Source organism: Malus sylvestris, chromosome 7 (genome assembly GCF_916048215.2).
Source record: "Malus sylvestris chromosome 7, drMalSylv7.2, whole genome shotgun sequence".
Classification (NCBI taxonomy): Eukaryota; Viridiplantae; Streptophyta; class Magnoliopsida; order Rosales; family Rosaceae; genus Malus; species Malus sylvestris.
Genome location: NC_062266.1, coordinates 16,192,226 through 16,264,314, shown reverse-complemented (window position 1 = coordinate 16,264,314; position 72,089 = coordinate 16,192,226). Strand labels below are relative to the sequence as shown.

The following is a 72,089-nucleotide window of genomic DNA, read 5'->3' as shown; positions in this document are numbered from 1 at the left end:
GTTCTTGGAAGAGATCTTAACAAGCACAAGGAAGGTCTTGACAGGGGTAGTGTTTATGATAAAAGCTTCCTTGGTGGGCTTCTTCCCAGTCTTGTCTTGTCATATCCCGAACTCGCTTAACTTCGGAGTTCCGATGGAATCCAAAGCCAGTGAGCTCCTAAAAGGCTTCATGCTAGGTAGAGATGTGAATATACATATAAGGTATAGAGGATCCACTCCTCTGGGTGATGTGGGATGTTACGATCCACCCCCCTTAGGGCCCGACATCCTCGTCGGGACACATTTGGCCAGGGATTGGCTCGGATACCAAATTGTCACATCCCGTCCCAGGCCCCCCACCACATATCGGGCTTGACTCCACCGTAGCACGATATTATCTGCTTTAGGCCCTGACCACACCCTCACAGTTTTGTTTTTGGGAACTCACACGAGAACTTTCCAGTAGGTCACCCATCCTTGATGCGAGAATTACTTGACACACAAATTAAACCCTCTTTTTGACAATTGTAGTATAGATGTAAGTAGGGTATCGTTCTAGGCCGGGGATTAGGAGGGATTGCTAATCTATTCTAAATTAATTTAAAAATATTAAACAAGACTCAAGGACACAAAACTAGGCTAAAAACTCTAATAACTCGAAACACACTTAGAATGACTCAAAATAATGAAAACAATCAAATTAGACACTAGGAACTGAAATGGACGGAAATTGAATTAAAAGACTAACAACAATGAAAACTAACTAAATAATATAATTTAATAATGGGGGGGGTTTGGTTTTGACGAGAAGTAAATTAAACTTAAATAAATTACAGAATTGACAAAAGCATGAAATTAAGGTGAAAGGATAGGTGACAGACTAGCTAGAGGGTTCTTCTCCACACATGACACATATGCAACCTAAATTGATTTTCAGTTGTTCTTTCAATAAATTGTAAATCTCAACGCCCCAAATTAACCGTGAATTGCACTAATTAACCCTCAGTTTTTCCACAAGTTATTGGGTTGGATGATTGCATACGACAATCCAAAACATTCCCTACAAGTTCCCTACATGAATTGCATAATAGAGATACAAGCAAGAATCATTAAGTTTTATGAAAAACATAAGCATTGACGAGGCACTCGTTACTATGATTTGCATGAAACTTATGCCAAGAATTTACTTAACATGATTGTGACTAGCAACCTTCACTACTTGTGAATATAAGTTCATAACGATTAGGTGAAATTCACTTATATTCTAGCATCAAATTCATGCATGTAAATTAAGTATGCATCCTTAATCGACATACAAAAATTAGTTATCAATCAAGCAGTTAAGCAAATTAAATCACAACTCAGAAATCACAACTGAAGGTAATCAATTCATATTACAAATATATTCATGGCTTTGAATTAACCTCTAGCCAAAATAAATTAGTTACACATTATTAACAAATTAAACCAAACGTAAATCATGAGTTTGAGAAGATAACACCAATAAGAACGGAGTGAAGCCCTCTGCCTCTGTGCTCCTCTTCTTCCCTGGCTGTCGCACTCTGACCTCTTTTTCCCCGAGGCTCAAGCTGCGCAAGGCAGCTTGCTAATTCCCCCAAAATCACGTCCTCCCCCCTGCTCTCTGCCCTCTCTTCTATATATATTTTTTATGCGCCTTCTGCTTTCCAGTTCATTTATATTTCCCTTTTTTTTTATTCTTCTCCGCGCTGTCCGTCCACTTCTCTCTGCGCATACCACGTTACTCTTTTCCGCTCCTCTTTTCTGCTTGCTGTCAATCTCCCTTTTCGTCTCTGGTAGCCTTGCTGCCTTTCACGCTGCAAAACCGTCCCTGCTCCTCACGTCTGCTTTCTTTCTTTTCTTTGGATCCGTCTTTCCCATTTTTCCTTTTTAATTTTTTTATTCCTTCTTTCTGGCAGCCTTGCTGCCTTTCCTTTCTCTTACTGGAGCACCATTCATCAACTCAAACTTAGCAAGTGCCTCTGTCTTAACATGAGTATTGGGCCCCGACCCTGTTGACTCACGACGCCTGATCTCCAGTTCCATATTCTTTATTTTGATTCTTACAAGAAGGAAATATATCTTGCCGATAATAACATCTTCCAGATGGTACTTGCTCTTGTTGTACTCAAACTCAATGTGCAGACAATCCTCGATTCCCACTTCCATCTTGATGCTATTGTTAATAGATGGAGGTGGGGAAAAAATGCGAACCTGAAGCACAGAACGACATCAATATAAACTGTGAGAATGCTACATGACTAATGATTGTGAATGGTACTTATAATCACTTATATGTGAAATCCTGTGAGTAGTAAATTGTGAGCAGGTTTTGAAAGCATAGACAATAGAAGGTGAGGAGCACAATGAACAATATTGCTAAAACAATTCTGATTTCCAAGAAAACGAGAGAAGAGAGATTACCACAAAAGTTGATCTACACAGACAGTTTTGACGAATTTATTACATAAAATTTCACTTGTTCTATTTTTATTTTCTTTGCATAACAAATCCTATAAACACAAAAATACGTAAATAGCTCAAAAATATAAGGAACTAACTAAGAAAAGACAAGTGAATTCGAAGTAAAAATATATATAAATATGATCCGATCAAATACCCCTACACTTAACTTTTGCTAGTCCTCGAGCAAAACAAAGAAAAGTAGAACAAGAAGTAACAAGAAAAACATTAGCTTCCCCCTATGTGACCCTCATAGAATTTCATTTAAGAAAACAAATTATCAAGAACCATAGCTAGCATCAAACCAACTAATTCAAGTTCATCTTCCTTATTCAAATATTAGCAGTAATCCTTGAATCATCCTTGAAGTGTAGTGTGTGAGATAGCCATGCTAATGCAATTTCAAAATTTTTTTTTATTATTTTTAAAATCACCATATGCAAACTAGCAACATTCTCACAGGATATACACTCAATCACACATGTGTTTAGTTTTAATGTGTTTCGCTCAAAGAATCAAATGTGAAAGTTCTACCATAAGCTTGCATAAAGATCTCATCTCCACAATCATAATTGCACAACTTAAATCAAGAGGACTTTTATTGGATGTAATGAGGTTTAGGAAGAGGGTTATTGAAATGAAAGAATAGGTAAACACAAGTTCCAAGCTACATTGCAAGCAATTCTTTTGCTTAGATTTATAAGAACTCAATCTTTCAAGCGATTCTTCTAGCACTTCCAACCACACCCATAAACTGAAACTTGAACAACTTTTTATTTTCTTTGTATACAATCTTTTTTTTTTTTTTTTTCAACTAACATTAAATACCCCCACACTTATTCTTTTGCCAAACACCTTCAAATTACTTCACAAACATTTCTCATAAGACAATCTCACATTGCTCGCTTGGAAAGGGTAAGGAAAAAAAATGTTTTAGGTATAAGGGTAGACATATCTGGTGATAAGAAATAAAAGGCTCAACATACACGGCTCAAATTGGCAATCTAGTGATATCATTTTTATTTGGGAAACATGGTTATTTGGGCCATAGTGGTAAACCTAATGCCTCTATCATTTCCAAGTTTATGCAATCAATGACAAACATTTCGAAAGATCGTTACGCAAGTTCTAGAGATGTATCTCACATAAGTTCATCACACATGAAAGAATAGGAGTGTATGAAAAATGCACACACTTTCAATAGGTTCAAAAACTCACATAGGATATATATTGTCACTAAATTCACATATGAAGCTTTAATTCATACTTTAGTTTCACATTAACAAGGCTATGTGCATTTGGTTTTTCAAGGATGGTCAAACATGTACAAAACTAACAAGAGAATTAGGAATTTCACAAAACACATGTTAACTAAGTTCTTGATGATCATGGTTCAAATTTTATCCAATTATATCATTGGGTCGGGAAACTAACAAAAATCTAATTCAAAACAATAAGGGAAACAAGACAATATTTTTGGATTTTTAAATTTTCCGATTTTTTTTTTTTTTTTTTTTTTTAGAGAAAACAAAACTAATTAAGAAAACAAAAAACAACAACACAGAAACAAATGAAACCAGTTCGTAGTCGAAGGTACAAAAAAAATTTCAATTTGGTCATTTTTTATACTCTTTACCCCCAAACTTAAACTGGACATTGTCCCCGATGTCAGAAAACACTATAATGCAAATAAAAATAAAATAAATAAATAATAAGAAACAAAATAAAACAATGGGACTGAAAACTTCCCTAATTTGCAGTAAAATCAAGCGATGACCCCCAAGCTAAAATTCTGCAATCAACTTCAAGGGTGGAAATAACCAAAAGTTCCTGCAAAGAAAAGAAATAATTCAGTTAAGTAACACAAGAAAATATAAAAAAAAAATTGCAAACGAAAAATTGAAAATCACGATAAAAGACAATGAATAGAACTAATAAGTGATCATTGGTTGTGCTTGTTGACTTTCCACAGCTTTCCTCTTGAACGGGGTGACACTTAGCTTTTTACTTGCAAGTGATGATTTGATGATATTGTACGGCGGAGCTTTGCTCTTTGGCGATGTTGTTGAAGCTTCTTGAGTTCTTCAACTCAGATTCCTTCTGCTCTCGAGTTGATTGTGCAGGCTCAATTCCTTATTTGTTCTCCAAGCAGATGTGGCAGCTTCTCTAGTTCTTCATCTTAGACTCCTTCTGCTGGGATGATTGTGCAAGCTGCATTCTTCTCTGCTTGTTTCCTCTGCATGGCGGGCAGGCACGAGGTAGAGGTATTGGTCTGTTTCTTTCTTCAATCTTTCCAAGTGCCCACCTCTTGCTTTCTTTCTCCTTGTCCCTAGTTGAGGATGAATCAGCACGTTGTCTCCACATGCTTCGAGGTATCATCTTCACTTCCCTTATACGTAAGAGACGAAGAGGAAACACAAGATGATGAGTACTCAAGAGCAAGTGCTGGCTGGAGAAAGGACAGGGAGAAAGCATGATATGAGATACTCTTGCTTTCAACCTTTATGATATGAAATACTTTTGCTTTGAATGAGTTGTTCGCAGGAGTATCCCAAGGAATGAGGAACACAGAGTGACTCGAGAGGATTCTTTGGGAATGCATTCTCGGAGATGAAGAAGTGCTGAGAGGGTGTGCCTTTGCTGTGGAAGGCGAAGGTAGAGACTTATAGGACTTTTCTTCACAACCGGAACTATTCTCTCACTTATTGTCGGCAGCCGGTGGATGGATGAATAGTACAAATTACGCGTTTTTCTGACAAAGCTGCCCGTAATTTCCGCAAAGCTTATTCCTCATTGATATCTGGAATCGACGCTTCGAGCTCTGAGCATCGTCGATTGTAGAGGTAGCATGTGACACGTGCGGATAAATCTGGAAAAGAAGATTTGCCCGTGGGTTGAAGCCCAGCTTTTGAGAAAGCTAGCGTGTCTTTGACTGTTGAATTTCCCTCTTCGATTTCTGAATTGGTGCTTCGACAAACTGCCCGAGATTTTCGCAAAGCAATTTGCGTGTGACAAGTGACGACACGTCTGGACAAATTGATCTTTTGAAATCCGGGGTTCGGCTCGTGGTTTCTGAGCAAGCCCAGCCTTTAAGAAATGAAACGCCTCTTTTGAGAAAAGAATCCGGCTTTTGAGAAAGGAAACTCCTCTTTTGAGAAAAGAATCAGGCGTTTGAGAACGGAGCCCCGACTCTTCGATTTGCGAGAGGACGCCTCTCTGAGGAGCGCCTCTCCGATTTCTTCTTTTTATAGAGGCGCTAATTTTGTTCCACAACACACTTGAGCTTCCTCTTGTAAACACTCCCTTCTTGCACTTCCAAAATCTTAATCTGTCCGATCTCTTTTCTTTCTTCACCACCTCTGAAAAATGTCTGGCCCTTCCGACCGTCGTTTTGACTTGAACCTTGATGAAGGAGCAGCCCCTCCTTCTCCAGACAACATATGGCGTCCATCTTTCATATCCCCTACTGGTCCTCTTACCGTTGGGGATTCGGTGATGAAAAATGACATGACCGCTGCGGTGGTGGCCCGGAACCTTGTCACCCCCAGAGATAACAGACTGCTCGCTAGACGGTCTGATGAATTGGCGGTTAAGGAGTCTCTGGCTCTTAGCGTGCAGTGTGCGGGTTCTGTATCCAACATGGCCCAACGCCTATTTGCTCGAACCCGTCACGTTGAATCGTTGGTGGCTGAAATACAGAGTCTCAAAGAGGAGATTAGAGGACTCAAGCATGAAAATAAACAATTGCACAAGCTTGCACACAACTATGCCACAACCATGAAGAGGAAAATTGACCAGCTGCAAGACACTGATGGTCAAATTTTACTTGATCATCGGAGGTTTGTGGGTTTGTTCCAACCGCATCTGCCTTCGTCTTCTGGAGCGGCATCGCGTAGTGAAGCTCCAACTGATCAACCTCCGATACCTCCTCCTTCCGTGGCCCCGCCGACTGCTGAAGCACCGCCGACTACTGAAGCACCACCTGACCAATGAATGTTATTAGTTTACACATCATTGTAAAATATTTTTACTTTTATGTTTTTTTTTTTTTTTTTTTTTTTTTTTTTTTTAGGTGTGTTTTGTTTTGTTTTTTTTTTTAAATCAATGTAAAATATGTAAATCAATGTAAAAAGACTTTGTTTAACCTTCCCCCACACTTAAACTAAATAACACAAACTCACAGAAATCAACCAAATAACACAACTAACTAAACAAAACAAAATGAAAGCAGTAAAGATAAGGGTGTAAGAATTCAAATCTGATTTGGTTAGCGATTCCAAAGTCTCCCTTCGTTGAATGCTTGGGTTGCCTCCCAAGAAGCGCTTGATTTAACGTCTTTAGCCGGACGAATCTTTCCTTTAAACTCCCCTCGGCTCCAAAGCATGGAATTTATCTTTTAATGGGAGGTGATACTTGAAATGATTCGGCAATGGTTTAAATTCAAGAGTGGGTGCCTGAATCATCAAAATCAGAAAAATGTTAGTATAAATAAAAATTAAAATTGGAGAAGATGGCTTACTTTCTTTTTCCGACACAAATTCAATGACAAACACCACATCTTTGAACATTTCCGGGACTTTGAACTTGGCCAGGTTTACTATGATGGTTGTGGCTTGTCCCGTGTCATCAAACTCAACTGCTTTGGGCTTGATTGTCTCATGCACAGCCTCTTGGATGTATTCTTGATATGCTTCAACCACTTCATTCTCTTGAATCCCTTTTCTTGGTGTGCAAGGTTCTTTGAACATTTCAATAATATCGGGAACTTGTTTTGGTGCACCAAGAATTAGGATATCACTTTGCACCTTTGGAAGAGCTTCCACAATGTCTTTTTCACTCTCTTTGATATTTGGAATCAAAAACCTGCAAGGAAAAAGGACATTTGGTGGACTAATGTTAGAATGAAGTGAATTTAGAACTTCCTCACCTGAGTTGGATGACATAGGGATTTGAGGAGCTTGCAGCAAGAATTCTTCTAAACTGCCCAGGTCGTCCTCCTCCTCTTCTGCTTGCAGCAGCAATTCATCCATGTTCGGGCTGTGTTTGAATGGTTCTGGGACAGCTTCATCCTTCATGTCATCTTCCAAAGTGATGGCTTCATCGATTTCACTTTCTGCTTTTGAATTTGCAATGTTTGAGTTGGAAAGTTCACTTTGATCTCGAATCTGTGCCATGAATTCCACAATCTGCCCAACTTGCATCTCCAATTCGTCCACTCTTTTGACTCGGTCTTGCATCTCCTGGTTTTGATTTTCTACTCCCTGATTCAAAGAGGTGAGTAACTTATTAAGTGTATCATTATCCAAAGACGTACCTGAATTGAATTGGGTTGATGTTGATTGTTGTGGTGGCTGTGACGGTTCATATGGCCACTGATAGAACTCTTCCGATGGCGGCAATTGTTCTTCTTTTCGTAAACCCTGCGCCACAGAAATTAGTCCTTCAAGAATTTCATTATAATTCATGGGCATACTTTGATTTGATTGGAATTGTTGTGGGGGATGCTGTGGTGGCTGCATAGGTCTTGAATAGAACTTGTCTTGCTGCCAATATCCACCTTGTTGAAATTGTTGAGGTTCATCCCACATATAATCTAAATTACCTCTCCAATACGAATTGTAAGCGTTGGAAAACATGTTGCCCCTTGATTGGTTATAACCTTGATATCCCCAAACATCTTCATTGGCAGAAAATTGAGGACTTTGATATCCTTGCCCATAGGGCACATCAAATGTAGGGACACTTGGCATTGTGGTCCGTTCGGCATTATGAGTCAATTGAGCAGTGAGCTGTGCCAATTGAGCTTGAATGGTCGCAAGTGCCATGTCTCGCTCCATTTGTACCTAAAATCAAAGAAAGAAAAATAAATCAAATATCAAAAGTAAAATACACAAACACCAATATAAACATAAACAAAAACAAAAATAAAGGGATTAGCAAAGTTGCTAATCCCCGGCAACGGCGCCAAAATTTGATGCGAGAATTACTTGACACACAAATTAAACCCTCTTTTTGACAATTGTAGTATAGATGTAAGTAGGGTATCGTTCTAGGCCGGGGATTAGGAGGGATTGCTAATCTATTCTAAATTAATTTAAAAATATTAAACAAGACTCAAGGACACAAAACTAGGCTAAAAACTCTAATAACTCGAAACACACTTAGAATGACTCAAAATAATGAAAACAATCAAATTAGACACTAGGAACTGAAATGGACGGAAATTGAATTAAAAGACTAACAACAATGAAAACTAACTAAATAATATAATTTAATAATGGGGGGGGGTTTGGTTTTGACGAGAAGTAAATTAAACTTAAATAAATTACAGAATTGACAAAAGCATGAAATTAAGGTGAAAGGATAGGTGACAGACTAGCTAGAGGGTTCTTCTCCACACATGACACATATGCAACCTAAATTGATTTTCAGTTGTTCTTTCAATAAATTGTAAATCTCAACGCCCCAAATTAACCGTGAATTGCACTAATTAACCCTCAGTTTTTCCACAAGTTATTGGGTTGGATGATTGCATACGACAATCCAAAACATTCCCTACAAGTTCCCTACATGAATTGCATAATAGAGATACAAGCAAGAATCATTAAGTTTTATGAAAAACATAAGCATTGACGAGGCACTCGTTACTATGATTTGCATGAAACTTATGCCAAGAATTTACTTAACGTGATTGTGACTAGCAACCTTCACTACTTGTGAATATAAGTTCATAACGATTAGGTGAAATTCACTTATATTCTAGCATCAAATTCATGCATGTAAATTAAGTATGCATCCTTAATCGACATACAAAAATTAGTTATCAATCAAGCAGTTAAGCAAATTAAATCACAACTCAGAAATCACAACTGAAGGTAATCAATTCATATTACAAATATATTCATGGCTTTGAATTAACCTCTAGCCAAAATAAATTAGTTACACATTATTAACAAATTAAACCAAACGTAAATCATGAGTTTGAGAAGATAACACCAATAAGAACGGAGTGAAGCCCTCTGCCTCTGTGCTCCTCTTCTTCCCTGGCTGTCGCACTCTGACCTCTTTTTCCCCGAGGCTCAAGCTGCGCAAGGCAGCTTGCTAATTCCCCCAAAATCACGTCCTCCCCCCTGCTCTCTGCCCTCTCTTCTATATATATTTTTTATGCGCCTTCTGCTTTCCAGTTCATTTATATTTCCCTTTTTTTTTATTCTTCTCCGCGCTGTCCGTCCACTTCTCTCTACGCATACCACGTTACTCTTTTCCGCTCCTCTTTTCTGCTTGCTGTCAATCTCCCTTTTCGTCTCTGGCAGCCTTGCTGCCTTTCACGCTGCAAAACCGTCCCTGCTCCTCACGTCTGCTTTCTTTCTTTTCTTTGGATCCGTCTTTCCCATTTTTCCTTTTTAATTTTTTTATTCCTTCTTTCTGGCAGCCTTGCTGCCTTTCCTTTCTCTTACTGGAGCACCATCCATCAACTCAAACTTAGCAAGTGCCTCTGTCTTAACATGAGTATTGGGCCCCGACCCTGTTGACTCACGACGCCTGATCTCCAGATCCATATTCTTTATTTTGATTCTTACAAGAAGGAAATATATCTTGCCGATAATAACATCTTTCAGATGGTACTTGCTCTTGTTGTACTCAAACTCAATGTGCAGACAATCCTCGATTCCCACTTCCATCTTGATGCTATTGTTAATAGATGGAGGTGGGGAAAAAATGCGAACCTGAAGCACAGAACGACATCAATATAAACTGTGAGAATGCTACATGACTAATGATTGTGAATGGTACTTATAATCACTTATATGTGAAATCCTGTGAGTAGTAAATTGTGAGCAGGTTTTGAAAGCATAGACAATAGAAGGTGAGGAGCACAATGAACAATATTGCTAAAACAATTCTGATTTCCAAGAAAACGAGAGAAGAGAGATTACCACAAAAGTTGATCTACACAGACAGTTTTGACGAATTTATTACATAAAATTTCACTTGTTCTATTTTTATTTTCTTTGCATAACAAATCCTATAAACACAAAAATACGTAAATAGCTCAAAAATATAAGGAACTAACTAAGAAAAGACAAGTGAATTCGAAGTAAAAATATATATAAATATGATCCGATCAATCCTGGGAATGCTTTTGTCCGAACTCGCTTAACTTTGGAGTTCCGGTGGAATCCGAAGCCAGTGAGCTCCCCAAAAGGCCTCGTGCTAGGTAGAGATGGAAATATACATAGAAGGCATAAAGGATCCACTCCCCTGGGCGATGTGGGATGTTACATGTCTACCTTCAGAGTAAACACCTTAACCTTCTTGAAGTCGGTGATTGGCTCATTTTTTTTCCATGGTTGGCAATACACAGCTCCATGTCGTGGAAACGAGTTGCCAGTTCCTCAAATGTCCTCAACTTTATGCTTTAGAAGATGTAGTGTAGGCCCAATGGATGCCTTGAATGCACATCTCAATAGCGGAGGTTTCAGAAAGCCGATCTTTGCAATCTAGACTTAATGAGCGCCATCTATTGATGTAGTCGACAACCGGTTCATCCTTCCATTGCTTTGTACTTATCAGCTCTAGCATGCTTACGGTGTGGCGCGTGCTGTAGAAGTGGTTAAGGAATTCCCTTTCAAGCTGGTCCCAACTGTTGATGGATTCGGGCTCAAGGTCGGTGTACCAGTCAAAGGTATTACCTTTCAGTGAGCGCACAAACTGCTTGACGATGTAGTCTCCCTCTGTCCCAGCTTTGTTACAAGTTTCGATGAAATGGGCAATATGTTGTTTAGGATTTCCTTTTCCATCAAATTGCATGAATTTTGGAAGCTGATAACCCCTTAGCATCCTCAAGGTGTCAATCTTCTTAGAGTATGGTTTTGAGTATAGCACGGAGTCGTGTGAGATTCATTTATATTGTGCCTTGATCGTGTTAGTGATCGTTTGTTGCAGCTATTGTTGTATAGAGATAGATCCCATGAGCGATGTTGCTTGGTCTAGCTTCTCTTCGGCTTTCTCCACCAGAGGCTCTTCCTTTTCGTCAGTTTCTTCCTTTTGGGGGTCAACCTTCGAGTCAGCTTTGTCATCATGCTGCGCCTCTAAACAGTTACTTAGCGTAGCAATTTGCAAGTTCTTCTTCTCCACGGTCCTTGTCAACCTTGCAATTGCTTCACTCATTTGAGCCAGTTGCTCATCGATGAAAGTTACGCCAGTAGTCATGACTTGCATGGATACGGGATACGAGCTGCTTGAGTCGACGTCAGAAGTTAAAGACTCAAAGTACCTCATCGAGCTTTCTTCCCTTGGCGCTCTTAGTGAGGCCAAGGTGATCACAAGTTCATGCCTCGGGTGCTCTTTCTCATTCGGCAGAGTTGATGAAGGGATGGAAGGCAGGGTAGAGAAAGTTTTTGCCTTGCTTCGAGTTGTGAAGCCCAAAGTGCCACCACTTGCGGCAACAATGCCCTTGTTCTTTGCGTTGGTTGCGGGAACAGTTTGATCTTTTCTTGATGTCATGGGTGTTTCTTGTGGATTTGAACATAGAGACGAGAGGCAAAGAGATCCCACCAGGCATGCCAAATTTGTAAGCACAAAAATTCTTGTAATGAATGAAATGAGAACACATGTACAATCTCTGTTTACAACTTTTCCTCTAATTAAGCCTTCAAATTTGATGTAGATGCTTGATCGTTGATCCAAGGGTCTTGATGACTTGATCTCGAACGAACAGTTGAACAATTGCTTCAAGTTTTGAGTTTGAAACAAACACGTGAATGATCTTTACCTTAAAGGTGCGGCAAAGGTATTATTTGATGCGGGATTTCGTTGCTTCAAGGGTCTTGGCGACTTGATCTTGAAACGAATGTTGCTACAAGTTTATAAGCTTGCAACAAAGTCTTGAAGGAATCGGGATAAGCGCTTGTTGATTCTTCAAGGAAGTGCTTCGACTTTGGTTAAGAGAAAGCTTCGGCTTTGGTTGAATGTTCTTCGAAGCAAGCTTTGGCAGCTATTAGTCTTCAAAGGTTTGATAGAGGTTCTTCTGTGTAAAGATTTTTCGACCCCTATGCTTGTGAGAGGACCTTGTATTTATAGGCTTCTCAAGGCTTGTCCTTGGGTAGATTTGGCTTTGATTTATCTAACTTTTCCATGGGAGAATTTAAGCATGTTTTGTCTCTTAATTTCAGCCACTTTACTCCTTTGGCTTAAATTATGAAGCCTTGTTGCCTATTTTTTGAGCAATCTTCAATTCTTGCTTGTTTTATGAAGATGCCTTAACTTTCTTTCCGGTTTTGAGAACATTTTGATCCCTTGCCCTTTTTTTTAAGTGAGGTTTTCTCTCTTTGGCAGAGTTTTTGGGAAGGTTTAAGCTTCATTTGCTTGATTTGTGCCACATGTCATTGATGACTTGTCCATTTGTGATAAGTCATATGTCACGTGGAGTTTTGCGATACATCATTTGTATGCAACAAAATTTACATATCTACATGCTAGTGGTGGTCATTATGTAGAAAATTTACATATTTAGGAGTCCTATATCTTGGAAAAGACTTATAACGCTAATTCAATTGTATTGGAACCCGATGTATTAAAGGGTTTTCTATTTGAATGAAGTATTTTAGCAAAAAAAAATAAAAAATAAAAAATGAAAATAAAAAAAGAGATTCCATTAGGGTGTTGGGAAATGTACGTATACACCGATAACCTTAACCCATCAAAACAATAAAAAAGTAATATGTTGAACATCAACTCACACACAACTCTTAGACATGTCACAAATAATTCTATTAGGTAAACACATATTTGGTTCTTGTGGTTTAGTTCTAAATTACTAATTAGTCACTTTGAATTTTCCTAATGTTTAGGGTCTTGTTCTTCAACCCAATCTTCTCATCATCTAGACTCACCTAGACCCGTCTAATTCAATTATTTCACCGAGTCAAGCTACGCGGGCTTCCAAGCGAGTGTAGACACCCTTTGTTATTTTTTAAATGCCTAGGAATAATTGCGGCGGTGAATAGCCACCTAGTGCCTAGGTGATGTCTTTTTGAACACTGACCAAAATTAGTTATTGTGTACCTTTGACTTCTGCCCAATCAATCATTTGTAACTCAAACAAATCTAGTCCACAACAAAATGAAAACATAAAATGTAAAATGAAAAGTTATTCATTTTTGTATAAGTGAGAGTTCCGATAGCAAGTTTAGATGCCCTTTGTTATTTTTTAAACGACTAGGGATTAATTGCGGTGATAACTAACCACCTAACATTTAGGTGAGGCCTTTTTGAACATTGACCCAAATTAGTCATTGTCTAGCTTTGACTTCTCAATCAATAATTCGTATCTCAAACCAACACTAGTCCAGTTTGGCCATACATGTGCAAGTGTGGCTTCTACATAGCTTAAGAAACAGTTACTTGATCATGTCATTAATTTATTGAAGGATAATAGATTCAAATAGATGAAAGGCATAAATCGAAATAACTTTGAAATTTCATAGTGCAATTTGATAGAATAAAACTCGGTAACCCATTTTGAAAATCACTCAAAAACCAAAAAAGGTGCAAAGTAGTTCAGCCAAAATAAAGCAATATCCTTCCATGATATTTCTAAGTTGTCTAAAAAATTAACGAATAAATCTGCCATAGAGGTTTTTGTAAAATTTTACATAAATTCGTAACATTATAACGACGTCCAAAATAAAGTTCATATTTGGCCACATTAAAAAAAATGGAACTTTAACGAAAAGTACCCGGTACTGTTCACTTTAACGAAAAACCACATTTTTACACTAAAAAGTCAATCCTGATACTATTCACTTTACCCTTTATTTTGTCCTTATCATTAAAACTTAAAGTTTTCAAATCATTTTCATTAGTTTTCCTTAAAAAAAATGGCGTTTGAAAAGTAAGAACATCTTCAAAAGAGATGTTAAATTTTAAACATAAAATTTGAATTTGACAACCTATGTAACATTTTGACATCTTTCAAAATTTAGCTCTCCACCTATGTCAAATTAAATATTATTTTATTACACTATTTTTTTAATTTTTTTCATTAAACTATTATTTTATTACACTCTCCGTCACTTCCCCCCACTCCCCACCGCCCCCCAACCATCTCAGTTCCGTTCTCCTCTCCCTCTCCCCCCCCTCCCCCCTCTTCTGTTGGATTGACAGAAAACCGAAATCCCCTCCGTCACTTCCCCCCACTCCCCACCGCCCCCCAACAATCTCAGTTCCGTTCTCCTCTCCCTCTCCCCCCCCTCTTCTGTTGGATTGACAGAAAACCGAAATCCCCTTTCAAATACCATTCCAATTCCAATTCCTCCGTTTGATTCCGAATCCTCAAACCCCCCCCCAATAAAATAAAAGAAAAGAAAGACAGCAGCACGCGGGGGAGAGAAATAATGAGGAAAGAAGGAATGAAAGAGATTAACGGAAGGGAGAGGACCGACGCGGGGAGAGGATAGACAGGTGGAGGGAGGATAGAAGCTGCCTTTGGCAGCTTGAGAGACAGACAGAGGAAAAGAAACGAAGGAGGTGACGCGGGGCAGGAGAAGAAGGCAAGAGGAAAGCTGCCATTTGGCAGCTTGAGCAGGGGGGATTGGAAAGAGTCGCAGGGGGGTCACAAGCTGCCTTTGGCAGTTTGACTGGCAGGACAGTGCGGCATGGCAGGAGAGAAGTGACGCAGGGAGTGAGGGCAGAAGCACAGAAACGCAGCAGATCTTATTCTCTCGGTTAAATCTTTCCAACTTATGATTAATTTTTGGTTTAATTTTAGAATAATGTGTAGCTAAATTTATTTTGGCTAGAGGTTAATTCAAAGCCATGAATATATTTGTAATATGAATTGATTACCTTCGGTTGTGATTTCATAAGTTGTGATTTCAATTTACTTATCCGTTCGTATAAAAACTGATTTGTGTATGTTGGTTGAGAGTGCACGCTTAATTTACATGCATGAATTTGATGCTAGAATATAAGTGAATTTCACCTAATCGTTATGAACTTATTTTCACAAGTAGTAAAGGTTGCTAGTCACAATCACGTTAAGTAAATTCTTGGCAAGAGTATCATGCTTTTCATAGTTACGAATGTCTCGTCAATGCTTATAGTTTTCACAAAGTTTAATGATCTTTGATTGTATCTCTATTGTGCTTTTCACGTAGGGGACTTTTGAAGAATGTTTTGAATTGTTGTATGCGTTTTCCCGTCCAATTCAATAACTTAAGGAAAACTTGAAGATTAAAAAAGTGCTGTTCACGGTTAATCTGGAGTATTGAAATTCACAATTTATTGAAAGAACAACTGAAAATCAATTTAGGTTGCATATGTGTCATGTGTGGAGAAGAACCCTCTAGCTAGTCCGTCATTTATCATTTTACCTTAATTTTATGTTTTTGTCAATTCTGTAATTTAATTAAGTTTAATTTACTTTTCATCAAAACCAAACACCCATCCATTATTAAATTATATTATTTAGTTAGTTTTCTTTATTGTTAGTCTTTTAATTTAATTTCCGTCAATTTCAGTTCCTAGTGTTTAATTTAATTGTTTTCATTATTTTGAGTCATTTTAAGTGTGTTTCGAGTTATTAGAGTTTTTAGCCTAGTTTTGTGTCCTTGAGTCTTATTTAATATTTTTAAATTAATTTACAATAGATTAGCAATCCCTCCTAATCCCCGGCCTAGAACGATACCCTACTTACATCTATACTACAATTGTCAAAAAGAGGGTTTAATTTGTGTGTTAACTTATTTTTCACATCAAATTTTGGCGCCGTTGCCGGGGATTAGTAACTTTGCTAATCCTTTTATTTTTGTTTTTGTTTATGTTTATATTGGTGTTTGTGTATTTTACTTTTGATATTTGATTTATTTTTCTTTCTTTGATTTTAGATTCAAATGGAGCCGAGGGAAATTTAAAGGAAAGATGCGTCCGGCTAAGGACGTTAAATCAAGCGCTTCTTGGGAGGCAACCCAAGCATTCAACGAAAGGGAGACTTTGGAATCGCTAACCCAATCAGCTTTGCATTCTTCCACCCTTATCTTTACTGCTTTCATTTTGTTTTGTTTAGTTAGTTGTGTTATTTGGTTGATTTCTGTGAGTTTGTATTATTTAGTTTAAGTGTGGGGGAAGGTTAACTAAAGTCTCTTTACATTAATTTACATATATAAAAAAATAAAAAAAAAATAAAAAATAAAAAAAAAGATAAAATTTAAAATTAATGATAAAAAAAAAAACACAATTAAAAAAAAATAAAAAAAAAATACATAAAATTATAAAAAAAAAAAAAAAAAAAAATTAAAATTAAAATTTTACAATGATGTAAACTAATAGTATTCATTGGTCGGGTGGTGCTTCAGTAGTAGGCGGGGCTTTAGCAGTCGGCGGGGCCACAGAAGTAGGAGGCGGCAGAGGTTGATCAGTTGGAGCTTCACTACGCGGTGCCGCTCCAGAAGACGAAGGCAGATGTTGTTGGAACAAACCCACAAACCTCCGATGATCAAGTAAAATTTGACCATCGGTGTCCTGCATCTGGTCAATCTTCCTCTTCATACTGGTGGCATAGCTGTGTGCGAGCTTGTGCAATTCCTTATTCTCATGCTTGAGCCCTTTAATCTCTTGCTTGAGACTCTGTATTTCAGCCACCAAGGATTCAACGTGACGGGTTCGGGCATATAGGCGTTGGGCCATGTTGGATACGGAACTCGCACACTGCACACTGAGAGCCAGAGACTCCTTAACTGCCAATTCATCAGACCGTCTAGCGAGCAGTCTGTTATCTTTAGGAGTGACAATGTTCCGGGCCACCACCGCTGCTGTCATATCGTTCTTCATCACCGAAGCCCCAACGGTAAGGGGACCAGTGGGGGATATGAAAGAAGGGCGCCATATGTTGTCTGGTGAAGGAGGAGCTGCCTCTTCACGAATGTTCAAGTCAAAACGTCGATCAGAAGGGCCTGCCATTTTCTGAAGATGTTGAGAAAGAAGTGTCGGACTGATCAAGATTTCGGAAGTGCAAGAAGGGAGTGTTTACTGGAGGGATAAGTGTGTTGTGGAGCAAGATTAACGCCTCTATAAAAAGGAAGAAATCAAAGAGGCGCTCCTCAGAAATTGAAGAGGCGTCCTCTCGCAAATCGAAGAGTCGGGGCTCTTTCTCAAAAGCCGGATTCTTTTCTCAAAAGAGGCGTTTCATTTCTTAAAGGCTGGGCTTGCTCAGAAACCACGAGCAGAACCCCGGATTTCAAAAGATCAATTTGTCCAGACGTGTCGTCACTTGTCACACGTAAATTGCTTTGCGGAAATCTCGGGCAGTTTGTCGAAGCACCAATTCAGAAATCGAAGAGGGAAATTCAACAGTCAAAGACACGCTAGCTTTCTCAAAAGCTGGGCTTCAACCCACGGGCAAATCTTCTTTTCCAGATTTATCCGCACGTGTCACATGCTACCTCTACAATCGACGATGCTCAAAGCTCGAAGCGCCGATTTCAGATATCAATGAGGAATCTGCTTTGCGGAAATTACGGGCAGCTTTGTCAGAAAACGCGTAATTTGTACTATTCATCCATCCACCGGCTGCCGACAATGAGTGAGAGAACAGTTCCGGTTGTGAAGAGAAGTCCTATAAGTTTCTACCTTCGCCTTCCACAGCAAAGGCACACTCTCTCAGCACTTCTCTCTCAGCACTTCTTCATCTCTGAAAATGCATTCCCAAAGAATCCTCCTAAGTTACTCTGTGTTCCTAATTCCTTGGGATACTCTTGCGAACAACCCATTTCAAAGCAAAAGTATTTCATATCATAAAGGTTGAAAGCAAGAGTATCTCATATCATGCTTTCTCCATGTCCTTCTCCTTGTCTTTGTTTTCCGACAAGGAGAAAGAGAGCAATCAGCCAGCATTTGGTATCAATCTTCCGATCTGGAGCCAACTGCCTGGAACCCCTTCCTGATTGCTTACCTAGCCTTGCTCTCGAGTACTCATCTTCTTCATCTTATGCTTCCGTTTTGTCTACCACATCTACTTGGGGGACAAGTAAGGGAGGTGAAAATGAGACCTCGAAGCATGGGGAGACAATTTGCCAATTCATCCTCAGCTAGGGAAGGAGAAAGAAAGCAAGAGGTGGGCACTTGGAAAGATTGAAGAAAGAATCAGACCAAAACAGCTACCTTGTGCCTGCCCGCCATGCAGAGGAAACAAGCAGAGAAGAATGCAGCTCGTACAATCAAACCAGCACAAGGAGTCCGAGTTGAAGAACTCGAGAAGCTTCAACAACATTTGGAGGGCACCTTAGCCAAAGAGCAAAGCCTCGCAGTACAATAGCATAAAATCATCACTTGCAAGTGAAAAGCTAAGTGTCACCCCGTTCAAGAGGAAAGCTGTGGAAAGACAACAAGCACGACCAATGATTACTTATTAGTTTTATTCATTATCTTTTATCGTAATTTTCAATTTTTCGTTTGCAATTTTTTTTTAATTAATTTTCTTGCGTTACTTAACTGAATTATTTCTTTTCTTTGCAGGAACTTTTGGTTATTTCCACCCTTGAAGTTGATTGCAGAATTTTAGCTTGGGGGTCATCGCTTGATTTTACTGCAAATTAGGGAAGTTTTCAGTCCAATTGCGTTATTTTGTTTCTTATTATTTTTTTTATTTTATTTTATTTTTTTTATTTGCATTATAGTGTTTTCTGACATTGGGGACAATGTCAAGTTTAAGTGTGGGGGTAGAAATCTCCAGAATTTCATTTGTCTCTGTGTTGTTGTTTTTTGTGTTCTTAATTAGTTTTGTTTTCTTTTAAAAAAAAATTTAAATTAAAAAAATTTCGGAAAATTTAAAAATCCAAAAATATTGTCTTGTTTCCCTTATTGTTTTGAATTAGATTTTTGTTAGTTTCCCGACCCAATGATATAATTAGATCAAATTTGAATCACGATTATCAAGAACTTAGTTAACATGTGTTTTATGAAATTCCTAATTCTCTTGTTAGTTTTGTACATGTTTGACCATCTTTGAAAAACCAAATGCACATAGCCTTGTTAATGTGAAACTAAAGTATGACTTAAAGCTTCATATGTGAATTTAGTGACCATATACATCCTATGTGAGTTTTTGAGCCGATTGAAAGTGTGTGCATTTTTCATACACTCTTATTCTTTCATGTGTGATGAACTTATGTGAGATACATCTCTAGAACTTGCGTAACGATCTTTCGAAATGTTTGTCATTGATTGCATGAACTTGGAAATGATAGAGGCATTAGGTTTACCACTATGGCCCAAATAACCATGTTTCCCAAAGAAAAATGATATCATTAGTTTGCCAATTTGAGCCGTGTTTGTTGAGCCTTTTATTTCTTATCACCAGATATGTCTACCCTTATACCTGAAACATTTTTCCTTACCCTTTCCAAGCGAGCAATGCGAGATTGTTTTATGAGAAACGTTTGTGAAATACTGTGAAGATGTTTGGCAAAAGAATAAGTGTGGGGGTATTTCATGTTTGTGAATTAAAAAAAAAAAAAAAAAAAAAAAAAGAAAAAGAAAAGAAAAAGAAAAGAGAAAGATTGTATAAAAAGAAAATAAAAAGTTTTTAAAGTTTCAGTTTAAGGGTGTGATTGGAGGTGCTAGAAGAATTGCTGGAGAGCTTGAGTTCTTATAAATCTAAAGAAAAGAATCGCTTTCAATGTAGATTGGAACTTGTGTTTTCCTATTCTTTCGTTTCAATAACCCTATCCCTAAACCTCATTACATCCAATAAAAGTCCTCTTGATTTAAGTTTTGCAATTATGATTGTGGAGATGAGATCTTTATGCAAGCTTATGGTAGAAATTTCACATTTGATTCTTTGAGCGAAACACATTAAAACTAAACACATGTGTGATTGAGTGAATATTCAGTGAGAAGGTCGCTAGTTTGCATATGATGATTTTAAAAATAAAAACTTGAAATTGCATTAGCATGGCTATCTCACACACTACACTTCAAGGATGATTCAAAGATTACTGCTAATATTTGAATAAGGAAGATGAACTTGGATTAGTTTGTTGGTGTTAGCTATGGTTCTTGATGATTTGTTTTCTCGAATGAAATTCTATGAAGGTCACATAGGGGGAAACTAATGTTTTTCATGTTAGTTCTTTCTCATGTTTTCTTTGTTTTGCTCGAGGACTAGCAAAAGCTAAGTATGGGGGTATTTGATCGGATCATATTTATATATATTTTTACTTCAAATTCACTCGTCTTTTCTTAGTTAGTTCCTTATATTTTTGAGCTATTTACGTTATTTTTGTGTTTATAGGATTTGTTATGCAAAGAAAATAAAAATAGAACAAGTGAAATTTTATGTAATAAATTCGTCAAAACTGTCTTTGTAGATCAGCTTTTAAATTAAATTAAAAAATATATATATAATAATGATAAGTCATGATGATGTTTGAAACATCATCATGATGGTTTTGTTTTGTAGAAGAAAAGAAATGAACGGATGGAGAAGAAGAAAATAAAGGAATAAAAAAAGAAAAGGAATAAAAAAATAGATGAAAGAAGAATAAAGGGGAGAGTCCAGCTGGAGGAATTGGAGAAGCTGTCTTTGCAGCAGAAAGCAGGAGACAGCTAAGAAAGAAATAAAATAAAAGAAAGACAGCAGCACGCGGGGGAGAGAAATAATGAGGAAAGAAGGAATGAAAGAGATTAACGGAAGGGAGAGGACCGACGCAGGGAGAGGATAGACAGGTGGAGGGAGGATAGAAGCTGCCTTTGGCAGCTTGAGAGACAGACAGAGGAAAAGAAACGAAGGAGGTGACGCGGGGCAGGAGAAGAAGGCAAGAGGAAAGCTGCCATTTGGCAGCTTGAGCAGGGGGGATTGGAAAGAGTCGCAGGGGGGTCACAAGCTGCCTTTGGCAGTTTGACTGGCAGGACAGTGCGGCATGGCAGGAGAGAAGTGACGCAGGGAGTGAGGGCAGAAGCACAGAAACGCAGCAGATCTTATTCTCTCGGTTAAATCTTTCCAACTTATGATTAATTTTTGGTTTAATTTTAGAATAATGTGTAGCTAAATTTATTTTGGCTAGAGGTTAATTCAAAGCCATGAATATATTTGTAATATGAATTGATTACCTTCGGTTGTGATTTCATAAGTTGTGATTTCAATTTACTTATCCGTTCGTATAAAAACTGATTTGTGTATGTTGGTTGAGAGTGCACGCTTAATTTACATGCATGAATTTGATGCTAGAATATAAGTGAATTTCACCTAATCGTTATGAACTTATTTTCACAAGTAGTAAAGGTTGCTAGTCACAATCACGTTAAGTAAATTCTTGGCAAGAGTATCATGCTTTTCATAGTTACGAATGTCTCGTCAATGCTTATAGTTTTCACAAAGTTTAATGATCTTTGATTGTATCTCTATTGTGCTTTTCACGTAGGGGACTTTTGAAGAATGTTTTGAATTGTTGTATGCGTTTTCCCGTCCAATTCAATAACTTAAGGAAAACTTGAAGATTAAAAAAGTGCTGTTCACGGTTAATCTGGAGTATTGAAATTCACAATTTATTGAAAGAACAACTGAAAATCAATTTAGGTTGCATATGTGTCATGTGTGGAGAAGAACCCTCTAGCTAGTCCGTCATTTATCATTTTACCTTAATTTTATGTTTTTGTCAATTCTGTAATTTAATTAAGTTTAATTTACTTTTCATCAAAACCAAACACCCATCCATTATTAAATTATATTATTTAGTTAGTTTTCTTTATTGTTAGTCTTTTAATTTAATTTCCGTCAATTTCAGTTCCTAGTGTTTAATTTAATTGTTTTCATTATTTTGAGTCATTTTAAGTGTGTTTCGAGTTATTAGAGTTTTTAGCCTAGTTTTGTGTCCTTGAGTCTTATTTAATATTTTTAAATTAATTTACAATAGATTAGCAATCCCTCCTAATCCCCGGCCTAGAACGATACCCTACTTACATCTATACTACAATTGTCAAAAAGAGGGTTTAATTTGTGTGTTAACTTATTTTTCACATCAAGTAACCTAGCTCATACATATTACCATTTACCTTGTATCGAAATTCTGGTGCCCATCCATTCACAACCTCATCGAACAGAGGAGAAGACCAAAGAACGTTGATATCGTTGTTTGATCCGGGTGAGCCGAAGAATGCATGCCAAATCCATGTGTCGTAAGATGCCACAGCCTCCAGCACGATGGTTGGCTTGTTATGACGGCCCTTGAATTGGCCAGCCCAACCAGTAGGACAATTCTTCCACTCCCAATGCATACAATCGAGACTTCCTATCATGCCAGGAAGCCTCTTTTGTCTGCCTTGCGTAGAAGCCTTTTCAAGTCTTCACGAGTTGGCTTGCGGAGGTATGTGGCTCCATAGATGGCTTGAATTGCTTGACAAAAGCGCTTCAGGTTCTCAATAGCAGTACTCTCCGCAAGTCGGCAATATTCGTCAGTTGAATCAGCAGAGCACCCATTAGCTAGCATTCGAAATGCAGATGTGAGCTTTTGATGAGGTGATAGACTTTGTCGGCCTACGGCATCTATCTTCCTTGCAAAGTAGTGGTCATGATTGACAACTGCGTTCAAGATGCCTTCAAAAAGCTCTCTCCTCATCCGAAACCGCCTCCGAAAATCATGAGCAGGAAATCTCGGCCGCTCAATGAAATAATCTTTCATCATTTGCTCATGACACTCTTCTCTATCACGCTGCACGAATGAACGCCCCGTGAGAGAACCACGACGGCTAGATTCGCCATGGTGCTCATATTGCATAAACGAGTTTACAAGTTCAGCTTCGGCGTTGATCAGTTCTAAATCCTCAATGTCAAGCCTTGCTTGATATTGTGCCATCTCCATTGCCCTGCTACGCCTTCTTCTATCACTCATTGATGAGATATTGAGAATTTTTAGGAAACAAAAAACTCTTTGAAAGTTGAAAGATTGGTGAAAATAGAGGATGATTGAAGGTTAAAAGATTGTGTGATCAACTAATATTGGACCTGTGTTTATATAGAGGATGATTGATGAACGGTTGGTGAAAGTTGAAAATTTTGTGTTGAACGGTTGGTGAAAGTTGAAAGTTTGGTGTTGAAAGTTGAAAGTTGAAAGTTTGGTGTTGAATGGTTGGTGAAAGTTGAAAGTTTGGAGTTGAACGGTTGGTGAAAGATGAACGGTTGGTGAAAGTTGAAAGGTTAGTGAAAGTAGTTTGCTTTGTAAAAAATTTAATGATTTTTCAATATTTATCAGAATTTAAATTTTTTTAGATTAAAATGTTCATAAAATTAATTTACAATAATCTACATATTTATTTTAAAAAAAAATATTGATTTAAGAAAAAAATTAGCCTAAGTTCATTCTTCAATAATTCCGGGCTAAAATTTTAGGCCAGAAGGGTTGGAGCAGAAAAGATGTTTCTGGGCTAAAAGCCAAATTTTCCGGGCTAAAAAATTTGGCTTTTAGCCCAAGGGTTGGAGATGGTCTAAGTAAAAGATTTGCTCCTTTCCAATTTTAATTTATACTTTTGTAATCTTACACATAAAGTAAAAATTAGAATTTGTGCATAGGGATGGGTAATTAACCATCAGTTATGGGTAATCGGTTAAATAAATAAACGGTTATATGTATAATCGTTTACCCGTAAAATTTAAATGGGTGGTTATGAGTATTAACCGCGGTTATAAATGGGTAATTGTTTATCTATTTATTTTATATATGTAAAATTAACACAAACCATGTTCTCTATTGAACAAAACTTTGATCAATGCTATTGACTATAGTGCATGATTTATGTAGCTAATATAATATAGTTTTCCTTAACCACTTTAAATTTCATGGTCCATTATATATATTAAGTTAATACTTTACATTCCGAGTTAAATAACCCAAGAATACATAGCAAATTCTATATTACCTTCATTGTTAACAGTTAAAAATATTGTCCATAAACTATTATTTCAATTATTGGAATGGTATAAGGACTTAAAAAAATTAAAATGTGGAAATGTATGATGAATGTACCTATAACGATGTTTAATTGTTAGAAAAAAAAAATTATGACAAATTTTTCTTTTTTAATTTTCAAGTTGTTAAAAAAAACACGTAGACAGATGAAAAATGAGTAAATGGTAAAAAAGAAAGGATAAACGGGTTAAAAAATGATAAATAGGTAAACGGGTACTAAACTGTTACGGTTAAATGGGTACATGGTTATGGGCATGGTTAACCATTTATAAACGATTATGGGTATGGGTATAACTGTTTAGGTAATTACCCAACGGGTAAACGGTTATACGGGTATGAGAATAAACGGTTATGGATAAATAACCGCGGTTACTCGCCCACCATAACCATTGCCCATCCCTATTTGTGCATCTTATGCTGCAGATTGAATAGGCAGGGCCGGCCCAAGCCCAGTGCAAGCAAGATGACCGTCAGGGGCCCAAAAAAATTAGGGGCATCAAAATTATTAGGGTGATATATTTATATATGCTTTTATAAGAGTATAAATTTATAAAATTTGGTTCACAGAAATTTAACTAGAAGTTGTGGTTTGTCATTTGAAAACAATGAGGAGTTCTTGGGTTCAAAATACCATGTGTGCTTATTTACTTTCCATTTTTTTACAAATTTCTTTTCATAAGAGTATAAATTTATAAAATTTGGTTAAAGGATCAAGAAGTTTAATTATAAACAATGATTTTTGTTGTTTAAAATTAACAAGAGGTCCTAAGTTCGAAATACTATGTGCATATTTATTCTTTTCAATTTTTACAAATTTTTGTTTGGTTGTTAATTTATTTTTAGTTACTATCTAGTAGCTATGTGGGTTGTTATTTTTAAATATTCGTTTTAATTCAAATCTAATTTTCAACAAAGAATAATAGTAGACCAAATTTGCTAATTATATAAAGTGTCATCAAAATATTTAATTTAGTGCACATTCATTAATAATACATATCAATTAAAGACTAAAAAACATCATTATTTTTTAGTCCCATATTGACAAGGTTAGTAAATAAAAAAAAAACACCTCGCAATTTATTCAAAAACACATTCAAAGTTCAAATGGAAAACAAAACTCATTATCTATCTACTTGTAAGCCCGAAGTTTTTTTGTTTCCCTCTCTCAATACAAAATAAAGTAGTATTTATGTGTTTCTAAATTATTGAGTTTGAAGTGTTTTTTTAAGAATAATTTTATTGATGTCTTACGTGTGAAAATAAATATTTTTCTTACATAAAATTAGGGCATTTTTTTTTTACGTTCCCCCCGGGCCTCAAACATGTCTAGACCGGCCCTGTGAATAGGGCACTAGTTAAATCCCAGTTAACTAGGAACATGATAGTCATAACTTCTGAAGTTGACGGCTGTGCATACAGAAATGAACTTAGATTAGTTTATGGAAGTCCAATACAGAAGTAGTTTGGTGGTCAACAAAGTACTTGTATTAACTACTAAGTACAATGATTGATTCTTTTTTAGAATTCACATAAAGACGACAAGCAAGAAAGCCTACACTCTGCTGCGGGCTATAAGTAGACTTATAAACAGGTCGGTTTTATTGGGTTTGGATCGGGTTCAACTCGACCTGTTAAGTTAATGGATCATCCAAATTCGACCCCTTAAGCTAACGGGTCACCCGTTAACAATTATTATTATTATTATTTTTGCATAAAGTTTATTTTTTGTTATTAAAGCTTTACTAAAATTTCTAAAATATCCTTAACTAATGGGTGCTAACGGGTGTTAACGGGTTCTAACGGGTCTAACGGGTTGACCCAAAGTGATCCGTTATTTAACGGGTTGTTAATGGCTTCAACCATTAATGATCTGACTTGTTAAGCATCAATCCAAATACAAATATTAACAGATTGAGTCGAGTCAAATTGGATCCAAAATGTCAGGCCTAGCTATAAGAACACCGTTTTTAAGATGATACTTCAGCATCGCAAAAGATAGAGTGCTCAAAAGTCCATTTCTGCGTATGGGGAAGGTCACCTCTCAAGTCTCACAAAAAAAAATAAAACCATCTACTTTATTTTTCCTTGTAAACTAGTAACACAGCGAATGTTCTTGGCGGTTCTTCCCGGATTAGTTTGCTGTGTTTCTAATCCAGTCGGAGAAGGCGTCCAGGGTCCTCACGTCAGAGCGGTAGTGTTTCTGCGTAAATTCTAGGAAAGTAGGCCAGGTGAAGTCAGGGTACATCCTGGGGCTATCGGAATAGACGAAGCCTCTCGGTGGGGTTACCACTCTGTCCTTTTGGGGACACAAGAAGAAAGAGAGATTTCCTCGCAGTTTTGTTGTTTAGCACTGCTCTGTGCAAGCAGCTCTTGTAAATCCCATTCGATAAAGCCTGAAATATCACATCAGAGAAAGCATAAATTCGTATAGTTTGTGTTGAAATAATTTTGAAGGTCTGTTTTTGTCCTACATGTAGTAGTCTTGCAGATATTCTGTAGGGGTTGAAAGAAAATTGGAAAGGATTTTGTGTAAACAAAGTGAGCCTAATTGATCAATAAGCTAGCTTACCATAAATGTATCGCCAATGTTGACGACAAAAGCGTCAAGCTTGGGAGTAACGGAGTGCCATTTATCATGTACGAACACTTTAAGTCCACCTACTTGATCCTGATGAAGGATTGTTAAGGAAGTGGGATCACGGTGAGGCCCCGTTCCTAGTGTTAATTCTGGTTTTTGGCACATTAGGTAGTAGTTCAACCTCACTATTGAATCATTTCCTTCGAAGAATTCTTTGAAATAATTTTGTCCAACGCCTAGGCTCATTCCGAGTAGCTCCGTTATTCCATTGGAGAGGTTGTTCATGGCATCACAGTATTCCTGATTAAACTTCCTGAGCAAGAAAAAAAAAATATGCTGCAAGTGAAGGGATATTTGTAGTGTACAAAATTATGACGATTATGTTGTTGGTTAAGTGATAAAGAGATCTAGAAACTAATCCGAGTTTTTCAATTTTTTTGTTTATAGCAGGGAAGCACAACAGATACTCTTGATGCTGTGTTCTTACCCGAATTCTCTGAAGTCTTCGCCCATCACATGGACAAAATAGTCATTGACCGAGGACTGGTTATTGGCACTATAACTGAAAGAAAGTGTTTCTTTCCATGGAAGTTTGGAGGAGAACCTGCCAACGATGCTACTGGAATATCCGTAGTGCTCACCAGCCTTTCTCTGAGCTCATGAGCTTTCGCTACAAGCTGCGAATCAACTCCGTGATTTACAATGAGGAAAAATCTGTGCTTCTTGCATGCCTCATCGACTGAACGAGTTGCGTTAGACACCTCCCAGGCATCCCCTGAGAGAAAGCCTTTCAGGTCGACAAGGGGAGCTGGAAGCTCTGGTGATTCGGAGCAGGGCTTCTCGTGGTCGGGCCATATAAACTTGGAGGGTATGCTGGACTGATACTGAGCAACTGAAGCATCAAAAGCCATAGGGCTATCTTCGTTCTCTTTGTTTGTTTCATTCATTGGTAGGGGAAGTTCAGGAGGAGGTATTGGCATGCTTACCCGCTTCTAAGATAAGAGAGAGAGAGAGAGAGAGAGAGAGAGAGGTGATTGTTGGTTTAGGAAGAGTTAGCAAGGACAGAGTTTAAAAAGAACTAGAGGGAGTGGAGAGATTGTTCGGGAGTTACAACATTTATCACCAAATCAATGAGTTTTTGTAACAGTTTTCCATTATGATAATTATTTGTAATTTAGTCAGTAATTAGTATATGCCTGTTACCATTAAACAGAGAGAAACTGACAAGACTTCATTGGGTAAACAAATATTAGAATCTTATTGTTTTTACTGGTCTCTCTCACCCTATGCGTATTTTGTGTTGGTCTGTTAACGCTTAGCTCTACCAGTGTATGTTATATACTGCATCTCACATGTTTATTGTGAAAACTGAAACCCAAATAATTCACAATTTTGTAAATACTAGCTAGTTATGTTGTTGCAGTGGGTTCAACTTACATGTCATGTAGCAAAACTTACAAATTTATTGTGACAGAAAAATTATGCTAACTGTTAGTTCTGATATTGTGGTAGGCTCGACATACATGTTATGTTGCGGAATATACATGTTTACTGTGAAAACAAAATTATGTTTATCAGTTATTTAACTCAAAATATAACCACTAATTTTGCAGTTGTAGTGGGTCTGAAATGTTAGTCATGTAGCGAAAATCACATTTTTACTATGAGAACAAAATTATGTTTATCAATTATATATAACTCACAATGTAATCACTAATTCTATGGGTTGCACATGTCGTCTCTAGCATTCATTGGGAAAAAAGTCTATGTGTCGCCTCTAGGATTTTCAAAATTATTTTTGGCTCCACAAATGCCCCCACATTTGCTGGGCTGCATGTAGAAAATGACATTCTTGAGTAGGCGAGTGTAACATCCCACATTGCCCAGGCGTGTGGATCCTATAAACCTTATATGTAGATTCCCATCTTTACCTAGCACGAGGCCTTTTGGGAGCTCACTGACTTCGGGGTTCCATACCAAATTGTCACATCCCAGCTCGGGCCCCTACCACAGCACGATATTGTCCGCTTTGGGCCCCGACCACGCCTTCACGGTTTTGTTTCTGGGAACTCATACGAGAACTTCCCAATGGGTCACCCATTATGGGATTGCTTTCGTGCGAACTCGTTTAACTTCGGAGTTCCGATGGAACCCGAAGCCAGTGAGCTCCCAAAATGCCTCGTGCTAGGTAGAGATGAGAATATATATATACAATAGGAAGATTGCAAGGATGAGACTACTTAGGTACATATACAAGCCATGAAAGACAATCTATGAGATTGTAGTACCAAGTCCGGAAACTAAAGCTTTCGGGCTTTTTCTTTGTCAAGTTTTGGATAGCGTTTGCAAATATATTGGTAAATAAATACATAACGAATATAAATTGATTGATTTTAAGCCATTTGATCAAGGTTTTTAAATCAAATAGCACCACCCACTATTTTTGGCAAATTCCATATCCTTCATTGGAATTCGAGAGTTTTGGAGGAAACTCTTAATATGGTATGGGAGACTCATTTGCATATCTTGCAAGTACCTAGGCTTACAGGACCTCTAAGTTCTGACACCAAGGCTGGTTAAGGAAGAAGATGAGTGCCATCAGAGGAAGGAAATGCTAGCTTCCTTATCCCATATGGCCGCCTCTCTAGAGAGAAAGAGAGATCATTTGTTCTCTCATCTTTCTCCAGAGAAACCCTAATGAGGTTAATGTGGAGCCAAAAATATTCACAAGGCGACACGTGGGTTTTTTGGACAAAAAGGAAAAAAATACCCTTGCAGTACAACGAGGTTCCTACGCGCAAGCAGCGGGCAACCCTCTTTCAACCAAGACAGAAGTGCCCAAAATAGGTAACAATTCAAAGTCCATCTCATCAAATCCTTTCTACAAGGTAATTCCCAAACACATTCCTTTTAAATTATGTTAATTGGCTAATTAATGGGTTTATTGCCTAATTAACCCATTAATTCTCAATTAAACCATCCATTATATCCAAATAACCACAAAATACAACCAATTCAACCCTAAAACATCACATGGCCGGCCATCCCCTTAAGCTTTCTACCTTCCCTATCTTTTCCCACTTTACTACCCCAATTAAGCTAGCTAATTGATTTTATAACCATCCATTTATTCCCTTTATGTTTAATTAGCAAATTTATCATAATAAATTGGCTAATTAAACCTAAATTAAACCTAAAAACCCTAGCCACCTCCTATCCCTATAAATATACTCCCATTTTCACCAAAAAGCTAATTCAAACACTTTGGCAAAAATCCCAAAATTCTCTAAACACTATTTCTCTCTAAATTCTAACTTTGGCATCGGAGGTTCTTCGGCCAAAACCCCCCCCATTCATCATGGGCGCGTGAGGCTCTTAGCCTTAACCTAAGGTGTTAATTGTTTTGTAGGTGCAAAATTGTCCAAGATCAAGGAGGAAGAAATTTGCATCCACAAATTGGTGCTTTCATTGAGAGTTGAAATCCATACTCGTAGAAGACTCTCGCACAAAAAGGTTTTTTCTTTATTTTCTAGTCCATTTGAATATTTTTCATACGTTCTTATTATTAGAATTTTTTACTTGCAAAGGTTCTTTGATAAAACGTATAAGCAAAATATAATGGCTAGAAATTTAGAAAATTCCACAAGTGAAAATTCTAATGTTCAAGAAATGGGATTGCGGAGATCCGTGAGGCTAAATGCGACAATAAGGGGAGCGGCATCATCATCACGAGCTTCCACCATGGGAAGCACCGTGGTGGCTACCTCGGTAGCCACCCGCGGCGAGGTCCATGGTGCCTTCACCACGGCCACCATGGGAACCACCGCGGTGGCTACTTCGGTAGCCATTCGTGGCGAGGTCCATGGAGCCTTCACTACGGCCCGGAGATCCGTGAGGCAAAATGCGACAATAAGGGGAGCAGCATCATCACCACAAGCTTCTACCATGGGAACCACCGTGGTGGCTACCTCGGTAGCCACCCGCGGCGAGGTCCATGGTGCCTTCACCACGGCCACTATGGGAACCACCGCGGTGGCTACTTCGGTAGCCACTCGTGGCGAGGTCCATGGAGCCTTCACCACGGCCCGAGCCGTGCCATCCAAGGCTCACGGTACCAAGGCCACGATCCAAGCCGTGCCATCAAGTTTACGTGGACCCAAGCCCAAGCCTCGCATTCACATGCACCGCGCATTGAGCAGCCTGCTCCCGTGATCCAGCCTGCTCCCGTCAAGCAACCCACTCTCACGGCCCAACCTGCTCCTGCCGAGCAGCCTGCTCTCGTGACCCAGCCTGCTCCCGACGAGCAGCCCACTCCCGTGGCCCAGCCTGCTTTCGTCGAGCAGCCCACTCCGGTGGCCTAGCCTGCTCCTGCCAAGCAGTCCACTCCCGTGGCCCAGCCTGCTTCTGCCAAGCAGCCTGCTCTCATGACCCAGCCTGCTCCTGCCAAGCAGCCCACTCCCGTGGCCCAGCCTGCTCCTACCAAGCAGCCTGCTCTCGTGACCCAGCCTGCTCCCGACGAGCAACCCACTCCCGTGGTCCAACCTGCTTCTTTCGAGCAGCCCACTCTCACGGCCCAGCCTGCTCCCATGGCTTTCCAAGCAGCCCAAGTCGGCCCAAAACTATCTCAACCATCCGGACCTACCATCGAGCCGGGGGCATTCTCACCATATTTTTCACGTATTTGACATTTCCCAACTCAAATCTCGCGCCCGGAGTCTACCACCTTTCCACTGCCCAAGGAGGCGCATTCCTTCCAAGCTCTTCCAATCCAAATGGCGAACAACACTTGTCTCGACAAGTCATAGAGTTGACGAGCGCCCTTGCATAACAGAAAACCTTGGTGAATCAACTTTTGCAACGTATTGGGATCCAACGTGCCCCGGACGAGGTATCCCGAAGTAGGACAAGGGCAGACGAACATTTCCAGCAGCGTCCCGGTAAGCAGCCACTCGACCAGCCACGAGCCGAACGTTTGGGCAGTGTACATTCTCATCTTAGAGCGCGAGGGAGCATGCACTCTCGACTAGGCCCACGGATGAGCATACATTCACGGTTGGGGTCATACTCCGATAGTCAACATGAGCAACCTTCCGGACAAAGTGTCTATTCGCAACTAAGCCCACAGGGAGCGTCCTCCACCTCACATCAGAGTAGGCAGCACGACGGGCGGAGAGAAGCAGTCACTTAATCCAGCTTAAGTTCAACCAGCAGCCTGCAAAGAACTCGCTCGCCTACTAGGAACGCACCACATGCACTGCATCCGCGGCATAGACGAGCTAAACACATGGAAGAGCAGCCTAGACCAGCAAGTCATGACTGGGGGCAGCTGAGAACTCCGCTACCCCAACAAAGGCAAATTCAGGAAGAAGTAGAGAGACTCTTGACCAAGCGATTGCATGATTCCCAACGCAACGAGGTCACCGACGAGGCACTACGACGGAACATAATCAACATAAGCAGGTCACCCTTCACGGAGGAGATCGAGGAGGCAAAGCCTCCACGCGAGTTCAGCATGCCACATTTCATATCTTTCAAAGGGGATGAAGACCCGGAGAGACACTTAAAACGTTACCAAAGAATATTCATCATATCGCTCGATCAAAAAGAAGTCTGACCATTTGTTCGACATCAAGAAGAACCCAAAGGAGTCGCTTCACGACTATGTGAGGAGGTTCAAAATAGAGAAGGCAAAAATAGTCAGATGCAACGACTCGATAGCTAGAGCAGCCTTCCAAAAAGGACATCCAGCAGACCACCCGCTATTCGGAAAATTGATCATGAAAGAAGATCTAACTCTGGCAGACTCTTTTGCTTTAGCAGAGAAGCATGCACTTTGGGATGAGGCTCGCCAATGCACATTTAAGGACTTGAAGAAGTACCTGACATCACCTCCCTAGAAGCAGCGGAGGACTTATTCACATGTTTGACGGTATCTAAAGTAGCAATAAGATCTACCATCATGCGAGAAGAGTTGGGGGCCCGACTACCTGTATTCTACAGTTACCTGCAGTCATAATCATGACGCACTATTCCGCCGAATCCAAACCGACGACGATAAAGGCGCAGACCCTGGCAGATGCAAAGTTTTCTGATGAACGCAACAACTCGGCCCAACGATGCCCCGAAGGCAGTCGAGCACACTTTAGCCGCACATATTCCCTCAATGGAGATTTCTGGCATTCGCATGTCAACAACGCATCCAACTACAAAGGCTCGCGAGCAGCCGTGGTTAGTGGCAACCGACTACTTCACCAAATAGATGGAAGCAGAGCCCATGACGACCACGATTCAGACGGACATAGAGCGCTTCATATGGAGGAACATCATTTATCGATTTGGCATCCCTTAATCCATCGTCACCAACAACGGCCTGCAATTCGTGGACAAAGATTTGGCGAAGTTCTTCAAAAAATATGGCATCAAGCAGCATATGTCCATGCCGAGATATCCTCAAGGCAATAGGCAGGCCGAAACATCCAAAAAGATGGATCTCATCTGGGAAGGTCCGTACAAGCTCAGCAGAATAGGCGGCAAGAGTAATTATACCCCCGCTACCATGAAACGATAAAAAGATCGAAAAGTAGTGGAGCGCCTACAATCTGAAGAAGTACCATGTGTGACCTCCCACTACATCAAAGCCCGAAGACTCAAGAAGTTCGACGGGCACCACCGCACAAGTCGAGGACTATCCAGTTGTTATGCAGTTCCTACCTTACAGCTAAGTTCTCGTTCGTTTCACTCGTTTTTCAATGAGGAATTCAGAAGTAATCACAACTTGGCTCGGCTGCATGCTTACAACAACTGATCACTCCGGCACTTCAAAAGAAGACTGCGCCCTTCTTAGGGACCCATCCCAGGAATTGCGCCCCCCGAAGGACCAACCATGCTCTCCAGTGCGAGAGGGTAAACTAATTGCTCTCCAGTGCGAGAAGGTAAACTAATTCCCCGACACCCATATGGGTCAGCTCTCCAAGACGGGAGGATAAACTTTACACTCCGAATATCCAGACGTGGATGAGCCTGGCTGCCCTAGTATAACTAGATGCACGATGGCTTGCGCCGGGATTCCTAGAAGTAGCCGCAATGGTTTTTTTCAAGGCTTAGCTAACTAAAGGATTTTGGGCCTCTTGGCCTAATCCGTGGGGAACCGGGCCCTAGAGACGGAGAGGGCACATTACGCAGTACATCCGATGGACGGCTGCCCTAGAATCCTAAAGCTGCTACCGAGTGCACTAAGGTAGCCTACGGATTCTGGAAGACTGCCTACGGCTTGCCCTTCGAGCAGTAAAGCCGCGTTAGACTTATACAACCGCACATTCTTGTGAAAGGTTAAACAAGCTAGCGCGCATATACGAAGTTTTATCCACTGCTGACATGCTACGTAGTCGATAAGCTTCACCTCTGCCAAGCGCGGAACAACCTACACCAAGTCCTAAAGTGTTGTGATACTTGCTACGCAACCTACGGAATTGAAGAAAGTCAAGGTTAACAGCCTAGTGGTTACGCGGACTTGTCTGCTTCTGTAAGTAAGGCATCCGGTTGCCAACCCTATGGCTAACAACTTTGCAAAGTTCTACACCAACACCTACGGCTGCATAGGCTACGCGAGCTTGTCTGCTTATAAAAAAGTAGCATGCCTGCCACTGGTCTATCAAGTCTAAAGGTTAGGGCATGAACAAAAGAAGTGAAGATGAAGAAAAACGAAGGAAAACATGTTTATAACAACTAGCAAAGGCCGAAGGAGTTCAAGCAAAACAAGAGCTACAAGGAAAAACAAAGAAAATCCTAAAGGCTACCTAAAATACTACACTACTGCAGCTTGGACATCCCACGACTACTCGGTCGCCACACCTTCAACAGCCGTAACGCTCTTAGCAGCGGCATCATCCGGCGCTTCACCCCCGGCTGCCCCAGTCTGGGCACTAACTTCTCCAACTACTTCACCAATGGAAGCCTTAAAAGTAAAAGCAAGCAAGTCTTCCGGAGAAATAGAGAAGCTCATCCATTCCCTTCTTAGCATAAGCAGCAAAACGAAGCTCAGAAATTGCAAGCTTAAGATCTTAAATCTGAGGTGAATCAATCTCAGCAGCAAAGGGAGCAGGCTTTGGCGCCACTTTAGCAGTAAAGTCCACCTTATCACTCTTTATAATAGCAAGTCTCTACAAAGGTGAACCAGACTTGGCTCCCAAAGAACGTCCTGGTACAGACTTCAGCACTGGGGGCATGATAAAACCTTTACGCTAAGCAATCTTATCCACAATTGTACTAGCCATTCTCAACATGGAAGACGCCACATGCTCAGATCTAGGAGCCTTATTTTTCTTCCCATTGGAAGAAGTCATGTCAATCACATACCTCTCGGTAGCAAGCGGACCTTCATGAGCAGCAGAAGAAGTCTTCAATTTTTTCTTAACTGGCATCTCATGAGCAGGCGGGGAAGATCTCTTCTTTCCATCTTCATTCATAGTAAGCTCCACGACCGCGATCAGACGAGCCAATGCATCCGCCTTGATCCTCTTTACCTCCTCTTTCTGGAGCAGCCCACCTTTCTTTCAGCAAAGAGGACTAAGCAGCCAACGACATTCATGGTACTTAGCAGGGGAGCTCAACCCAGCATTCCAGCAGGCAGGAGGCTTGCATGCCCAACATTCCAGCAGCCCATGAGACCCGCAATCTCCTTATCTCTCTCAATTGCCAGCCTGGCCCGAGTCAGGTCCAAGAGCCCAAAGGACATAAGCCATGCGGCTCGCCTAGCACTGCGCCCCAGCTGCACAAGCTGCCCTTGGCTCAAGCCAAGCCAAGCTGCCCAAGCAGTGGTCCCTGCCACGACATCTCCTCAGCCCATGCCGAGCCAGCTCCTGGCCCCTGCCAGCCGACGTGCCGCACCACCTCGACTGCTACCCCGCAATAGCACTATCCAAGAATAAGGCAAGAAAAATTAAATTTTTCTTACATTGGTGCGGCACGAAGAAGACGAAGAAAGCAACGAAAGACGGTCCTTTGCACGGGCAAGATGTAGAAGATTGCTAGAGGAGGGGGAACAAATATCCTCTAAGTTATCTCTCTCTTGTAGGGTAGAACAAATTGCTCTCCAAAGTTGATTTAATAACCCACTTAAGGTGGACTTAAATAGGCTTTGAGAGAAATTTATTTCCTTTTCTTAGAAGGATCTAGTTTCCTATTAAAGAGATAATCAACATCAAAATAGGAAGCAGTCCTAAGTTTCCTAAAGCAAGAAAATCTCTACACCTGCCGCCCTTTTCTGCGAGCAGCCCAACAGGTGTGGGGGCATTTGTGGAGCCAAAAATATTCACAAGGCGACACGTGGGTTTTTTGGACAAAAAGGAAAAAAATACCCTTGCAGTACAACGAGGTTCCTACGCGCAAGCAGCGGGCAACCCTTTTTCAACCAAGACAGAAGTGCCCAAAATAGGTAACAATTCAAAGTCCATCTCATCAAATCCTTTCTACAAGGTAATTCCCAAACACATTCCTTTTAAATTATGTTAATTGGCTAATTAATGGGTTTATTGCCTAATTAACCCATTAATTCTCAATTAAACCATCCATTATATCCAAATAACCACAAAATACAACCAATTCAACCCTAAAACATCACATGGCCGGCCATCCCCTTAAGCTTTCTACCTTCCCTATCTTTTCCCACTTTACTACCCCAATTAAGCTAGCTAATTGATTCTATAACCATCCATTTATTCCCTTTATGTTTAATTAGCAAATTTATCATAATAAATTGGCTAATTAAACCTAAATTAAACCTAAAAACCCTAGCCACCTCCTATCCCTATAAATATACTCCCATTTTCACCAAAAAGCTAATTCAAACACTTTGGCAAAAATCCCAAAATTCTCTAAACACTATTTCTCTCTAAATTCTAACTTTGGCATCGGAGGTTCTTCGGCCAAAGCCCCCCCCATTCATCATGGGCGCGTGAGGCTCTTGGCCTTAACCTAAGGTGTTAATTGTTTTGTAGGTGCAAAATTGTCCAAGATCAAGGAGGAAGAAATTTGCATCCACAGTTAAGGCTATAAAGTTGCCTTTATACCTCTTTCTGAGTAGGAAACTTGTAATAAGTGAACCATCACTAACCCTCTAGCATGGCTAGCCTTGGTGTGTTTAGTTAGGGAAATTGCTCAATTTTTTTTAGTTGTTACTCAACTTAAACCTTATGTGCCTTGGGTCCCAAAATCCGAAACTAACTTAAACCCAAATATGAAACTTTCGTATTTGATTAATTAAATTTCAACTAATTTTTTCCATATAAAATTAAACTATTTAAGTGTTCTTACTCATCTTCATTATATCCTTCAATCATTACCTTAATTGCAACATCTACTTCTAGATATCTCCTAGGATTCTCCTAGCTTAGAACAATGATTCTATCCTAAAAAGATCTCGATCTCCCACTGCTTGAGTCTAAAAACTATTTACTAACTTCACCGTTAGAGAGCCTTTCGTTGGCACACCGCTACCCTCGTTGTTACAGGCTTGATCACAATGTTTTATTGTTTTGCAAATTGCTTGAGTTTGTGCAAATTGCTTGATCACAATGTTTTAGTGTGGCATGAGAATACATAATATTTGCAGCCTTGTGGTAGTGGAAGACAAACTTGTCATTCTTTCTTAGCCGAAACTTAGCCTTCATATTACCTTTCAAGTGATACATAGATAAACCATGTTGAGCGTCCCTAAAAACCTTATTCACGATGTTTCCAATGCTTACATTCTGGTTTGAAATTATAACTGAATTCAGAACATCCTCAATCACTTCATGCAATTGCTTGAAAAACCACCCGAAATCATTGTTTTATGTGTCGCCTATACCGAAGCCAAATGGTAGATGGTGCAGTTGTAGTCAAACACTGTAATGACTAAAAGGACAGCTTTGTACTTTGATTTTAAATGAGATGCATAAACGCCAATAAATGGACGCATCCATGGCAGAAAACTTTTTATTGACACACTAATTGCAAAGAAGAAGTATCGAAATAGATGGTCTCCTTTAGTAAGAACTAGCAAAAATGTCCGCCGTTGCTGCGGGACTTGAATGCACCAGCCTTAACCACATGAATAAGACATTTAACCTGAAAAAAAAATCAACATAATCATGAACGAGCAAAAGGGATAGATGAGTGAAAGATGTCGGTAAGATGAGCAATTCGGCTTCTATATACATTCAACCGAGCTGATTACAAAAGATACAGTTGCAAGAAAATGCTCTGTTTCTTGAGAAACAGAAGCAACATGCAATTAACACTTATATTGCCCTTCAAGTTAAGATGGCAAAATATGTCTTGCAGGCTAGGCACGTGTTTTAACAGCTAAACAAAAAAGCAAAAAAAGTGTGTTGTTCTTGTTTCAGAAAACTCCGCCTTTATCTTACATTGCCGGTCCCAAGCCTGGGTAAAGGAGGAGGGGGAGGGCATCGGGTAGTCGACAGCCGGCACTCTTCGGTTACATCGAATCCTTATGAAAGTGAATCCAGAACGAAATCGCGCTAAAGGTAGGGCGTCACTCGTAAGTGGCACGCTGTGTGGCCCGAGCACAGTGATAAGTGAGCAAGGGTCGCTGTATCTCCATCGGCACCCGGATACAGTGTTAAATGAGCAAGGGGGCCATAGAAACTTCTTTTCGAACGACTCCATTCAAAGTTGTTTGGGAGCATATGCTCCTATCAACTTTACACAGGACACACAAAAGAAGTACTTTGATCCTATTGGACAGGGGAGGGTGAAGAAGCTAGGACAAAAGGGTAGAGTTCAAGAGAGTAAAATGCATTTAGGAACGTGGAATATACGAACCTTAACGAGAAAATCTATGGAAGTAGTGGAAGTTATGGTGAGGAGAAGGATAAATATTATGTGCCTACAAGAAACTAAGTGGGTTGGTCTTAAGGCAAAGGATCTAGAAAACTCAGGGTTTAAACTTTAGTATTCGGGCACAAATAGAACGAGAAACGGTGTTGGCATCATCATGGACAAGACCTTGACACAAGATGTTGTAGATGTTAAGAGGGTAGGAGATAGAATCATGGCAATCAAGATTGTAATAGGATAAGAACTCATCAATGTGATTAGTGCGTACGCACCTCAAGTAGAGTTGGATACGAGTTCGAAGGAGAAATTTTGGGAAGACCTTGGAGACTTGGTACAAGGAATTGCCCAGACGGAGAAGTTATTTATAGGAGGAGATTTAAATGGACACGTGGGCAGGGAGACAGGTAACTATGGAGGTTTTCATGGTGGCCATGGTTTTGGGGAGAGAAACGAGGATGGGGAAGCTATCTTGGATTTTGCAATGGCATATGATCTCTTCTTAGCCAACACCTTATTTAAGAAGAGAGAAGAACATGTGATCACCTACAAGAGTGGGTCGTTAAAAACACAAATAGATTTTCTTCTAATGAGGAAAGGGGATCGTATAACTTGTAAGGATTGCAAAGATATACCGGGAGGGAGCTTGGCTAATCAACATCGCTTGTTGGTGATGGATGTACATATCAAAAGAGTGAGAAAAAAGAACAAGACTTGGAAGTGCCCAAGGACTAGATGGTGGAATCTAAAAGGAGAAAAACAAGCCATTTTCAAAGAGAAAGTAATCACCCAGTATGTGTGGGATAGAGAGGGAGAAGCTAGCCAAAGGTGGGATTCCATGGCTAGTTGTATCCGAAAAGTAGCAAAAGAGGTATTAGGAGAGTCCAAGGGCTTTACTCCACACCAAAAGGAATCTTGATGGTGGAATGAGGATGTACAAACAAAGGTGAAGGCTAACAAGGAATGTTGTAAAGCCTTATACAAGGACAAGACCGATGAAAATGGTGAAAGGTATAGAAGAGCGAAGCAAGAGGCGAAGAAAACTGTGAGAGAAGCTAAGTTAGCAGCTTATGACGATATGTATAAGCGACTAGATACCAAAGAAGGAGAGTTGGATATCTATAAACTAGCTAGAGCAAGGGAAAAGAAGACAAGGGACCTAAACCAAGTGAGGTGCATCAAGGATGAGGATGGAAAGGTTCTTGCTACAGAGAACGCGGTCAAAGACAGATGGAGAGGTTATTTTCATAATATTTTTAATGAAGGACATGAAAGGAGTACTTCTTTAGGGGAGTTAAGTAACTCAGAAGAGTGTAGAAACTATTCATTTTATCGTCGAATCAGGAAGGAAGAAGTGGTTGTAGCTTTGAAGAAGATGAAACATAGAAAAGCAGTGGGCCCAGACGATATACCGATCGAAGTGTGGAAATTCTTGGGAGAGACAGGTATAGCATGGCTCACTGACCTTTTCAATAGGATATTGAAAACAAAGAAGATGCCAAATGAGTGGCGAAAGAGCACTTTGGTGCCTATCTACAAGAATAAGGGCGACGTACAAAATTGCATGAACTATAGGGGTATTAAGCTAATGAGTCATACAATGAAGCTCTGGGAGAGAGTCATTGAGCATAGATTGAGGCAAGAGACACGGGTTTTGGACAACCAATTCGGGTTCATGCCAGGGCGCTTAATCATGGAAGCAATCTATCTCTTACGAAGATTGATGGAAAGATATAGAGATGGGAAAAAGGATTTACACATGGTCTTTATAGATTTGGAAAAAGCGTATGATAGGGTCCCAATAGACATTCTTTGGAGGATTTTAAAGAAGAAAGGAGTACGAGTAGCATATATCCAAGCTATAAAGGATATGTATGAAGGAGCAAAGACTGCCGTATGATGCGAAATATATAAGCACACAAATTAAACCCTCTTTTTATCAAATGTAGTAAAGTATGTAAGTAGGGATCGTTCTGGACCGGGGATTAGGAGGGATTGCTAAACACTTGAAAACTGACTTAGAAACGTAAAAACAAAGTTTAAAACACTAAACTAGACTCAAAGAATGTAAAACTAAAGTTTGAAACACTGAAACAAACCAAAAGACTCAAAACAGCAAACAAACACTCAAAACTGCCTTAAAAACACTTTCTGGGCAGTTTTGAACACAAACACAAATTTGGACGAAATTGGGTTACAACTTGAATCAAAACACTTAAAAACACAAACTAAATGGATTTCTAACTAATCTAACACTTTAAAATAAAGGGGGATTTGGTTTTGACGAAATTGAAAACAAGACAAAACTTTGTAATTAAAACAGATTGTAGAACGAATTAGAATGAAGCTTATGGATGGAAGGCTAGCTAGGAGGTTCTTCTCCACACATGTCACACTTGCATACAAAACGATCTCCAATTGCTTTTCGATAAACTATGAATACTCAACGCCCCAGATTAACTGTGAATTGCACTAATTAACCCTCAGTTTTTTCACAAGTTATTGAGTTGGATGATTGCATACGACAACCCAAAACATTCCCTACAAGTTCCCTACATGAATTGCATAATAGAGATACAAGCAAGAATCATTAAGTTCTATGAAAAACATAAGCATTGACGAGGCACTCGTCACTATGAATTGCATGAAACTTATGCCAAGAATTTACTTAACGCGATTGTGACTAGCAACCTTCACTACTTGCGAATATAAGTTCATAACGATTAGGTGAAACTCCCTTATATTCTAGCATCAAATTCATGCATGAAAATTAAGCGTGCACTCTCAACCAACATACACAAATCAGTTTTTATACGAACGGATAAGTAAATTGAATTCACAGCTTATGAAACGCAATTAGAAGTAATCAAATCATATTGCAAGCATAAACATGGTTTCGAATTCCCCCTAGCCAAAGGGGGGTTTAGTTCCTCATACTTACAAAACAAAGAGTATTGAATTTAAACATTGAAAATAAGGGAAAGAAAACACCTAAAACGTTCCAGCAATCCTAACTTGAATGGCATGCACGTCCAAGGCTTCTCCTCCTTCCTCTTTGCTGCGGCACAAGGTTTTGGGGACAGGTTTGGATGGTATTTGTATGGAGGAATGGATGGAAGATGGTATGGTGGTGTTTAGGATGGATGGGGGGTGTGGCAAAAGAGAGAAAGATGGCTGAAAATGTGTTTGTGATGTAGTGTGATGTTTTGTGTTCTTCCCTTCACTCCCTATTTATAGAAGCTCCAAAGCAAATAATCACTCAAGTGGCTTCAATAAACAATACAAACAAAGACCAAAATGATGCAAAAACAGCTAGTTTACATGTTCTTTTTATCATTGTGTCTTGCCTTTAACAAAAGGCAATCATTCCTCTTTTGCTAATTCAACTCCTTTGTAGCTGTCCATGTGCCTTGATTCTTCAATTTCTGATGCATTTGCCTTGTATTCCATCCCTTTTCCACATGTACTAGCTGTTAGACAACTTTCACCCACATGTTTTGCATCATTTCATCTTGCAAACATCAACTTTTAGCCACTTTACACCTCTACACACATGCTATGCATCATTTCAGCTTGCAATTATGTTTGTAGTTGCTGAAAATGTGAATACATCTTGTAAAGCAATCCAACAAATGGCATCTTTCACTTCTTTTCCTTTCAAATTGTTCCTTAAGTGTATGTATCTGCATACTTCCACACTTTAACTTCATTATTCAGATTTTTGCATGTGTTGAAACCCTTTTTAAAACACCAAAAACGTCCATCCCACTTGCTCCATATGCATGCAATCCATTTTGGCCCAAAATTGCTCCAAATTGCACCAAAATGCACTTTCTTTCCAACTTTGTTATTAGGACCTACAAACACACGAAAATAGCTTAAAACACTCTTATAAGCAATAACTAACTAAGTAAATGCAAGAAAGCATGTTAACTAAGTCGCATAAATATGCTCCTATCACCGTAAGAACTCATGAAAGACAAACCGAAAACTTCCCCATAACTGTAGGATTACATCAAGGCTCATCCTTAAGTCCTTACCTTTTTGCGTTGGTAATAGATGAGTTAACAGGACATATTCAAGATGATATTCCTTGGTGTATGCTTTTCGCAGACGATATAGTGTTGATAGATAAAACTCAGGAAGGGGTAAATGCAAAGCTTAACTTTTGGAGAGAAGTGTTGGAATCTAAAGGTCTTCGCCTAAGCCGATCAAAGACAGAATATATGGAGTGCAAGTTCAGTGCAAATGGAGGCCAAAATGAGTTAGGGGTGTGGATCGGAGATCAGGAGATACCAAAGAGCGATCGTTTTCGCTACTTATGATCTATCTTGCAAACAAACGGAGAATTAGATGGAGATCTCAACCATAGAATACAAGCTGGATGGATGAAGTGGAAGAGTGCATCCGGCGTGTTGTGTGACCGTCGTATGCCACTGAAGCTCAAGGGAAAATTTTATAGGACGGCAATAAGGCCGGCGATGCTGTATGGCACAAAATGTTGGGCGGTGAAGCATCAACACGTACACAAAATGAGTGTAGCGGAGATGAGGATGCTTCGTTGGATGTGTGGGCACACGAGAAAGGATGAGATTAGGAATTAGGATATCCGAGGTAAAGTAGGAGTAGCCGAAATTGTAGGAAAGCTGAGAGAAAATCGGTTACGGTGGCTTGGACATGTGCAAAGAAGGCCTACTGACGCTCCGGTTAGAAGATGCGACTACGGGACAGAGGTTCAGGGCCGAAGGGGTAAAGGAAGACCTAGGAAAACTTTGGAAGAGACTCTAAGAAAAGACTTAGAGTACTTGGATCTAACGGAGGACATGACACATGATCGAGCACAATGGCGTTCTAAGATTCATATAGCCGACCCCACTCAGTGAAGAAGGCTTTGGTGTATTTAACACAATACGTTGAAATGAAGCAAAGCTTATTTATTGATATCTCCGATAATTTACAAATATGTACATATACATGAGTCAAAATAAACAAACAAGAGGGAGCCTTCACAAAGATTGTTTAGGAGAAGTCTCAGCAGTCGGCAGAGCCCCAGAAAGAGAAGGCACCGGAGGGAGATCATTCGGAGCCTCAGTACTGGACAGAACCCTAGAAGGAGGAGGCATCGGAGGTTGATCATTTGGAGCTTCATTACGCGGTACAGCCCCAGAAGACGAAGGCAATAAATGCCTTTGGAACAAACCCACAAACCACTGATGATCAAGTAAAACTTGACCATCAGATTCCTTCATCTGGTCAAGCTTCCTTTTCATGTTTGTAGCTTAGTCATGTGCGAGCCGGTGCAACTGTTTATTCTCATGCTTGAGCCCTCTAATCTCCTGTTTGAGACTCATCAATTCAGCCGCCAATGATTCAACTTGGCGGGTTCAAGAAAATAGGCGTTGGGCCATATTAGACACAGAACGTGCACACTGAACACTCAGAGCTAGAGAATCCTTAACAGCCAACTCATCAGACCGTTTGGAAAGTAGTCTGTTATCTTTGGAATTAAGAAGGTTCCTGGCCACCACCGTAGCAGTCATATCATTCTTCATCACGGAATCCCCAACGGTAAGAGGACCAGTAGGGGATAAAAAGGATGGGCGCCATATGTTGTCTGGAAAAGGCGTGGCTGCCTCTTCAACAAGGTTCAAGTCAAAAAGACGGTCAGAGGGGCCAGACATTTTCAAAGGTGTTGAAGAGAGAAGAGGTCGAACAAATCAAGATCTTAGAAATGCAAGAAGGGAGCTTCTACTGGTGGATATTCAATTGTGCTTTGGAACTTAATGCCAGCCTCTATAAAAATCTGCACTCGACAGAGCTTTAGAAATCGAAGAGGCGCCTGCCCATAAATCGAAGAGGCGTTTGCTTTCTCAAAAGCTGGGCTGCTCAGAGACCACGAGGGTCGATCTCAGAAATCAAATAGGCATTTGCTTTCTTAAAAGCTGGGCTGCTCAAAGACTACGAGGGCTGATCTCAGAAATCGAAGAGGCACATGTTTTTTTCAGCCTCGTCAGCACCTGTCACATGCACACTTAGCGCTGCTGAAATTACGGGCATTCTGTTGAAGATTTCTGGTGAAGTAGAAAACACGTGAATCTTACTGTTCAATCATCCATTTTCCACACGCACCATCAGCTCATGGGTACCACAGATAACTTTGTCGAAGATCTCTGACAAAGTTTAGACACGTGAAGCTTGCAGCTCCCACTACATCGCTATGACCAAGAAGGGTAAAAGAATAGCAAAGAAACAGCACTAACAAAGTTTAGACACATAAATTTTGAAGGTCTAGCTATTATATTATTACCTACAAGGGTAAAGGAACAGCACCACTGCTGGATAATTGGAAAGTCCCTGTGTGTTAACCTCTGTGCTCTGCGACAAGGTAGACTAGCAAACATGCCCAACCTTTAATCACATTCGAGAAAACTCCCAACAAGATTGCTTGCTCCAAAATCGAAGAGGCACCGCCCTCTGAATCTCGAGAGCCAGACTCCCAACATGATTACTTTCTCACAAATCGAAGAAATACCGCTCTCCGAATCTCAAGAGCCAGACTCCCAGCAGGATTGCTTTCTCAAAAATCGAAGAGGCACCGTTCTCCGAATCTCGAGAGCCAGATCCTCGACAGGATTGCTTGTTCGAAAATCGAAGAGGCACCGCTTTCTCAACTTCGAGAGCCAGATCTCCTTGGATAAAGCTTGTCTGTAATCTTCACACGCAGCATCAACTTTCCAGATACCACAGACCATTTTTTCAAAGTGCTCTGACACACGTTAAGCTGACAGCTCCCACTACCGTGCTATGACCAAGCAGGGTAAAGGAATAGCATTACTACTTGTTGTTAGGGAGACTCCTATATGTGTCGACCTCCATCCTCAACGGACAGGCAGACCTGCAAAAATGCTCAACCCTTCCTCATATCTGAGAGGGCACTTCCAACGAAGCCTCTCGAAATACTCAGCTTTCTTTCCTCCTGATAATACCTCTGCAAACAAGCTACACTAGAGCAAGAATATCTCATATCATCAGGGTTAAAAGCAAGAGTATCCCATATCATGCTTTTTCCCTGTCTTTTCCTTTGGCCTTGTTCTTACCTGCAAGACAAGGAGAAAGAGAGCAATCAGTTAGCACTTGGAATCAAGCTTCCAGTCAGGAACCCCTTACCTGATTACTTACCTGGCATTGCTCTCGAGTACTCATCTTCAACATCTTATGCTTCCAGAGAAGATACCACATCTGCCTGAGGAACAGATAGGGAAAGTGAGAAGGATACAAGGAAGCATGTGGAGACAAGCGTAACAGAACACGTGCCGATACATCCACTACTTTATCAATAGTAAAAGTATCCCATATCAACAGGGTCGAACGTACTCTAGATTTGATGGACTTGTTTTAAACCTCAACTTCTTCAGTCGGTCTTATACTCTGGAGGAAACCAGAAAACCCTCCAGCCCTGTTCAAGAATAAGCCTGTGGAAATTTACTTCTTCAAAAGCAAAAGTATCTCATATCATCTATTCGCCTTTTTTTTCTCTTTATCCTTCATGCTGCCTGCAAGATAGGGAGAATGAGAACAATCAGCCGGAACTCGAAATCAAACTTCTGATCTGGGACTGATTACTTGGAGCTCTGATTGCTTACCTTGTCTGTCACCTCTTTCAGCAGATCCCCTAGCTCGGCGACTTGTGAGACTCCTACTACATGGTTTGTATCGCGCTTGACCAAGCCTGAAACTACAAGTAAGCTTCAAGTGAAATTGATATATTACCTTATGCATCTCCACCAGTTAAAGATAACACCCCTGGATGGAGGAAGAGTACTTCCAGAGAAGATGCCACATCTACCTATGAGACAGATAAGGCAAGTGAAGACGATACCATACTTCGGTACTTAAAAGTTTCGTGATTACGAGATCATTCTCCCACACTATTTCCTAATGTCATTTGTACTAAATCATTCACTTGTACTCACTAAAGGAGAACTTGAACCTATGTACTTGTGTAAACCCTTCACAATTAATGAGAACTCCTCTACTCCGTGGACGTAACCAATCTGGGTAAACTACGTACATCTTGTGTTTGCTTTCCTGTCTCTATTCATTTACATACTTATCCACACTAATGACCAGAGCAATCTAGCGAAGATCACAAACTTAATACTTTCTGTTGTACCAAAGTCCTCATTGATTTTGTGCATCAACAATCCTTAAGTCCTTACCTTTTTGTGTTGGTAATGGATGAGTTAACAGGACATATTCAAGATGATATTCCTTGGTGTATGCTTTTCGCAAACGATATAGTGTTAATAGATGAAACTCATGAGGGGTAAATGCGAAGCTTAACCTTTGGAGAGAAATGTTGGAATCTAAAGGTCTTCGCCTAAGTCGATCAAAGACAGAATATATGGAGTGCAAGTTCAGTGCAAATGGAGGCCAAAATGAGTTAGGGGTGAAGATCGGAGATCAGGAAATACCAAAGAGCAACCGTTTTCGCTACCTAGGATCTATCTTGCAAAAGAACGGAGAATTAGATTGAGATCTCAACCATAGAATACAAGCTGGATGGATGAAGTGGAAGAGTGCATCCGCCGTGTTATGTGACCGTCGTAGGCCACTGAAGCTCAAAGGAAAATTTTATAGGATGGCAATAAGGTCGGCGATGCTGTATGGCACATAATGTTGGGCGGTGAAGCATCAACACGTACACAAAATGGGTTTAGATATGTGCAAAGAAGGCCTCCTAACGCTCTGGTTCGAAGATGTGACTACGGGATAGAGGTTCAGGGCCGAAGGGGTAGAGGAAGACCTAGGAAAACTTTGGAAGAGACCTTAAGAAAAGACTTAGAGTACTTGGATCTAACGGAGGACATGACACAAAACCGAGCGCAATGGCGTTCTAGGATTCATATAGCCGACCCCACTTTGTGGGAAAAGGCTTTGTTGTTGTTGTTGTTGTTGTTGTTGTTTCAGAAGCTAATCATTCAAGCACTAATGTATGGATTAATGTAAAATATCTAAGATCATATTTGTTTTTTTTTTTTACTGATGCTTCAACATCATCCACCTAATTCATATCACATCCATAGGTACCTGAGAACGCTTATTCCCACCACCATTGCATTGTTACTTTAATAAATGGATCCTTTTTTATACTCTCAGGTCTTCAGATCTCAGTACAGAAAAGGGCCAAATATTTTTTAGGTTCAAAACAAATGCAAATGCCATTACAATAGCACTAACCCTTCTTAATTTTCGACACAGCAATCCTCCTAACTCAACTTAATAAGTAACAGTCTAATTCTTTCTTAGCCAAAACTAAGCCAAAAATTGTCAATCCCATAACTGACATAGAAAACAACTCCAAATTCTCATTTCCAAACTGAATTTTATAGGTAACTCTTAAATAAAACATGCATTATTATATAATAATATACAGCACAATTTATCAGTGATATTAACTCTTAGAAGATTGCATATTTGAGGCAAAATTGAACCTGATTTAGAGGATTGCATGTACACAACTTTGGGATTTGCTATCCTCTTGTCAACTTCGTCATTGGTCATCTCAGAAATAACCTGTTGATTTTACAAATCAAATTAATAAATTATAAGGTTGTCTATAAAAGTTGACTATCTATGTTGATATAAACGGCAACTTTCACTCCAAATTTCTGTTAAATCTAGAGAAATAATGTTGTAAGCATAAATCTATTTCTAACTTTTCCCATTAAATTACTTACATCTTTAGCAGCCTAGGCAAAACCATGTATAAGTATAAATAATAAATGATTTCGGATCAACAAAGTTTGTCCACACTTACAGCAATGCCAATGGAACCAAGTCCAAAAAGAACAACTGAAGATCCTTATTTCAGTTTTGTTGCATTCAAAGTGCCACTCAAACCTGATTTTGGAAAGAAAGTAATCAGCATCACATTGACTTCTGATACATACGTGAAGACTGTAATGTTTTGAGTGTTGAATTTACCTGATTGTTCACAATGAAGAAGAAATATCGCCAACCTTGGTACTGTATATTTCTGCCCAAAAAAAGTTTTCCAAAAAATGAACTAAAAAAATATAATCTATTCCAATATGATTATCCGTTCATATTCAAAAAGACAAAACGAAGAATATATAAGCATCCAAACATCAGTTAAAACTAAACAATTAAAAGCAATAACACTAAACCATTTCATTAAAGACATAGATAACATATTTGGCTCTTTGTACCTAAAATAAAAAACATTTGCTTTCCTATATGCTTTGAAGTTTGCATAAGTGCTGGAAATTTACAATATATAAAGAGACAATCCGAATAAAACACATTTGAAGGAAAAAGTAATAAGAAAAGAAAATAGTGTTTTTTTCCTATGATCCATGTGAGGAGTAGAATTTCCAATCACAATTGACAACCCAAGAGCTCTATAAATCAAATATATAGGAAAAGATCAATAAAAAGTAAAATACAGTTTCTAAAATCAGAAAGTAACATTTATTTGAAAAGATTCAGACTCATTTTGGATATAGAGAAACAATGGCATGTTAAAAACCAAAATGATAATGCATTAGACATTCAACATTTACGTAAAAAATAATAATAATAATAATATACATGTTATCCATCAATGTTTTGGTGACAAATTCCCAAATTGCTCTCCATATTGCCCAAACCATTGAACCAAAACAGGGCAAATTCACTGCAAAAATCCCAATTTTTCCTACTTTTGAATGAATCAAGTATGCCATTTTAAGACTGTAAAAAAGATTATATAAACCAACTAAAAATCCCATGTTTTCCCTACTTTTGAATGAATCAAGCATGCAATTTCAAAACCAATGTAACTTTTGTTCTCAAAACAAATTTATAGAACACACAGACAGAGACACCAACTCAAATTGCAATTTCAAAATAAAAGTAACTTTTGTTCTTAAAACCAAGAACCACATAGAAGTCGAAAATCTAAATGAAGGAAAGTCTACATTCTCAAGGTGTATTTCTTCACTTGGTATTGCACCCTCCCTAATCATCTGCATATGGTACACCGCAATGCTTCCTTCACTTCAAGACTACAGTTAAGAAATCATCCAACTTCAATACACTATGAACCTACACCTAGTAATGTCATCAAGTACACCAAGAAACAAATTCACAGTTCAGATTTTTTTACACCTAATTTGGCAGCTTAGAGAGCAACCATCAATAGTCCCATGATTTTGGAAATTTACACATAAAATGTTCTAAATTGTAGTGTGCAAATTATTTCTGAGTGATAGAGAATGGTGCCTAGCACAATAAAAGTAGTGTACTACAAAATAATAAAAAGGGCAATACCTTTACACATTAATACGTATAATTTTAATTTTCTATATAGTTTAGCATGTTTTTTGTTAGATGATCGATCTACACACACACATACGCATATGTACATGGATATATACAACATAGAAAATAAACACAACTAAGATAAGGACCACCATCAAAATTGAACGGAGAATGAAAATATATATCACCTTCTTTCCCATCTCTAATGCTATGTCATAAGTCCCTAAAGAAGCAATTGCCTGAAAGATGAAGAAAACCAGAAACTCATAATAACCATAGTAGACAAACCCAGAAAAAGAAAGAAACAAATAAAATCATTCAGATTTTGTATACTGTTAGTTTCTCAAGTAGTCTTTACATATTCATTCAAGATTATGCATGTATTAGAGCGCTTTAAGCAGAACGGCAGTGTAGTGTTCAGAATTATATTGAAATGATCATTGAGGATTTTTTACAAATGAATCTCTCACTATTCTACTTAAAAAACCACATACTCAATACCAAGTGAAAATTGCGTCGTTTTTATAAAACATTGAAAAACATATGAACTGATGCCCAACTTTGATTAATCTGACATTAATAGTTAAGTAATTCAACATTCAGAGCTGACAGGAGAGTATATAACAACATTGGAAACCATATGAACTTGCCCACCTATTTGACATTGCAGTTGAATAATCTCACATAAATTCGCATCAAAAGAATCAATAAATTTGACTAAGAATTCTCCAAAACCCACAATTTAAATGAAAAAAAACCCACAAATTTAAACCCAAAATTCTATAAAATCATGAAAAATTTAATAAAATCCCATTACATTAATCACAAATTTGATCATTCAAATCTTCACATCCAATAAGTTTAGAAAGGTACCTTGCTTCCTTGCAAAATCGTATCTCTACAGGCCAAGGCTCAAATTCCCTTGTTGCTGCCTTCATTCGATAAATCCTGATTCAAGCAGTCACATATATCATATACATATATATATAATAAGTTGATGCGCTCAATAGGAATGAACTTATCAGAAATTATGAAACCGACTGAACACATTTAGTGTAATGTCCACAATTAAATAATGAGCATGAAAATGACTAACAGGAGTAACACAAACTGCTCAACTTAGGAATTAAAGCATCCAATATTTAGAAAATAATTGACAATTTTCATGGTCAAATTAATAAGGAAAATCATAATTAAATAAACTCGATTGTTTTAACTGCTAATTCTGACGAAGCAGCAGTAGTTCGACATATTGCTTCTGATGAAAATTATTATATATTAGTGGTGCAAATTAGCAAAATAATAGTGCCTTCAGACTTTTTGAAAACATTCGATAGTGCCTTCAGGCTTAAATTCACCAATATCATAACCTTCTCCATCAGTACCTTCACCTTCTCCGTCCCCCCTCCTGCATCACCTACTTCATCAACTCTCAATATTACCAAAATTCTACATGACCATCCAAACTTCATAATAATTTTTTTATTTGGTCTAAAATATGAAAAAACCCAAAACAGAAGATGTACAGAACTTTAGACATGAATATTTCAAGATATGAATTTGAGGTCTACTACACATCATTAGAGAGGACTAAATTTAAGATCAATAGGATAAAAAGACATGCATTTTGATATTTTCATGCATATAGTTCTTGTACTCAATGCATTTCCCTTGTACGAATTGTAGCCCCCTCATCAATTTAAGAGATCTATTGACCTTCAATTTCACCTACAAAGAATAAAAAAGTCGACGGTTCAGAAACATTACAAACGCCATCTGATGAAACCTAAACCCTACAAACGCCAGAAAAGGGTATAAATTTTAGAGAGAACACTGTCGAAATCTTACAGGAACAATCTTAGGTGGAGCAAATCTTTCAAAACCAACCTCATCCCTCCTTCACTCTCTATGAAATTCCCAACCAACCCCATTCCTCCCTCACTCTATCTCTTTAATTCCCACTCTCCCATAACCCCATATTCAGCATCACTACTCAACCCATAATTTTATCTCTGCATTCCCACTCCCCCATGCCCCCAAATTCAGCATTTTTTTTTTCGTCTAAATTACCATGAAAAAGTGTGATTAATAATCTTAATAACTTGCTCAAAATCAATCCCAAATTATCCGAAATGGCATAGACTTCAAAACAAAAATTTAATTCTGCTACAGGACCTAATGGACGGCAGAAAATGGTAAGGGGAGACGGGTTAGGACAGTGGGAAGTGGACCAGGTTTTTTTTTTATTCATTGAGTCCATCATTTTGTAAGTGGTCTGCCAACTCCTTAATTTAATAGGATTAGTTTAGGACTTTGTGAGCATGGGTGTTGCACGTTGATAACAAAACAATTTAAAAGTTGAAAAACCTTACCCACTCATCTATTGTATTAAACCTTAAGGATACCTCTGATAGGAGCATATTTATGCGCCTTAGTTAGCTAGTTCTTATGCATCTTTGTTATGTTTTCTTCGTTAAAGTAGTCTTTTAAGCTACTTTCTTGTGTTTTCAGGTTTAGCGGACGTATTACATGAAATGATGCAATTTGGAGCTTTTGGAGCAAATAGTGAGCTTGAATTGAAAAGGACATGCTTGGAACGTAAGGTTGGGATGGAATTGAAGAGTTGATGATTTGAGGTTTCCTACTTGAAGTAGGAAAGCTAAGCCTAAAAGTTTCCATTTTGGGTCGATCTTTCCTAAATCGGAATTGGCAACCAAAGTTTCTAAAAGTTGAAAGTTTCTATTCTTGGAGGTTTCCATTTTCGAGAGTTTCTATTCTTGGCGTTGGGCTTTTAGATGACCTAAACCCAAATTTCCTTGTGGACCTTCAACCCATGCCGAACCCTAGGGCCTAATCATCTAAAATCTGCCATGTTAAACCCTAGTCCATTTCTCCTAAACCCAAGCCGCACCTAACCCTAGCCCATTGTTAAAAATCTGATTTCATTAGGGTTTCTAAGTGCCTATATATACCACCCTTACACCCTAGCCGCATACATCTTCTTCCCTCTCCATAAAATCAGAAAATCATCTCCCCCTTTCCCCACCTGGCCGCAGCCACCATCACCAAAACCCCATCTTGCCGCAGCCTTTGATCCATTCCAGCCACCATCCTCCACCTTTAGACACCATTCCACACCTCCATAACTCTTTCCCACACCTTGCCGCACCACCCTACCATCCTAACTCCCTTCTAAAAACCAAAAACACATCCAGCAAACTCCATTCACGCCAGAACCTGTCCCTCACCTTTGCCGAGCCCAACCTACACCCAAATCCATATTCTCTGACCCCAAACCTTCCTAGCCGTGCCCTACACCTATCCTAGATAGTTTTCCACCATTCTCCCTCATCCAAAGTCATCCAAAACCATCCAAAAACCCCCTAAACCAACTCTGCCGCAACAAGGAGAAGAAGAAAGAGGAGCTTTCTGTGCAGATTTCAAAGTGGACGTCTTTGGCATTTTAGGTGTAATCTTTCTTATGTCTTTGATGTTTCAATTCAATAAACTTTGTGTTGTGAGTATGAGGAACTAAACCCCCTTAGTTGGGGGGGTAATTCGAAACCATGTACATGCTTGCAATTTGATTCGATTACATTCAGTTGTTGTTTCATAAGTTGTGGATTCAATTCGTTCATCTATTTGATTGATAACTTATTTATGTATGTTGATTGAGAGTGCACGCTTAGTTTTCATGCATGAATATGATGCTAGATTATGAGGGAGTTTCACCTAATAGTTACAACCTTATAATCACAAGTAGTGAAGATCGCTTGAAAACGATCGCGTTGAATGAATTCTTAGCATAAGTTTCATGCAATTCATAGTAACAAATGCTTCGTCAATGCTTATGTTTTTCATAGAACGTAATGATTCTTGCTTGTATCTCTATTATGCAATTCATGTAGGGAACTTGTAGGGAATGTTTTGGGTTGTCGTATGCAATCATCCAACTTGATAAATTCTGGAAAAACTGAGGGTTAATTAGTGCAATTCACGGTTAATTCGGGGCATTGAGTCTTTATAATTTATTGGAAGAACAACTGAAAATCGTTTGTTTGCAAGTGTGACATGTGTGGAGAAGAACCTCCTAACTAGCCTTTTATCCATCTATTTCACCAAAATCGTTTTTACAATCTGTTTAGTTTCAAGTTTCTGTTTTGTGTTAAATTTTCGTCCAAAACAAATCTCCCTTTAATTTGAAGTCTTAGATTAGTTAGAAAGTGTTTTGATTTGTGTTTCTAAGTATTTTGATTCTAGTTTTTCATCAAATTTCGTCGAAATTAGTGTAGGTGCTCAAAACTGCCCAGAAAGTGGTTTTTAGGCAGTTTTGAGCCTTCTAGTTGCTGTTTTGAGTTTTAGGTTTGTTTAAGTGTTTTAACCTTTACTTTTGCATTCTTTGAGTCTAGTTTAGTGTTTTAAACTTTGTTTTTGAGTTTTTAAGTCAGTTTCCAAGTGTTTAGCAATCCCTCCTAATCCCCGGTTTAGAACGATCCCTACTTACATCTTTGCTACAATTTGACAAAAAGAGGGTTTAATTTGTGTGCTTATCTATTTCGCATCAAATTTTTGGCGCCGTTGCCGGGGATTAGCAAAATTGCTAATCCCTTGGATTGTTATTGTTTCTTTTATTTCACTTTGTTTCTGACTTTGTTTGAGTTTCTGACCTAATTTTGTTTCTTGTTTCTTAGGTACTAATGTATGACTAGAAGCTCTCAACCGATTCGTACAAACATCTTGGATTTTGACGACGATTTTGAGAGGAAGTTAAGAAGAGCTAGAAACCAGCAAGAACACCATCCACCCAATTCCGAATCTGACCTTGAAGAAAACGTACAAGAAGAGGAGGAGGAAGCCACGGCAGGGATATTTGAAGAAGTCCAAGGCATGGCCATGGACAATCGTACACTCAAGGAGCTTTCCGCCTCGGGTTTGGATAATGTCGCACCCTTGTGCATTCAATACCCCATGGCTGCCCAAGGTAAGACGGATGAGTTTGAATTAAAGTCAAGTTTGCTTCATCATATTCCTAAATACCATGGCTTGTCCATGGAAGATCCTAACAAACATTTGAAAGAATTTGAAGTAGTTTGCTCTAGTATGACTCCCGTCAATGTTGACGGAAATATCTTGAAGATGAAGGCTTTTCCATTCTCTCTGATGGATAAAGCCAAGGATTGGTTATACGAGTTAGCTCCCGGCACTGTCACTTCTTGGGAGAGTATGAAGAGAGCGTTCTTGGAGAAGTTCTTTCCAACTTCTCGCATCATCCTCCTCCGCAAAAAGATAAGCGGAATTCAGCAAGAGGAAGGTGAGTCTTTTCCTACATATTATGAACGATTTAAATCACTTGTTGCTTCTTGTCCACAACATCAGATGAAGGAGGAGTTGCTTTTGCAATACTTCTACGAGGGTCTCCTACCTCTAGAACGTCAAATGCTTGATGCTTCGGCGGGGGGAGCATTGGTGGACAAAACACCCATGGCTGCCAAGGTCTTGATTGCTAATAGAGCGTTGAACGCTCAACAGTACGAGGGTGTAGGCCAAAGAGGACCCCCACGGCACCAAGTACATAAGGTAAGTTCGACTTCCGATCTTCATTCACAATTGGCTAATCTTACTTCTCTTGTGTCTCAGATGGCCGAGGGCATGAAGATGCAAGGACCAACTGTATGTGGCGTATGTTCCATCCAAGGACATGTCTCTGAAAAATGTCCACAGTTGATTGAAAATGGTGGATGGGAAAGCGCCCATGCAATTGGGTTTCAAGGGCAAAACCAACCAAGGAACGATCCATATTCAAACACATATAATCCCGGTTGGAGAGATCACCCAAATTTCAAGTGGAGGGAGCCCCAACAACCTCTAAACCAAGGAGGCTTTAGGCAACAACCCCCGGGGTTCTTTCCCAAAACTTACGGCCCACCCCAAAATCAAGCCCAATCCGGCCCAAGTGCCTCAGGTACGTCTCTTGACAATGATGCACTTCTTAAGATACTAACTAAGTTGTCTAATGGGCAGGAAGATCAAGCTAAAGCTATGCAAAACCAAGACAGAAGGGTGGATCAACTTGAGAAACAAATTGGGCAGATTGCCGAGTTTGTAGGTAAGTTTCGAGATCCCGGACAACTCCCTAGTTCCACCATTCCAAATCCAAAGGGAGGCTTTGAAACCGCAAATGCAATCATGCTAAGGAGTGGAAAAGAAGTTGGGGCAGGTCCTACACCACCAAAATCAGGTCCCAAAGAAGATGAAACGTTGAAATCTGGAGAGGAGAACCCAAAGCAACCCACGGCAAAGGTGGAGCAACCATTGATCCTAAGTCCTCCAATCCGTCCACCCTAGGTAAGAAAGGTCCAAGTTCAGTTAATTCTAACATTATTCCACCCAATGTGCCCTTTCCTAGCAGATTTTTGCAATCCAAGAATGAAGAGGAGGAAAAAGATGTTCTAGAGACATTTAGGAAAGTTCAAGTTAACATACCTCTTTTGGATGCAATCAAGCAAATCCCGAAGTATGCCAAGTTCTTGAAGAAGCTTTGTACAACGAGGAAGCGGATTAGGGAGAAGGAGGTGGTACATGTAAGCGAGAATGTCTCTGCAATGTTGCAAAGGAAGCTACCACCTAAATGCAAAGATCCAGGTAGTTTCACAATCCCTTGTGTAATTGGTAATACAAGATTTGAACATGCTATGCTAGATCTAGGTGCATCAATTAATGTCATGCCATATTCTGTTTATGCATCTATGAATCTAGGAAAACTTAAAAATGATGGCGTTATAATTCAATTAGCCGATCGATCTAATGCATATCCCAAGGGAGTGTTGGAAGATGTTTTGGTGCAGGTAGACCATTTGATTTTTCCTGCAGATTTCTATGTGCTTGATATGGAGGACTCAACCCACTCTCCACCATCACCACTCTTGCTTGGACGACCATTCATGAAAACGGCTCAAACCAAGATTGATGTGGCCAAGGGAGCCGTAACTATGGCCTTTGGTGGTGATATGATTAACTTTAAGATTCCTGAATCAATTGAGAATACTAATGATGTTCGTTCTTGTTGTGCCATTAATGTAATTGAAAATATAGGGCAGGAATGTTCAACACTAGTCAAGAAGAATGCACCTCGAACTACCATCGAGGAGGGAATTGGAGTGAGCAACAAAGAATGCACGGCCTCAACCTTGAAATCACCAAATTTGGCCGAGTGCAACCTTTGTGCATCTGTCCATTGTACTCCCACTCCTATGCCGCACCTAGGTAAGCCACCTGATCCAATTTCAATTCCCATTTCAATTAATCGGTTGTTACCTTGTACGGTGCAGGTACCTAATCAAAGTCAATATGGTGGGAGAGTTCGTGTTGATTTAGAGAAGCACAACACGACACTACGAAAGGATCATTATCCCATTCCATTCAAGGACCCAATGCATGAAGTGGTTCGAAGGACAAGGTGTAGAGGAAACACCCCTCCATGCCGTGGGGTTCAATAACCTTCAAAGGAGCATTGTTCGGCTGCAAGACGTAAAAGAAAGCGCTACTTGGGAGGCAACCCATGCAATTCAACAGAGGAAGACCAAGGAATCACCCCAATTCCAAATTTGCGTTCCTAAACTCTTCCCTTTGTTATTTATTTTGAATCTGCCTATTTAGTTGTTTTAGTTGCTGTTTGTGTGTTTCTTTTTGTTTAGTGTGATTTCATGCTTGAAACATTGAGGACAATGTTTGATTTAAGTGTGGGGGGGTAACTAAGTGTTTTAGATGCAAATTCGTGGGATTTTATCACCCTAAACTTGAAGACTTGTTCCTTGCTGTTTTTAAGTGTTTTTGAGCAGTTTTGATGTGTTTTAGTGTGTTTTGAAGTAAAAATCCGAAAATTACATAAAAATTTGAAAAATTTGTTTTAAAAACCCAAAAAGAGTTGTTTTTGTGTGTTTGTTTGTGTCTTAGGGTACCTTCCAACACAATGATGAGGATTCGGTTTGTAATTACATGGCTGTTAAAGAGAGTGATTCACATGGATGAAAGTTTGATTTACTCTTTGTTATGCTTAGTTGTGGTTATAACTTATGAATTCACATGCAATCATAAAAGAAAAAAATCAGTTTTTGTAACATGCTTGAAGGAAGGAACTCAAACTAACGCTACAACCTTGTGAGACTTGAGCCTAAACGTTTATGTGGAGAGTTAAAATCTGTGCATTCTTTGTTTTCTAAGTCGTTGCATGATCTCATTATTCCTTGCTTGGTTGCTACTTAGAAGGCGTTTCATCATTTAGTTCCAAATGCTAGAACTCATGCCCATTTCATTCAAAGCATGTTATTGATTTGCATAACACATATTCAAGATGAAGTTGTGTAGTGACCACCACCTTAGCCAAAAAGCCATGAATCCCCTATGTCATTATGTTTTGTAGGTTTTAACCCCGTTGAGCCTTGTTTAGCCTATGTTGTGGTTAACCCACATTATCCTCACCTAGCCTAGTTTAGGACCATCCATACCCTTGTTCTTAAAGCATAGTAAAGCATGATTCGAATTGAATTCCTTTTGATCTATGTTGGCAGAAACCAAGTGTGGGGGAAGTATTTTTCATGAGGAATTGTGTGCCATAGGCACGGCAAAGAAAAGAAAAAAAAAATTCGTGGAAAAAGAAAAAATGAAGAAAAAAAGTGTGAAAAGTATGAAAAAACAGTTTGAAAAAAAAAGAGAAAAACAGTTCCAAAGTATTGTTTGTTGAAGTAAGGGTCCAAAACAATGAATTCGGCCCTAAGGAGTTGTTTAAGTCTTCCCCTTGTGTTTTAAAGTTAATTTCTGCAATCTAAGTGAATTCTAAGTCTCAATTTCATTGCTTTGCTTACTATTGCTTGAAGAACGTTTGTTTTCCCCATCCTTTCCTTGTTAACCAACAACCTAAGCCCCATTACAACCCTTAACTTCTACCTTGAGTGTTATGTGTTTCAATTTGTGGAGTTTGAATTTGGTATGATGATGTGAAAATTAACTTGACACACAAATTAAACCCTATGGATGACAATTGTAGTATATGAGCAAATAGGGATCGTTCTAACCGGGGATTAACTAGGGATGCTAATCAATGTAAAACTGACTCAAGAACATAAAAATATAATGTAGAACACTAAACTAGACTCAATTAATGCAAAACTAGGGTTTAAAACACCTAAACAAACTAAAAACTCAAAACAGCAACTAGAAGGCTCAAAACTGCCTAAAAACCACTTTCTGGGCAGTTTTGAGCACCTACACTACTTTGGACGAATTTGGACTATGACTTGACTCAAAACACTTGGAAACACAACTAAATGGATTTCTAACTAATCTAACACTTTAAAATAGATGGGGGAATGATTTTGACGAAATTAAAACTTTAAAACTCAAACTTTAAAAACAAATGTAAAGCAAAACAGATTGTGATTAAATAGAATGGTGAGAAGCTAGTTAGAGGGTTCCTTATCCACACATGAACATATGCATACAACTCAATCTCCAATTACTCTTTCAACAAACCATGAATGACAATGCCCCAAATTAACTAGATTGCACCAATTAATTCTCAGATTTCCCTAGATTCATTGAATTGAATGGAATACGCATTACAACCAAATTATTCTTATCAAGGACCCTAACTATGGAATACGCATGATAGAGACACATATCAAAGATCATTAAGTTCAATGGACATAAGCATTGACGAGGCATTCATAACTATGGGATACGCATGTTACTCTTGCCTAGGATTTACTTAACACAATCGTGACTAGCGACTTTCACTACTTATGAATATAAGTTAATAACGATTAGGTGAAATTCCCTTATACCCTAGCATCAAGTTTAAGCATGCAAATTAAGTGTCGACCCTCAACCCACATACATAAACAAGTTATCAATCAAATAGATAAGTAAATCACATTCACAATTTCTGAAATCATAATTGGAAGAAATCAAATCATATAAAACATATGTCCATGGCTTCAAATTCACCTCTAACTAAAAAGAAATTAGTTCCACATGTCTAACATAATTGAACAACAATTTAAATTAAACATGAAAACAGAAACAAAGAAAGAAAGAACTCCAAACACTCCACTAATGGCAGATTGCATGTGCAAGGCTTCTCCTTCCTTTGGACTGCACGGCACTCCTTCTTTCTCCTCCTTTAGTGGCTGCACAAGGTGGATGAATGGTTATGGAAGGATGTAGGAATGGTTTGGGGAAGAGGATGGTGCGGCAAGGTTGAATTTGGGCAGAAAGTTGGGAGTTTGGGGATGGAAGGCTGCGGCAAGGTGGGAAATAGGGTTTTGGACGAATTTCTGAATATGGAGAGGGTATGTTCGGCCAAAGGGTTTAAAGGAGTATATATAGGCACTTCAAACCCTAGCAATCAGATTAGGGTTAGAGATGGGCCTTCTAGAATGCCTTGCAAGGCAAGGAAATCAGGTATTTTGGGGCCCTAGGTGCGGCAGAGATTAGGGAAATCAGATTTGGAAATGGGCTAGGGTTTAGGTGCGGCATTAAGTGAGGATCCAAGATGAATTGGGCTAGGAGGATGCGGCCTTGTCCAAGAGGTAGGGATGGGTCGTCTAGAAGCCCAAAGCCAAGAATAGAAACTCTCGAAAATGGAAACCTCCAAGAATAGAAACTTCCAACTTTAGAAACTTTAGTTGCCAATTCCGACTTCTTTGTTCTTCACTTTCATTTCTTCATTTCTTACGCTCCCTTGACCTTCAAACTCGTCCATTCCTTGTTCCAAGCATGTACTTTTCAATTCAAGCTCACTTTTACTCTAAAATGCTCCATTTTGCCATCTTTTATGTCATATGCCCTTTGAACCTGAAAACACATGAAAGTAGCTCAAAAGACTACTTTAACTAAGAAAACATAACGAAAATGCATAAGAACTAGCTAACTAAGGCGCATAAATATGCTCCTATCAAATTCCCCCACACTTAGCTTTTGCTAGTCCTCGAGCAAAACAAAGAAACAAAAGAAAAACAAAACGAAACAAAACAAACAAAAACAACCTAAACCTTCCAACGTTTGCCTCAGGGATTTCCAATGCACATGACATATTAAAAATTATCATTCCCACAGATTTTAGCCATCTTTACACTTAAGCACATACTTAATTATAGTTACCACGTACTAGTTCGCATTTAACCAAGTAAAACATGATTTTGAATGTAGTAACATGCCTTAGAGAATTTGCTCAAATCCTCACTAGATATGCACTCAATTTTCACACAGATTTTCTGACTACACACCCTATACTAGTTATATGTGAGAAGATTGATGTAAATATGAAAACGAATGCTCACATATGTTATAACAAGGAAAGCTTTTTCTGAATTTAATAAGCATGTATATGATCTCATGAAAGGAATGCTACTACTTAGACGCGAGAACCAGTGACACCATATGCTCATACCAATCCCAAACTCCACAAATTGAAATACACAACACTCAAGATAGAAGTTAAGGGTTGTAACGGGGCTTGGGGTATTGGCTAACAAAGAAAGGTGAAGGGTAAACAAACGTTCTTAAAACAATAGTAAGCAAAGCAATGAAATTGACACTTAGAATTCACTTTTGAATGCAAAACTCAACTTTTAAACTCAAAGGGGAAATTCATGCAACACTTAGGGTCAAATTCACTGTTTTGGACCCATTCTTCAACAACCAACACCTTAGAGCTCATTTTCATGCTCTTTCAACTCTTTTTCACACTTTTCACATTTTTTTTTTCTTTTCTTTTCTTTTCTACCCCATGCCTCATTTAAGACTTTGGCACACAATACACAAGGCTCACTTTCCCCCACACTTGTTTTCTGCACACCCTTGATCAAAAGGAATTCATTTTAAGTCATGCTTACTATGCTTTAAGAACAAGGGTATGGATGGTCCTAATCTAGGCTAGGTAAGGATAACGTGGGTTAACAAACAATATAGGCTAAACAAGGCTCAACGGGGCTAAAACCTACAAAAACAAATGTATGGAATGAAGGCTTTTTGGCTATGGTGGTAACTACTAAACAACTTCATCTTGAATACGTGTTATGCAATTCAATGAAATGTTTTGAATGAAATTGGCATGAGTTCTAGCATTTGGAACTAAAGTGATGAAACGCATTCTAAGTAACAACCAAGCAAAGAATAATGAGATCATGCAACGACTTTAGAAAACAAGAATGCACAGATTTTAACTCTCCAAATAAAGTTTAGGCTCAAATCTCTCAGGGATGTAGCGTTAGTTTGAGTTCCTTCCTTCAAGCATGTTACAAAAACTAATTTTTTTTCCTTTATGATTACATGTGAATTCATAAGTTATAACCACAACCAAGCATAAACCAAGAGTAAATCAAACTTTCATCCATGTTTATAACTCTCTTTAACAGTCATGCAATTAAAAACCGAATCCTCATCATTGTGTTGGAAGGTACCCTAAGACACAAACAACCACAAAAACAACTCTTTTTGGGTTTTTTTTTTAAAACAAATTTGCAAATTTTTATGGGATTTTCGGATTTTTGAATCAAAACACATTAAAACACACCAAAACAGCTTAAAAACACCTAAAAACAGCAAGAAACAACATTGGGAAGTATGAGTGAGAAAACCCTACGAATTTGCATCAAAACACTTTGGTTACCCCCCCCACACTGAAACCAAACATTGTCCTCAATGTTTCAAGCATAGACTCACACAAAAACACATAAACAAAACAAACAAACACTACACAAACTAAACATGGCAGAAACGAAATAAACAACAAAGAGAAGGGTTTAGGAACGCAAATCTGGAATTGGAGTGCTCTCTAGGTCTTCCTTTGTCGAATGCATGGGTTGCCTCCCACGAAGCGCTTGCTTTAACGTCTTCCAGCCGGACGGTACCTCCGTTTAAGCTTGACTATGTGCCACGGCATGGAGGGGTACCTCCTCCACGACATGCTCCTCAAACATCTCGTAATAGGGCTTCAATCGATGCCCATTCACTTTGAATTCTTGTTGCGTCCTTGCACTCTTGATTTGCACTGCACCATGAGGGAAAACATTAGTGACAATAAAAGGACCAACCCATTTGGAACGCAACTTACCCGGAAACAACCGAAGGCGAGAATTGAACAACAACACTTTCTGCCCAATAGAGAACGTCTTGGCACGAATCATCTTGTCATGGAATGCCTTCGTTTTCTCCTTGTAAATCCGGGCATTCTCATAAGCTTCATGTCGGATTTCCTCAAGCTCGCACAATTGGAGCTTCCTATGTAAACCTGCGGCATCAAGGTCCAAATTAAACGTTTTGACGGCCCAGTGTGCACGATGCTCTAACTCGACGGGAAGATGGCATGGCTTCCCATAGATGAGCCGAAAAGGTGACATCCCAATGGGGGTTTTGTAGGCAGTGCGATACGCCCACAATGTATCGTTTAAGCGCAAACTCCAATCCTTCCTCGTAGGCCCCACGGTCTTCTCAATAATTTGCTTGATTTCCCTATTCGAAACCTCGGCTTGCCCGCTCGTTTGAGGATGATAAGGTGTGGCCACCTTATGCGTGACATTGTATTTCTTGAGCAACGCCTCGATGGTTCGATTACAAAAATGGGAACCTCCATCACTGATGAGCACGCGTGGCATTCCGAACCTTGCAAAAATGTTAGTTTTCACAAAATCTGCAACCACTCGAGAATCGTTAGTTCGGGTGGCTTTTGCTTCCACCCACTTCGACACATAATCCACAGCAAGTAATATATAAAGAATCCATGTGACGAAGGAAAGGGACCCATAAAATCAATACCCCAAACATCAAATATTTCAACACTAAAAATGGGGGTTTGCGGCATTTGTTGTTTAGGACCTATATTGCCCGTTCTTTGGCATCTATCACAAGACATGCAAAATGTTCTAGCATCCCTAAAGATGGTAGGCCAATAGAAACCACATTCTAATACCTTAAGTGCTGTTCTATTAGTGCCAAAGTGTCCCCCACAAGCATAAGTGTGACAAAATGTTAGAATAGCATTAAACTCAGAATCGTGCACACACCTACGTATAACTTGGTCAGGGCAATATTTCCATAAATACGGGTCATCCCACACATAAAACCGTGCCTCTTTCTTCAATTTATCACCTTGGTGTTTAAGTAATTCCCTAGGAACATGTTTAGACACCAAATAATTCACCAAATCAGCATACCACGGTTCACTTACCTTGACGGACATCAGTTGCTCATCTGGGAATGTCTCCATGATAGGTACGGCATCCTCCTCATGTACCATACGGCTCAAGTGGTCAGCCACCACGTTTTCACTTCCCTTCTTGTCCCGGATTTCGATATCGAACTCTTGGAGAAGAAGCATCCAACGAATGAGTCGTGGTTTGGCCTCCTTCTTGGTGAACAAATACTTCAATGCTGCATGGTCAGTATAAATAATAACTTTAGTACCAAGCAAATAAGAACGGAATTTATCTAAAGCAAATACAACAGCTAGAAGTTCTTTTTCAGTGGTGGAATAATTCAATTGTGCATCATTTAAAGTCCGAGAGGCATAATAGATAGCATGCGGCCTCTTGTGCTTCCTTTGCCCCAAAACAGCTCCTAATGCATAATCGGAAGCGTCGCACATAAGCTCAAAAGGAAGGCTCCAATCCGGTGGAATTATGATAGGGGCCGAAGTTAGCATGTCCTTTAGGTGATTGAACGCCTTCTCACACTCCTTGTTGAAGTCAAACGCCACATCTTTCTGGAGGAGACGGCAAAGAGGATTAGAGATCTTGGAGAAGTCCTTGATAAATCGCCTATAAAATCCTGCATGACCAAGAAACGAACGAACCTCTCGAACCGAAGTAGGAGAGGGTAAGTAGCGTACAAGATCTATTTTCGATTTATCCACTTCAATTCCTCTTTCTGAAACAATATGCCCTAGAACTATGCCTTGTCTAACCATAAAGTGACATTTTTCCCAATTAAGCACTAGGTTAGTTTCTACACATCGTTTCAAAATTAGTGTGAGATTTTCCAAACATCCATCAAATGAATCACCAAACACACTGAAATCATCCATAAATACCTCAATAATCTTTTCCACAAAATCTGAAAAGATACTCACCATACACCTTTGAAATGTGGCCGGAGCATTGCATAACCCAAAAGGCATGCGACGATAAGCAAAAGTACCAAAGGGGCATGTGAAAGTTGTCTTTTCTTGGTCATCCGGCGCTATGACAATCTGATTATATCCAGAATAACCATCAAGGAAACAATAAAAAGAATGACCGGCTAACCTTTCAAGCATTTGATCAATGAATGGCAAAGGGAAGTGGTCCTTCCTTGTGGTGGCGTTGAGCTTCCTATAATCAATGCACACTCGCCAACCTGTTTGGATACGGGTTGGCACAAGCTCATTCTCGGCATTCTTTACCACGGTCACTCCGGACTTCTTTGGAACACATTGCACCGGTGACACCCAACGACTATCAGAGATCGGATAAATCACTCCACAATCAAGAAGTTTGATAATCTCCTTTTTCACAACTTCCATCATTAGAGGGTTGAGACGGCGCTGAGCCTCTCGAGTTGGTTTAGCCCCCTCCTCTAAAAGTATGCGATGCATGCACGTAGTGGGGCTAATTCCCCTAATATCGGCCAAAGTCCACCCAATGGCCGTCTTGTGCTCTTTCAACACTCGGATCAACTTCTCCTCCTCTATGGCCGTGAGTGATGAAGAGACAATGACGGGCAATGTCTCGTTGTCTCCCAGAAAAACGTACTTTAAATGATCGGGTAACGGTTTAAGCTCAAGTACGGGTGCCTGAATCACTGAGGGTAACATCTTATTAGTGGAAACTGGAATTGAAATTGGGTTAGAAGGCTTACCATGGTGTTGAGGGAGTGACTCAAGGGCAGCCACTATCTCGGCCTCATCCTCACTTCTAGGCACGGCAACACCATTTTTGTGCCCAATTCCTTGTGCAATTGTCGTTTCAAGTGTATCCCTCTCCAAACAATCGAGAAAATCCTGCGCCAAATCATCAATTATATCAATAGAAAAGCAAGAATGATCGTCCTTAGGAAATTTAATACTTTCAGAAAGATTAAAATCAATGACTTCCCCATCAAATTCCATCGTTAAAGTTCCTTTAAAAACATCTATCTTGGTGCGGGCTGTTTTCATGAAGGGCCTCCCTAATAGAATCGGCAATGGGGTAGAATGGGGTGAATCCTCCATGTCAAGCACGTAAAAGTCCGCTGGAAAAATCAAATTACCAACCTGCACCAAAACATCTTCCAAAACACCCTTTGGGTATGCATTAGAACGATCGGCTAATTGAATTATCACACCATCATTTTTAAGCTCACCTAAGTTCATAGATGCATAAATCGAGTATGGCATGACATTAATCGAAGCCCCTAAGTCTAACATGCATTGTTCAAACTTAGTATTACCAATAACGCACGGAATTGTAAAACTACCCGGATCTTTGCATTTAGGGGGTAATTTCCTTTGTAACACAGCAGAGACATTTTCACTTACTTGGACCACCTCTTTGTTCGAAATCCTTCTCCTTGTTGTACAAAGTTCTTTTAAGAACTTAGCATACCTCGGGACTTGCTTAATCGCATCAAGGAGCGGGATATTGACTTGAACTTTCCGAAAGGTCTCTAGAATATCCTTCTCGGCTTCTTCCTTCTTTGATTGCCTAAACCTGCCAGGAAAGGGCACATTTAGTGGAATAGAACTAGAAAGAGTCGAATTGGGACTTACCTTGGTGGTTGGGGACGGTTTAGGAGGACTAGGTGGTGGCGGCAAGGTTTGGTCATCCTTGGCCGTGGGCTTTGCTCCCTGTGCTTCCTCTTTCAGCATCTTGTCCTCCTCGTCTTGACTTGATTTGGATGTATTTGAGTCCGCTCCAACCTGTTTACCACTTCTCAACATGATGGCCTTAGCGGTTTCAAATCCTCCCTTCGGGTTCACAACGGTTGAACTAGGCAATCTACCTTGCTCTCTAATTTGCCCCATAAACTCGGCAATTTGACCCATTTGCTTCTCCAAATTATCCACCCGTTTGTCTTGGATTTGTCTCTCCTTATTTTGAGTTTGTACTTCCTGCGTCAAAGTAGTAAGTAACTTAACAACTTGATCATTATCCAAAGACGTACCTGAGGTTGGTGGGGCGGTTTGCACTTGGTTTTGATTGGGGACAAATGGCTTTGTATAAAAGCCCGGTGGTTGCTGCCTAAATCCTCCTTGTTGTTGGGGTTGTTGAGGATCCCGCCATTTGAAATTCGGATGGTCCCTCCACCCCGGATTGTAGGAATTAGAGTATGGATCATGGCGTGGTTGATTTTGGTTCCCAAAACCCACGGCATTGGCAGCTTCCCAACCCCCATTCTCAATCAATTGAGGGCATTGATCATTGGCATGTCCTTGCATCGAGCACACGCCACACACACTTGGTCCATGAATCTTCATTCCCTCGGCTAACTGAGAAACAATAGAAGTAAGGTTAGCTAATTGGGATTGAATCTCGGGCATAGAACTTACCTCATTCACTTGTGGCCGTGGGGGGTCCCTTTGTCCAACACCTTCGTATTGTTGTGCATTATGTGCTCGGTTGGCAATTAGAACTTTTGCAGCCCCCGGAGTCTTATCCACCAACGCTCCTCCCGCCGAGGCATCAAGCATTTGGCGTTCCATGGGAAGGAGTCCTTCGTAGAAATATTGAATGAGTAGCTCCTCCTTCATTTGATGCTGTGGACAAGAAGCAACAAGTGATTTAAAACGTTCATAATAAGAAGGAAACGATTCACCTGGGTTTTGTTGGATGCCACTAATCCGTTTCCTCAAGAGAATGACTCTTGAAGTTGGGAAAAACTTCTCCAAGAACGCTCTTTTCATACTATCCCAAGATGTAACCGTTCCGGGTGCTAACTCGTAAAGCCAATCTTTCGCCTTTTCCAAAAGTGAGAATGGAAAGGCCTTCATCATCAGAATACTCCCGTCAACATTGATGGGTGTCATGCTCGAACAAACAACCTCGAACTCCTTGAGATGCTTGTTGGGATCTTCCATGGAAAGCCCATGGTATTTCGGAATGTGGTGCAACAAGCTTGACTTCAACTCAAATTCGTCGGTCTTGCCTTGGGCAGCCGCGGGGTATTGAATGCATAATGGTGCGGCATTGGTCAACCCCGAGGCCGAAAGCTCTTTGATGGTCCGATTATCCGCGGCCATAACTTCTTCTTCCTCTTCTTCAAACTCAGATTCGGCCTCTGAACTTGAACTAGGTTCACTAGGTTCGGGATGCCTCCTCTTTCTTCTCAAATCACGTTCAAAATCGTCGTTAAAGTCCAAGATGTTTGCATGCACAGTTTGAGAACTCCGCGTCATGCACTAGTACCTACACCAAGAAAACAAAACAAAATCAGAAAACTAGGTAAATTACATCAAGACACACGGCAACAACACAAGGGATTAGCAATTTTGCTAATCCCCGGCAACGGCGCCAAAATTTGATGTGAAAATTAACTTGACACACAAATTAAACCCTATGGATGACAATTGTAGTATATGAGCAAATAGGGATCGTTCTAACCGGGGATTAACTAGGGATGCTAATCAATGTAAAACTGACTCAAGAACATAAAAATATAATGTAGAACACTAAACTAGACTCAATTAATGCAAAACTAGGGTTTAAAACACCTAAACAAACTAAAAACTCAAAACAGCAACTAGAAGGCTCAAAACTGCCTAAAAACCACTTTCTGGGCAGTTTTGAGCACCTACACTACTTTGGACGAATTTGGACTATGACTTGACTCAAAACACTTGGAAACACAACTAAATGGATTTCTAACTAATCTAACACTTTAAAATAGATGGGGGAATGATTTTGACGAAATTAAAACTTTAAAACTCAAACTTTAAAAACAAATGTAAAGCAAAACAGATTGTGATTAAATAGAATGGTGAGAAGCTAGTTAGAGGGTTCCTTATCCACACATGAACATATGCATACAACTCAATCTCCAATTACTCTTTCAACAAACCATGAATGACAATGCCCCAAATTAACTAGATTGCACCAATTAATTCTCAGATTTCCCTAGATTCATTGAATTGAATGGAATACGCATTACAACCAAATTATTCTTATCAAGGACCCTAACTATGGAATACGCATGATAGAGACACATATCAAAGATCATTAAGTTCAATGGACATCATAAGCATTGACGAGGCATTCATAACTATGGGATACGCATGTTACTCTTGCCTAGGATTTACTTAACACAATCGTGACTAGCGACTTTCACTACTTATGAATATAAGTTAATAACGATTAGGTGAAATTCCCTTATACCCTAGCATCAAGTTTAAGCATGCAAATTAAGTGTCGACCCTCAACCCACATACATAAACAAGTTATCAATCAAATAGATAAGTAAATCACATTCACAATTTCTGAAATCATAATTGGAAGAAATCAAATCATATAAAACATATGTCCATGGCTTCAAATTCACCTCTAACTAAAAAGAAATTAGTTCCACATGTCTAACATAATTGAACAACAATTTAAATTAAACATGAAAACAGAAACAAAGAAAGAAAGAACTCCAAACACTCCACTAATGGCAGATTGCATGTGCAAGGCTTCTCCTTCCTTTGGACTGCACGGCACTCCTTCTTTCTCCTCCTTTAGTGGCTGCACAAGGTGGATGAATGGTTATGGAAGGATGTAGGAATGGTTTGGGGAAGAGGATGGTGCGGCAAGGTTGAATTTGGGCAGAAAGTTGGGAGTTTGGGGATGGAAGGCTGCGGCAAGGTGGGAAATAGGGTTTTGGACGAATTTCTGAATATGGAGAGGGTATGTTCGGCCAAAGGGTTTAAAGGAGTATATATAGGCACTTCAAACCCTAGCAATCAGATTAGGGTTAGAGATGGGCCTTCTAGAATGCCTTGCAAGGCAAGGAAATCAGGTATTTTGGGGCCCTAGGTGCGGCAGAGATTAGGGAAATCAGATTTGGAAATGGGCTAGGGTTTAGGTGCGGCATTAAGTGAGGATCCAAGATGAATTGGGCTAGGAGGATGCGGCCTTGTCCAAGAGGTAGGGATGGGTCGTCTAGAAGCCCAAAGCCAAGAATAGAAACTCTCGAAAATGGAAACCTCCAAGAATAGAAACTTCCAACTTTAGAAACTTTAGTTGCCAATTCCGACTTCTTTGTTCTTCACTTTCATTTCTTCATTTCTTACGCTCCCTTGACCTTCAAACTCGTCCATTCCTTGTTCCAAGCATGTACTTTTCAATCCAAGCTCACTTTTGCTCTAAAATGCTCCATTTTGCCATCTTTTATGTCATATGCCCTTTGAACCTGAAAACACATGAAAGTAGCTCAAAAGACTACTTTAACTAAGAAAACATAACGAAAATGCATAAGAACTAGCTAACTAAGGCGCATAAATATGCTCCTATCATATGAGCATATGGTGTCACTGGTTCTCGCATCTAAGTAGTAGCATTCCATTCATGAGATCATATCTAAACATGCTTCTTAACTCTAGAAATTGCGTTCTTTGTGATACATATATGTGAGCATTCGTTTTCATTTCTACATCAATCTTCTCACATATGACTAGTGTAGGGTGTGGAGTTAGAAAATCTGAGTGAAAATAGAGTGTATATCTTGTAAGGAATTGAGGGAATTCTCTAAGGCATGTTACTACATTCAAAGCATTGTTTTGATTGATTACTTGTGAATTAGTAAGTGGTGGCTTTAATTAAGTATGTGCTTGTGTAAAGATGACTCAATTCTGTGGGGATAACAATCTTTAACATGTCATGTGCATTGGAAATCCCTGAGGCAAACGTTGGAAGGTTTAGGTTTTGTTTTGGTTAGTTGGTTTCGTTCTGTTTCCTTTCTTTTGTTTGTTTTGCTCGAGGACTAGCAAAAGCTAAGTGTGGGGGAATTTGATAGGAGCATATTTATGCGCCTTAGTTAGCTAGTTCTTATGCATCTTTGTTATGTTTTCTTCGTTAAAGTAGTCTTTTAAGCTACTTTCTTGTGTTTTCAGGTTTAGCGGACGTATTACATGAAATGATGCAATTTGGAGCTTTTGGAGCAAATAGTGAGCTTGAATTGAAAAGGACATGCTTGGAACGCAAGGTTGGGATGGAATTGAAGAGTTGATGATTTGAGGTTTCCTACTTGAAGTAGGAAAGCTAAGCCTAAAAGTTTCCATTTTGGGTCGATCTTTCCTAAATCGGAATTGGCAACCAAAGTTTCTAAAAGTTGAAAGTTTCTATTCTTGGAGGTTTCCATTTTCGAGAGTTTCTATTTTTGGCGTTGGGCTTTTAGATGACCTAAACCCAAATTTCCTTGTGGACCTTCAACCCATGCCGAACCCTAGGGCCTAATCATCTAAAATCTGCCATGTTAAACCCTAGTCCATTTCTCCTAAACCCAAGCCGCACCTAACCCTAGCCCATTGTTAAAAATCTGATTTCATTAGGGTTTCTAAGTGCCTATATATACCACCCTTACACCCTAGCCGCATACATCTTCATCCCTCTCCATAAAATCAGAAAATCATCTCCCCCTTTCCCCACCTTGCCGCAGCCACCATCACCAAAACCCCATCTTGCCGCAGCCTTTGATCCATTCCAGCCACCATCCTCCACCTTTAGACACCATTCCACACCTCCATAACTCTTTCCCACACCTTGCCGCACCACCCTACCATCCTAACTCCCTTCTAAAAACCAAAAACACATCCAGCAAACTCCATTCACGCCAGAACCTGTCCCTCACCTTTGCCGAGCCCAACCTACACCCAAATCCATATTCTCTGACCCCAAACCTTCCTAGCCGTGCCCTACACCTATCCTAGATAGTTTTCCACCATTCTC

The 72,089-nt window shown here is 39.5% G+C and overlaps 3 long non-coding RNA genes and 2 pseudogenes across 3 annotated transcripts; 1 reads left to right on the top strand and 4 right to left on the bottom strand.

Annotated features, from left to right (window-relative positions):
• Window positions 1-22,473: 22,473 nt before the first annotated feature.
• Window positions 22,474-23,402, bottom strand: LOC126630131 (uncharacterized; annotated as a pseudogene).
• Window positions 23,403-26,553: 3,151 nt separating this feature from the next.
• Window positions 26,554-27,980, bottom strand: LOC126627645 (gibberellin 20 oxidase 1-like; annotated as a pseudogene).
• Window positions 27,981-43,157: 15,177 nt separating this feature from the next.
• Window positions 43,158-52,201, top strand: LOC126627652 (uncharacterized). Its single transcript, XR_007625101.1, has 3 exons — window positions 43,158-43,568; window positions 47,614-47,789; window positions 51,809-52,201. It is a non-coding gene; the product is annotated as an uncharacterized LOC126627652 (long non-coding RNA).
• Window positions 48,184-48,880, bottom strand: LOC126627649 (uncharacterized). Its single transcript, XR_007625097.1, has 3 exons — window positions 48,823-48,880; window positions 48,656-48,738; window positions 48,184-48,411 (listed from the first exon to the last, which is right to left on the bottom strand). It is a non-coding gene; the product is annotated as an uncharacterized LOC126627649 (long non-coding RNA).
• Window positions 49,203-51,010, bottom strand: LOC126627650 (uncharacterized). The gene is made up of 3 exons (XR_007625098.1): window positions 50,349-51,010; window positions 49,818-49,891; window positions 49,203-49,259 (listed from the first exon to the last, which is right to left on the bottom strand). It is a non-coding gene; the product is annotated as an uncharacterized LOC126627650 (long non-coding RNA).
• Window positions 52,202-72,089: the final 19,888 nt, after the last annotated feature.